General features: G+C 39.1%; 2 protein-coding genes and 1 non-coding gene across 4 annotated transcripts; 1 reads left to right on the forward strand and 2 right to left on the reverse strand.

Moving 5' to 3' along the window:
• Positions 1 to 6,297: 6,297 nt before the first annotated feature.
• LOC149834791 (zinc finger MYND domain protein) lies at positions 6,298 to 9,100 on the reverse strand. Its single transcript, XM_090011556.1, has one exon. It carries the CDS (start codon positions 8,419 to 8,421, stop codon positions 6,532 to 6,534), a length of 1,890 nt encoding a protein of 629 aa, XP_089867682.1. The 5' UTR covers positions 8,422 to 9,100; the 3' UTR covers positions 6,298 to 6,531.
• A 1,116-nt stretch (positions 9,101 to 10,216) lies between these two features.
• TRNAE-UUC (transfer RNA glutamic acid (anticodon UUC)) lies at positions 10,217 to 10,290 on the forward strand. Its single transcript has one exon. It is a non-coding gene; the product is annotated as a tRNA-Glu (tRNA).
• Positions 10,291 to 13,608: 3,318 nt separating this feature from the next.
• Positions 13,609 to 48,418, reverse strand: LOC149834793 (polyadenylate-binding protein RBP45-like). 2 transcript variants are annotated; one of them, XM_090011558.1, is made up of 7 exons: positions 47,680 to 48,418; positions 43,494 to 43,974; positions 16,252 to 16,310; positions 16,046 to 16,176; positions 15,755 to 15,851; positions 15,512 to 15,652; positions 13,609 to 13,875 (listed from the first exon to the last, which is right to left on the reverse strand). In XM_090011558.1, the coding sequence occupies exons 1-7, from the start codon at positions 48,118 to 48,120 to the stop codon at positions 13,873 to 13,875; spliced, it is 1,353 nt and encodes a 450-aa protein (XP_089867684.1). In that variant the 5' UTR covers positions 48,121 to 48,418; the 3' UTR covers positions 13,609 to 13,872. The 2 variants fall into 2 exon arrangements, with proteins under 2 accessions (XP_089867684.1, XP_089867683.1); XM_090011557.1 differs by having other exon boundaries at positions 15,512 to 15,682.
• Positions 48,419 to 72,089: the final 23,671 nt, after the last annotated feature.

Genomic DNA, 72,089 nt, shown 5'->3' on the forward strand with positions numbered 1-72,089 from the left:
GAAGATCAACTATGGAAGCTATACATCTTCTTAGACAACTTATTGAGATAAATAGAGAGAGAAACAAAGATTTGCATATGGTTTTTATTGATTTGAAAAAGGCATACGATAGAGTACCTAGGGACGTTCTCTGATGGACAATAATAAAGAAAGGTGTTTCTCTCAAGTACATTAGTATAATTAAGGATATGTATGAAGGAGTAGTAACCAATGTCCGCACTTGTGGAGGGGTGACAACCAATTTTTCTATAACGGTTGGGTTACATCAAGGATCTGCTTTAAGGCCTTTCCTATTTGCTATAGTGATGGATGAGCTTACGAGATCAATTCAAGAAAATGTGTCGTGGTGTTTGTTTGCTGATGATATTGTTTTGATTGATGAGTCTAGAGCTGGGGTTAATGCTAAGTTAGAATTATGGAGACAAACATTGGAAGCAAGAGGTTTTAAGTTGAGTAAAAGTAAGACAGAATACATGGAATGCCGGTTTAGTAAGCGACGAAGTAGTGATGGGAGTGTAGTGAAGCTTGGTGAGCAAGAAATACCGGTGGATTGTTTCAAATATTTGGGATCTATCATTCAAAAGTATGGAGAAATTGATGGAGACGTAAATCATAGGATAAAGGTTGGGTGGATGAAATGGAAAAGTGCAACTGGAGTGTTGTGCGATCGTAGAATGCCATTGTGGTTGAAGGGAAAGTTTTATAGGATGACTATTAGGCCCGCTTTACTGTATGGTACGGAATGTTGGGCTGCCAAGAGACATCATATCCAAAAAATGAGTGTAGTTGAGATGCGTATGCCGAAATGGATGTGTGAAAATACAATAAAAGATAAGATTCGGAACGAGGAGATACGTAAGAAGGTAGGTGTTGCACCCATTGAAAATAAGATAAGAGAGAATCGTTTACGGTGGTTTGGACATATTCGGCAAAGGCCTAATGATGCTCCAGTTAGAAGGATGGAGAAATGGGAAAATATATTAGTTAAAAGAGGTCGGGGTAGGCCTAGGAAGACATAGATGGAGGTGATAGGAAAGGATATGAATGTTTTGAACCTCACCGAGAACATGGCATTGGATAAAAATGATTGGAGGAGAAGGATTCATGTGGAAGACCCAGAATGATTTTCTTTTTTGGTTCATATCGTCAACCCCAATTGTTTTGGGATGAAGGTGTAGTTGTTGTTGTTGTTGTTGTTGAATTTTGAATTTTATTCAAGTTGAAAAATCCAAAATAGAAAACAATTAATTTTAAAAATTGTATTTTTTTGAACCAACCCATAACTCAAACCACCAAATCTAATCTACGAGAACTATGGCTCATAACGACCTAACTAGAGTCCTAATTCAAATTAAACTTTTGAATTTTGCATAAATTTAACTTGATTTTAACTTGAATTTTGCTGAATTTTAAAAATTAAAACAAAATAAAATTTGTAGGTAAAGGAGGAGGGTTGCGGTAGGCCTGTGACAGCCAGCATAAAAACTTTGTCATATCCTATGAAAATGAACCAATATGAGAATTTTGTTGGGGCGTTCCCTACTGAGCGACGCACTGTACTCTCTAGGCCCGGAGGCAGTGATAAATGGGCAAGGGTTGCTAGGTCGTCGCCCAGAAGCGACGCGTCACACCGGCGCCCGGGTGTGGTGTCAAATAGGCAAGGGTTCCCTCACTTTGTTGGACGGGTGGGGGTAAAGAAGTTAGTCCAAGACCATAAAATTAGGTTAGCCACTTGGAACATAGGGTCTTTAACTGGTAAGTTGGTAGAGTTAGTAGATGTTATGTGTAGGAGAAAGATTGATATTTTATGTCTTCAAGAGACCAAATGGGTAGGTGAGAAAGCTAAAGTGATAGAACCTTGGGGATATAAGATTTGGTATACAGAAAAAAATAGGAATAAGAATGGCATAGGGATTGTTATGAGTCGTCAGTTTATAGATAATGTAGTTGAGGTCCGTAGGAAGGGTGATAGAATTTTACTTATTAAATTAGTATTAGGTACGGATATTATTAATATTATTAGTGTTTATGCACCTCAAGTAGGTTTAGATGATTCCATTAAGCATCAATTTTGGGAAGATTTAGATGGAGTAGTACAAGGGATATCTTATGGAGAAAAGCTTTTCATCGGCGGTGACCTTAATGGACATGTAGGCATTAGTAGGGATGGATTTGAGAGTATCCATGGAGGCTATGGTATAGGAGAAAGAAATGAAAGTGGAGAAAGGATTTTAGATTTTTGTTTGTCCTATGATATGATCTTAGCAAACACTTGGTTTAGGAAGAGGGAGTCTCACCTAGTAACATTTAAAAGTGGGGTTAATAAGAGTCAGATAGATTTTTTCCTACTTAGAAAGAGAGATAGGGGTTGTTGCATCGATTGTAAGGTTATACCGGGAGAAAGTGTAGCTACACAACATAAAGTCTTAATTTTAGATCTTAGAATTAGACAATGCCGCAAAAGGGATAGACATAGAATAGATCCTAGAATTAAGTGGTGGGCACTGAAAGGAGCTAAACAAGGAATGTTTGTAGAGCAGGTAGTTAAGGAAGCTGATTGGTGTCTCGAGGAGGATTCAGAATCAATGTGGAATAAGATAGCGGGTGACATGAGAAAAGTGGCTAAGGAGGTATTGGGTGAGTCTAAAGGCGGTGCACCACTAGGTAAGGATACATCATGGTGGAATGAGGATGTCAAATTAGCTACTAAGGTTAAAAGTGAGTGTTATAGAAATCTAAGTAAGAGTTGTGATAATGAGAATTTGGAGAAGTATATGATAGCAAAGAAGGAAGCTAAAAAAGTTGTTCAAAACGCGAGGGCTAAGGTATATAAGGAGGTTTATGACAAGTTGGATACCAAAGAAGGCGAGAAGGATATTTATAGGCTTGCAAAGATGAGAGATAGGAAATCGGTATGATTAGATGTATCAAAGATGAAACGCAAAGGGTTTTAGTCAAAGATGAGGAGATTAAGGAGAGATGGAAAGATTATTTTGATAAGCTATTTAATGATAGTCATGCTCAAGATCTTGGAGACTTCTCCATTCCTTTTCATGAGATTAATCGTGACTTCATGCGCAAGATTCAAAAGAAAGAAATTGCAGAGGCTTTGAAGAAAATGAAATCAAGAAGGGCAGTTGGCCCATATGGTATACCTATCGAGGCTTGGAAATGCTTGAGAGAGAAAGGTTTAGAATGGTTGACAAATCTTTTTAACTTGATTTGGTGAACAAATAAGATGCCTAATGAGTGGAGGAAGAGTACTTTGGTGCCTTTATATAAGAATAAAGGTGATATACAAGATTGCACAAACTATCGTGGTATAAAACTCATGAGTCATACTATGAAACTTTGGGAGAGGGTGATTGAGTCTAGGTTGAGGAAGGTTGTCATGATATCGGAGAATCAATTTGGTTTTATGCCTGGAAGATCAACTATGGAAGCTATACATCTTCTTAGACAACTTATTGAAAGATATAGAGAGAGGAACAAAGATTTGCATATGGTTTTTATTGATTTAGAGAAGGCATACGATAGAGTACCTAGGGACGTTATCTGGTGGACAATGATGAAGAAAGGTGTTTCTCTCAAGTACATTAGTATAATTAAAGATATGTATGAAGGAGTAGTAACCAATGTCCGCACTTGTGGAGGGGTGACAACCAATTTTCCGATAACGGTTGGGTTACATCAAGGATCTGCTTTAAGCCCTTTCCTATTTGCGATAGTGATGGATGAGCTTACGAGATCAATTCAAGAAAATGTACCGTGGTGTATGTTGTTTGCTGATGATATTGTTTTGATTGATGAGTCTAGAGTTGGGGTTAATGCTAAGTTAGAATTATGGAGACAGACATTGGAAGCTAGAGGTTTTAAGTTGAGTAAGAGTAAGACTGAATATATGGAATGACTATTAGACCCGCTTTACTATATGGTACGGAATGTTGGGCTGCCAAGAGACATCATATTCAAAAAATGAGTGTAGTTGAGATGCGGATGCTTAGATGGATGTGTGAAAATACAATAAAAGATAAGATTCGGAACGAGGAGATACGTAAGAAGGTAGGTGTTGCACCCATTGAAAATAAGATGCGAGAGAATCGTTTACGGTGGTTTGGACATATTCGGCGAAGACCTAATGATGCTCCAGTTAGAAGGTTGGAGAAATGGGAAAATATATTAGTTAAAAGAGGTCGGGGTAGGCCTAGAAAGACTTGGATGGAGATGATAGGAAAGGATATGAATGCTTTGAACCTCACCGAGGACATGGCATTGGATAGAAATGATTGGAGGAAAAGGATTCATGTGGAAGACCCAAAATGAATTTCTTTTTTGGTTCATATCGCTGACCCCAATTGTTTTGGGATGAAGGCGTAGTTGTTGTTGTTGTATTCCACAACTGGTTAAACTGGGCTGACCAAAAGCGAATCAGGTAAACTTGATCCGCAATCGCAGGAGAGAGGCCTACCCTCTCTCCACTCCAAATTGGTGGTTAAAGCCAGATGCCCGTTGGAGCAGTGTCTGCCCTCAACTCAACAAGGGTATCCATGGAAAGGGCTCGTCAGATGCTCGAATTGTGATCTCTCTACATCTGGTTTGGTGCATATCCAACCACCAAATGCTGGATCCCAGCACATATTTCTTGACCCATTTGACAGTATGTGAACTGTCATCACCGAATGCATCCAATAAGTTCTGATGTACTGCTAAATGTAAAGTAAGGCCAGAGTTATGCTAAAAACAGCCTGCTTTATTAATTACCAGTGTATTTTATTGCTGAAACTACACGACGGGGGAAAGCCACTGGTCAATGGTTATGACATATCCCAATGCAAAAATCAAGTGCTCAAGGGGCCCAAACAACACCCCACTGGCCACGTAAGGCAAAGTGGTCGTGGGGACCCACCCGGATTTTCCTCACTTCAGCAAGGGTTCCTCAACATAAAAAAAATGTGTGGGGGTGGGGGGGGGGGGGGGGGGGGGCGGCATCATCACCGGTTTTGTGTTTTTTGCATGTCGTCATGCAAGCACATAGGGCGGTGAAGGCCAACTTTGGAAGGGCTACATAAAAGGGGCTCTAGTACAACCCCGGAACTTGAGAGAGAGAGAGAGAGAGAGATGGTAACACACAAATCACAAAAAAGCTTCTATCTGACACTCCTAACCCAAAGAGAATTAATGGAACTTCTACCTAATGTAGGATATATCCCAGAGTTTTTTAGAGAAAATGAATTCTCTCTTTCATTATCATGGTCTTCTGCAGCAAAGGTTGAGATTCGGGGAGAGGAAATGCCTTTAGGTCACCACTAGACATTGTCTGCATTTGCTGCTAATCGCAATGCCATATCAAATTTTGATGACATCTCAATCTTGCAAACTCATTGTTCAAACAGATAAAGTAGGCTTCAGCCGGTGCAACAAGTGCAAATTCTCAATTGCCTATGACTACTGCAAATCGGTCCTTAGAAACTGCAGGAAGGAAGACCAAGTTCTCTACTGCAAGCTGAATATTCAAGATAAGCTATCAGTACATCGAGGACCACAGAATGTGCCAGTAGCTGCAAGTTCCAATTATTGAGACAACTTTGGCCATTTAGGGGAACTGAAGCCACTAAGAGCTCGTATCACCAGGAACAGGGACAGATAATGCATGGCCTGTAGCAGGTCATCACATGTACCTAGTGGTGTGTTTCAATAAGAATTTTGCCTTTGTTAAGAAGGTATCTTATGGTGTGCAGTTCTGTTAAGAAAATTTAAATCAATTCACACGTACAGTTTTATAACGAATGCAGATCTCACCTTAGAGTTTTCTTCCTCCAGTCCTAAGATCAACAGGTTTTAATAAAATAAAAATCTAACTGTTACATAACGTATCCATGATGCAGCTTCAAGAAAGAAACACTCACACAGGGAACATGAACCCATGATGCAGTATTAATTTGCCCATACTGATAAAAATGCCAGAGTAAACACATCTTAACAAAAGTAGACTGCTGAAACGTTCAAGTCATCTAACAGAACATGCTAAATTAATAGAGAATTGAAAACTTCAGACTTTCTGAACAATTAAATATAGAAGTTCAAGTACAGAATCAAGGAGTACCTTGAACCATATCCAAATCACATCGAGAACCCTTTAACCAATTGAATAATAGAAGCAGTGAAGCACAGATACACAGTCGACAAGTGCCTAGAACCATATCCAAATTGTATTCCATTGTCAATATTTGAATCCTAGTAGGTGAATTCATCTTGAAAGAGAAATAATATGAACATTTTAACGTTGAATAAGCCATGAGGAAAACAGATAAAAATCATAAAAATAACCAACAGATAAGCATCCCACGTTGCTACAAATGAGAGCATCTGGCTAAAGATGCACATCGACACTAATAAATAACTGAAATCAAATCCAAAAGAATGACTTTTTTCCCTACTTCCTAACAGTACTCAAGCACAAGGTTCACTCAAATAATTGAACAGAAAGACTCAGTACCACTAAATAGAAGAGAGGAAACAGATTCTGAATTCTCAGGTACCCACACCAAAGATAAACCCATTGCTGTAGGATGGCAGATTACTTGAAGGTGCCTGGTTCCTCACTGGAGAACGGAAAGGATTTGGTGTCACAGGGTAAGTTATATGCAGCCCTGAGCCCCGAAGGACCTGCTTAGCATTTGTGCAAGCAAGCTCTGAGTACTCGGTGAAGTAGGCAGGGGCGTTTAGAGATTTTATCAGGTCAAGGGCTCCACCCCAGCTTGGGCAACTGTCTAATCCAGAATTCAATGCAACAATAACATGCGGGGTGGGAAGATACGCCGCTTCCTCCTGATACAACCCTCTCACGAGGTTAATCCTCACTCTACTACTTACACCGGAGACTGTTCCTGATATGTTTGTAGGTATTTCTGGCCCAACCATGATTATCTGCAAATTGCCAGATCCACTGAGCAGATGGCTGATTTCAGAAAAGGCAGGCATCCAGTCTAGCTCCACTTCAGGACCCAAGTAGTGCACAATCACCTCTCTTCCCTTGAGCAGGAGGTTTTTCGAACTGATGCTCAGTGCTGTTAGGATGTGATACACTGTTAAAGGGTATGTAAGAAGTGCAGCCACAGGGCTGGAGAGTGGAAGAGATCTAAGATTGTAATATTCCGCCCAACAGGACACGGGAATTGGGGTTGAGACTGGGTCCTGGAGATGCTCTGGAAATGGACAACTGGGTGGGTACTCACCACTGCTTAGGCCACCCCATGAGTCTGCCAGGCCTTTCACAGGAGGGAGGAGGCCGAAAGGACAATGGGAATAGCAATTGCATTTCCTTCTCCACATACCTTTTTGGTGAAGGCCCATTGACTCAAGCCATTTGCATGGTTGCTCAATAAAACAGGGAAAGATAAATATCTTCATTTCTAGCTCTTCTTCCCTCTCCATCATCACCTTGTAGAGTCCACACAAGCTCTTGTGAGTCTCTTTCCAGTGCTGCTTCTGACAGTTGGGCCCACAGTAGACCACCCCTCGGCATCGCCCACAACACAGGGACTGCTCATTGTGGACATCCTTCTCACACACAGCACACTTTCTCGGAGGATCCCGATCACGAATAACTCTTGTGTCTGTGAATTTGTCATCTTTGAACTGCTGTTCCGCAATCTTGGTTGTTGTGCTTGCCCTCTCCTCATAGGCCTGCCCTGGTGGGTGCGACACAGTGGCAGCGACGATCCCCCACGTCTTAGCCAATTCAGGAGGCCATTGAACGTCGACAGTCTCGATAAATGGCTCGAAACTCGTCAATCTTGTACGCTTTGGGGAGACTTCCTTTGCAGGTTGCAACAACGGATGAAGCAATGAGATGGCCTTCATGAACGCATAGAGAAAGCGAAGCTCCTCGAGGTTCGGGTTCCTGAACTGAAGGTTACTCGTTGCGGTGCACCGGGCAACATCGATAGCAGGAAACCTGTCTGGTCCAGAAGCTTCCAAGGACAGTGATGCTATCATCCTGCGGTTTGCTGGGAACATCAAGGACTCGGGTTCAAAAGTCACTCTAAGAAGGTCAACATTTGGGACGCGGATGGTTTCTCTAGAGCCCGTCATCTTGAGAGCATCCTGCTCTGACCTGAACATGTTGAAGCCGAGATTGCCCCCTTCACCTCCGATGAACTGAACACAGGGGAACAGCTGCTTTCTGCCGGACCAGTCGGTGTCCTTGCCCACCCTGACACCGAACATATGGCCGGGCCTAAACCTCTTCCATGGGTCGGTTCTATAGAGAGCTGCAGCAGCTCTGAACAAGGACTTGATGAAACTTGGGTTTATTCCTTCCACCTTGAGAAGGCAAGTTCCAGAGCTTGGACCGAGGCCTGGCCCTGATCCGAACTGTTCTTGGAATCTTGCAAACAGATCCTTCAAGTGCACATCCATCACGCTAGCAACACCCACACTTCAAACTGTGACAACAGCAGCGTAAACTTGAACCAATCGATCGATCGATTTCCTTATTAGTTTCACAACTTCGTCTTATAACGAACAAAGATGCAAAAATGAGACTGTCTGAAGGTATTACCCGCTATCAATGGTTGTCCATTCTTAAAGAGAAAATAAACTCAAGCAGAGAATTCTCCGTCACCAATGTAGCATCTGTGCCTTGATGGTGCCGCGAATTTTCGTCATCTGAAATTTGTACAAGTTTCTCAATGAAAAACACATGAAGAAGTATAAACTGGGGGAAAGGAGAAGAAGGGAGGCAGGGCACACATTTCTCTGGGTTCAAATACACATCATGTTGCCGACCATATTTGGTTTCTCTTAGTCTTAGGGAAATCCAAGACGGTTCCTTATTTCAGAAATACTCGAAACATTCGCAACAAGAATCTGCAGATCTGATACACTTGCAATGTTGTGAATCAAGACCCAGAAAATCTTCGTCCGAGATTAGCAACGGAAAACAATTAACTGAAAAAAGTTTGGGAACATAGCAACATTCCAGCAATTCAACATGAGAAATGGGTGAAAGTCGTCAAAAGCATCGGATTAGTAAGTTCGATGCAGATCATGAGATATCGAATAGGGGAACTTAAACAGTAGGCTAGAAAGAAAAGAAGGAACGAAAAAAGAAGAAACTTACTGCAATTGATGACGACGACGAGATTCCCCTCTCGATTACCATATATCTCTATCCAAATCCAGAGAGAGAGAGACAGAGACAGATTTTGGTTCGCTCGAGGAAGCTAATAGAGATCCAGCTAGGGCTGTCAACAGGTCGGGTCAGGGTTGACCCGGACCCGCCCATATAAGTATTAACCGGGCTCGGGTTCGAGTTCTATCGGGTCATGAAAATAGAATCCTATACCCGGACCTGTATATTTTAAAATTTTATTTTTATTAAAAATACATATAAAATACTCAGATTAGGTACCCAGCAAAAATCATGACCCAAACCCTGCCCACATTTTTCTCGGATTGGGTTCAGGTCGACCTAAATATTATTGGGATCGGCACTTTCCTTGCCTGTATACGAGAAATCAAGTTCTGGTCAGGTCGAGTACCCGGTACAAAGTGGACATGTTGACAACCATAAATCCAGCAAAATGGAGAAATAACTGATAAATGAGCTTAATCCGCGAACTGTGAACAGTGTTACGAACAAGGAATCGGTTGTTCTGCAAGCCTATTTTTCACACACACACACACACACACATATATATGTATATATATAAGACAGTCGTGGTGAGAGCGGATTTGGATTTGGGTCGTGTACTGTCATGGACCTATAGAACCAAAGATGGGGGAGTGCCAGTACTCTTATTTAGGGCTGGTAAACGAGCCGAGCATGAGCTGTTCGGGATCGGCCCATTAAGGGTATACCCCAACTTGAGCCGAGCCAAGCCTGAGCTCATTACGTGACAAACATGAGCTGGCTCATTTTTCTTTATCTTTTAAATGTTTTTTAAAACTTGATAATATATAAAATAGATATAATACATATATAAAAATTATATAATATAACGTTTCGTTTACCTAAACCAGCTGGATTGTAGCAAGGCTCGCTAAGCTCAATTTTCAAGCCGAGCTGAGCCCAACGACGAGCTGCTCGTATCGTTTCCCAGCCCTACTTTTATCTGGCCTTGTCGCGTACACTCTTTCGATCAGTAGCATGGGCCACACACCCATCTTCGTACATCTTGATAATATTTGTAACCTTAAAGTCATCACTAAATCCGTTGTCGTCTAGTCCGGTTAGGATATCTGGCTTTCACCCAGGCGACCCGGGTTCAAATCCCGGCAACGGAAAGTTTTTTCGTTTTTCTCGAGATGTATTTTGTTTATATATATAATATTATATCTTTTAATGTTGTTAATCGCACACACAAAAACAGCCCTACCAACTACAAACCCAATCCAACGACAGGGATACGATCTAACCACGTCCTTGGGAAAACCTTAGCTCAGTTCAGACAGCCAGCTTCAATATAATCAGAATCTAACCAACCCGGCAGCAACACAATGTGGGGCGTGGCTCTAAACGCACGCCACATTGACACAATGAGGGGTGATATCGAACCTCACCTCTTCACTGTTAAGTCATAAGTAATTGAAGAATACCTCGAACCCGAAGCCGTTTGCCCTCTTCGAGGCACTTTTTTAACGAATTAACTCAAGGTGCGATTTTATCCCAGCTTCACTGCCCGAAAAAGTGAAAGAGAGTTGGGAAAGCCACTAACACTTTTTTTTTTTTTTGGAAAGGCAAGCTGGGTTTTGTCAGACCTACCAGTTTTTATTCAACATACCACTGGGGTTTGAATCTGCAACGTCCCACCACAAGGAGACGTGCACTAACAGCTCCTACCAACCACGCGGAGTCCCCATTGGTAGCCACAACGCTTTTTAAGTGGGTGTTTCGTGCTTCGAAAAGTAGGATAAGCTGGGAACTGGGATATGTTACAGTGTGTTCAATAATGGAATGTCCCCGCTTATCCTACAGACACGATGCACCATCCCAACTTATTCCACTTTTCCTGGTAACTAATCGAATTCAAACCTCTCGCTGTCATTGAAGAATTTCTATATCGCTGCACGAGCAGGTGGCTGGTTCCTTTGGTTAGAGACGAATAGAAGATTTGACATAGCGAAGCTCTGCCTCTACATGGTCACAGAAACCGAATCCGCTTGGGATATGTCTGAGCTTTCATTGGATGTTGCCAAAATATTGTTTTGTCGATATTGAGAGATGAAATTACCAAAAACATCTTCTTGTGGATGTAGGGATGGCAATGGACCAGGAAAAAATGGGCCCTGGTCCTGCCTAGTCCCGTTTAGATCGAGGACATGAAACGAAGAATGGACAGGAGATGGAAGTTAAAATCGAAACTTGTGCGGGGATAGTTGCGGAGATGGACTTACTCTTGCCCACGCCCTGTCCCATCCCCAATTTTTGTTAAGAAAATTACTATTATACCCTTATACATATAAAATCTTTTATATATATATATATATAACCCTTTCTCAAATCTCTCTTCTCTTCTTCCTCTCCTTTCTCTAAAGAGCCGTGTGAGCTTATATTTCTCTCTTTTCCTTCCTCTAATGGCAGAAGGCGGCAACGGTAGAAGAACCCCGAAGATGGAGGACATGAAACGAAGAATGAACCGGGGAACGAGGTTAAAATCAAAACCTGTGGGGGGATGGAAGGCCTCCACCCCGGCCCATTGCCATCCCTATGTGGATGGTGTTGGGGCTGCCAACACCAATCCCAATGCATTGTTTTAGCAATGCCACTGCTCCCAAACAGCAAGAGAGTTCGAGAGCATGGGAAAACCACAACACAGCCCCCAATTCAAGGCTCTCAAACATAGACTTAAAGGATTTCGTTCATCCATGTGGCACATCCCAAATAACACAGATGGACTCTATGTCTTCCAGGTGAGTCCAAGGTTTTTTTTTCCAGAACCTCTGATGCCCTAGATAAATGACATCTAAGGTTTGCAAAAATGAACGGCTGAAAAAATAGTTGAACATAATCGCATGGATGAACCCCGTCAGAACGAGATCTAGCTCTAGCTGTGACCTGAAACGCACTTGATCAACACAACACAACACAACTCATGACACGTAAATAGTGTATCCTTGTCCGTTGTATTAAGTGTCTAGGACTCCGCCATCCCGACATATCCACCAGCCTTCATGAGGGAAAATTATGTTTTACAGAAAACTGTCTAAATAGCTAAAAAAGTAAACAAATAAGAAAGGTAATTCATATGCAATTCCGTGGTCAAGCCAACATAAAGCATATTCTACACCACACATACCCGGCTTCGGCATCCAGCCATCCAACATGGCGTCAACTTACGATTACAATGTGGCCGGGTTCATAGATTTGGCTGAACTCGAAATCTAGTTCCTCTCTCTCTCTCTCTCTCTCTCTCTCTCTCTCTCTCTCTCTCTCTCTCTCTCTCTCTCTCTCTGAATTTTATAAGAAATTAGATTACAAATCGATTGTAATTCATGAATTCAACTACGGCAAGCATTGCAGCAAAACCAGGCAGGCTGAATCTTAACTTTGCTCAGGTATTAGGGTTCACTAGGACCCATAGGAATTAGGATTTCCCCAAAGCATCTTTGTTTGGCCTAAATAAACAAAGTTCAAACCCACTCAAGGCCTTTATCAGAGGAGCTTTACCTACGAAAAACAAATCAGGCAATGCTGCAATTTTGATGCATTTCATCTTCAGCATCATCTAGGATTATGCCTCTCTTTTTTTATAGACAAGCTGGGGTTAGGCAGACCCCACCTGTTGTAAATGGTATCATTGGGTTTTAACTTGCAACGTCCCAACACAAGGTGACATGCACTAACTGCTCCTACCAAACAACCGGAGCCCCTGTTGATGTCTATGCCTTAAATTGATCCAACATATTCAAGATTCAAGAGAAGCAATAAAGCATATCCAACTTTTTATGTTTGTCATCATTCCAAAGAGCTCTTCGAATTTGGAAGAGACCTGAAACATATCAAGGGTCACACCAATCTCAAGAATGTTTTAGCAAACATTGACGGTTGGGTACAGCTAGATTTACCAAGATAACATCATTTGGCACCGCAAGTTCATTGCGTGGACCAATTTTACCCTTAAAAACTTGCCCTCAAAACTCAACTGATGGCCACTTCCATCTCAGCTATGTGATTCAAGCCGCATAAGTGCAAGTGACTCGAAATTATTCCCCAAGAACTGAAAACTTCTTTTTTAATAGGCATCTATGGGCATAACCCCCATTTTATTCAAACCCGATACTATCATAACCATCCAGGTAAGCACGTTAGATCTCAAGAAATAAAACTTGACACAAATATCAGCGGTAATATTTTCAAAACTCTTACTTTCCTAAAGAATATTTCAAAATATTACTTTGAAAACATCACAATTTTATCCTCCTATTAACGCAATATAGTTCGCATTTTTATTTCTTTAAAATTTATAGATACCAGTATTTTACATATACCAATATCTTCAAGAGATTTCCCAAAAAGAAAAACATCACATTTTTTTATTCATCAAAAGATTCTCCTAACGTAATATTTACCAGAAAGCGAGATTTGTGAAACAAGAGTCATCTGAAGTGAAGGAATCAAAACCAATTATGGATATCATATAAGAAGCCATAAAAATATCCAGAGGTCTGGCATACCAATACCATGTCATCAACCATATCCAAATAAAACAAGCACTCAAAATCTAATCAATCCAACCACCACGAAAAAAAGAAACCGACACAAACTTGCTTCAGGCTACAAGCAGGAAAGAAATGGCTATCATTTAGGCAAAATGCGCATAAACTTGGAGCACCACAAGATCCTGGAGAGTAATAATCGCCTCTTCATCACTGCAAACATAAAGGAGCGAAAATAAGATTTGAAACCCGTAGAACCAACAGTAAAACCTTGAACTATAAGTAGCCATCTCAAACTAAAAAAAAATGGTAATGTGTCTGCTTACATTAGGTGGTAATGGTTATTAACTAGAAAAGAAACTGAATGGCTACTTTCTCACTTTCAATGACAAAGTTCATGAAAAGTTCAAAAACACAACAAAGCCACAGCTAAGGTCTCAAAACCGAGTATCACGATCAACATTGTTTCCCACTTGAAATAGCTTAAAGAGAACCATCTTTAACACTGCCATTATGAACCATCATAAGATGACATCCATTGGAGAGTTGACATCAACTGACTTGCAGAATTTCATGAAGTCCAATCACAAGGAGTTGGACACCTTTTACTATGGTGTTGCACAAGAAATAGGAGCTACTCTTAAGAACACCTACTTAAGAACTAAAGCACATCCTTGATGTCTCAAGTCCATGGCATAAGCATTACGTGCAACAGAAAGATCAGCGCCATGGAGGCCGTGCAACTGTTTCAAAAGTACTAATGGATCCTAAAAATCTAAAGCTTTAGAATATTGTTGCAAAAAAAAGTTACTAATAGTGGAAGCCTAGCAACGGAAAACTCACTGGTCGGTCTGTTTCAACCATGCAAGCGAACTTGGACAAACAATTCATCAACTCATCAACCAAATATTCACTGGTGCTTAAGTGCCAACTCATGCAAAAATACATACATAATAGCAACCATAAAAACTACACAGAAGTTACACAGATCTCATGAGGCCATCTCTATGCACCTGCTAACCAAACAAATCAGGATGGGTTGCCAAGATAAGCTGAATCTCACGTGATTCTCAAAAATCCAACAAAATCAGACAAACCATGATTCTTGATGAAATAAACCAACAAATAAATAGGCAAGGCATTGTGGTTGATTGGTGAAAAGTGTCACAAATAGCACCAATATCACCAAAACATAACAGCTTCCACAAGATATTGGAAAATGATAACAAAAATATCATGATGATATCAAGAAAATGAAAATGTGTTTTAGGATTATTGGGCATAACATTTGTATAAAGCATCTGGATTAACAGATAAAGGAAAAAAACGAGATGCTAGAAAGCAGACCGTAAAAGTTCATCTGCTTTATCATCTTGATTTTAAGAAGACCTATGGCCTTTCATCAGTGAATGGTGATATAATGCCCACGGATATAGCCCAAAGTTCAAGTTCCCATCATACTATGTTATCATTAGTACAAAATCAGGGACACGTTTGGAGTTAACAGAAAAGATGGAGATCCAGAAGAGACTTTTCATAACTTTAAAGGTGTTAACAGATAGTTGCCACGATTTATTTTTCCAAACTCAAAGCTGGGTCAGGAAGTCGCTCCTAATTTGCTATGTTGAATCTTCACTTTCTTTCAATAGTTTGGTTTTTCTTCAAATTGCAAGCATTTTCCCAAGAATATGATTGTTTCCAATTTTTTCAAAAAAATTGGCTTGCCAAAAACTCTAAGATCAATATTGTGACTATGACGATGCCCCATGAGGAAGATCTCACAACAAGCATTTTTTCCCAGAATGTAACTGATGATAGCAGAAAAATTAAATCATCCAACTGACGTTACCTGCTGCTGAGGATAGTTTGCATAACCAGGATAGCCACCATAGGCATACGTGTTTGGGTCCTGCGGAGGTGGAGCATATCCATAGGATTCATAGCCCTGCGTATATCCATAATATCCACCATTCCATTGATTTGGATCAGGCTGCGACAGAACCCATCCAGCAGATGGGTCCTATGGCAGTGTCAGTTTTGTTTCACAAGTAGGTCAATTGTCTACAACTTTCAGGATAAATTAATCAATTACCTGCTTGTTTGAAGGACTACGTCCCCAAGAAAGTCGAATTGCTTGCTGACCTAGTTGAGTACCATTCAACATTAACAGAGCCTCCTCGGCACAAGCCCTGCAGTTTGAAGTAAATATATTCACATGAAAACAGTAACTGAGGACTATCTAACAAGATCTTAAACAGATAGCTGAGCTCGCCAAATGATGCTCACCATAAGTCATGTAACGCAAATAAGATAAGCACTAAAATAATCAAATTTGAAATCAAAGGAAAACTAATATCCAATGGGGCAATAAGCAAATGCACACCTATTAGCAAACTGCACAAATCCACAGTGTTTCCCAACCGGTATCTTCACATGGACTAACTCGCCAAACTGACCAAACACTTGTCTCAAAAGATCATCAGTGACATTTGGATCCAAACCACCAACAAATATCTGCATTCAGAAGCCAAAAGCAGTAAGGACAGTGTAGAAACTAACCTTTTTTGTAAAGGCAAAAGGAATACTCACGGTAGTATTATTTGGATCATTCTCAGACTGGGTTGATTGAGGATTAGACTGATATGGAGCTGAAAAAAATATGGGCAAGACAAATTAAATAAAAGATTCTGAACATGACATGAGGGCATATTGAAGAAAAACCAATGCAAAAAGAAAATATACAGCAGATAAGTCGAGAACATGCACATCAAAAGAAGACATCAAAATCACCAAAACTATCCCCCTAACAGAAGTAGAAAAAAGTGAACCAATTAGTGGAATCCAATGACTGCTGCTGCAAAACATAGCTTCAGATAATTAGATCAACCACTTTAAAGATGAAAGATCTCAAGAATAATATGACTGATGAGTAATTCAACAGACAGAAGAACATTGAGAACAATCAGTTCAAGTACAAAGGCAAATCGTTCTCTCCATCCAATTTTAGCCATTCACTTGTAGGAAGCTATCTACCCCGCCCTGCGATACATAACAGACAGCCTGATACATATAACTCAAACCACCCACAGTATTAAAATACCACAGAGATTGAATATAAAGAGATAACAAAGAAAGCACATTACCTAGAGCTGTTAAGAGCTATTTCCTAAATTTTCAAAAGGCAACTAGTCAATTGACATGAAAGTGAAACAGTTTAGTTTGTCATTTTCTACAATGAAGAAGAATGGTAAGCTGCAATCTTCATCATGTACAACTCCTCTCCTTGATAACTATTTTCAGTGGTTCCAGCATAAAAGACAAAAATAACTACACACAGAGATAAACAAAAAGGTGCAAATCATACTGTTCATAGTTCATTAACGGACAATGTCAGATCGCCCAATTGACCTTATGTAAAGGCATATGATTATCTAAAACCAATGACAATAAATATAAGAAATACAGGCATGCATGAACTGCATCTAGACATGCTAGTTTGCTTGGCCTGTCGAGTCAAATCTCGCAGTCCACTCATAATTGACTTGGTGATGAGGATCAGAAATCCATCTTGTCATACATAGGCTCACAAGTTTCCATCTTATCAAATTAGAAGATGTCATACCTGATATATGTCACTTAGATAAAATTCCGAAATCAGGGAACAAGAATTTCTAAAAAAATGGGTAGGGGGTATAGGGATAATGTTTGCTATCCTTGTAACCCCCTAGTGATAACTTTTTAAACTTCTTTAGCACACCCAACCCTCCAGGTGTGATCTAAATGTTTGATGTAGTAGAAACTGGCCATTGGATCATGTTTTCCCAATATGTATGTCAGATTTTCTGGGGGATGAAAAATCAATGGTATACAATGTAACAAATTTTAAATCCACAAAAATTTTACAGCGAAAAAAATATGATCCAAGGGTCAACGCTTACTATTTTGACAATGGCAAACACATTCATCGAGTCAGATTTGGTTAAAACAACCTCACCATATGAGTTTCAGCTAGAAGGTCCATTTACCCAGGAGGATAGCAAACCATGGTTGTCAGTCGAGGAAGCGGGAGCGAGAAGCGATACGGGAAGAGGGAGCGGGAAGCGAGGCACTTTCAAAATTTAAAAAAGCGGGAAGCGTGGGACAACTTAGAAGCGAATCACAAACCGTCTCGGAAGCGAACCGAAAGCGAACCGGAAGCGAAAAAAAATATAAAAAATGCAAAAAAAAAGTGAAAAAAGGGAGAAACGCTCTTCCGAAAAAAAGGGGACGCTTCCCTGCACATTTCGGAAGCACGATGTTTCGCGCTTCCGAAATGCGCTTCGGGGAAACACGCTTCCCCATACGCCTAGGCACTTCCGGTAACTCTGTAGCAAACACTAATGTTTCAAGTCATGTTTGGCAAATCTGACCCCACAGTTGTGTTCAACATATTTCATTTACTAGAAATCGACTGTTGGATCGTGTTTTTCAATAAAAAAATGTGACTTTATCTTTAAATTTATGAAAATTCTAAGCCATTGAGTTTTGAAGTCTTATAAAAACCTGCTCATATGTCATAATTTATGAAAATTGCCAAAGCGGCACTTTCAAAATGCGTGGGGAAGTGACCCTTTTAAATGGGAAGTGAGCTTCCTTTTTTTAAGGGGCTTGGATAGCCTTTAGTAAAAAAAATCCCATAAAATAAAAGAAACTCTGCTTTTTTTTCAGAGTTGCCAATTGAGGAAGCGGGAGCGGAAAGTGATACGGGAAGCGAGGCACTTTCAAAATTTTAAGAAGCGAGAAACGTGGGACGACTTAGAAGTGAACCAAGAGTCGTCTCGGAACCAACCTAGGAAGTGAACCGGAAGCGAGGGGGAAGTGAAAAAAGAGAAAAAAAATTAAAACAAATGAAAAAAGGGGGAAGCGAGGGGAAAGTGTGCTTCCCATTTTTGTGGTGCGCTTCCCAACACATTCCGGAAGGGTGACGTTTCGCGCTTCCGAAACGCACTTCCGTTAACCTTGGTTTTTTTAAAGTAACCTTGTCATTTTTAAAATTTCATGAAATATGATAAACCAAAACAAGTAAGGTTTGGGTTTTCGATTTCCAAACCCTACCCTCTCCCTCCCTCTCTCATTCTAGAGTCCTAGAGCTCCGGCGACCTCCATGGGTGTCCTCAGGTACTCTCTCTCTCTCTTCCTCTCTCTTGAAATGAAATAGGGATCTTCGAAACACGAGCTTAGATTCACAAGGGAAAGTGTTAAGAATGACACTAAAGCATAACCCTTAAAAAGGGTATAACGGAAAACAAAATAAAAATAAAAAGGTATTCTTTATTGATATGAAAAACTAATTGCTTAAGAAGCATTGGAATACTATACAAGAGGGGTTGCACCCCTTTATATACATAGTTGAAAGATGACTCAATAGAGTTGTTGGACACAGTCCAACGACTCTAAAATAGGCTCTATTGCTAGTCAAGTCTGGACAGGACTTGACTAGCAATTGTCATTCTAGTTCAAACTAAACTAGATGACATAAAAACAAAAAATAAAGAAAAAAGGTTACAAAAAAGAAAGAAATGAAAAATATATTTATATATATATAATATTATTATTATATATATGTACAGTTTTACATTTTAACACTCCCCCTCAAACTTACGGTACAATGAGCAAAAGTTTGTCTAAGAGAAAGTGAAATCGAGGAGCAGCAAGAGGCTTTGTAAAGAAGTCTGCTAACTGATATTCTGAAGTGACATATGGCAGATCAATTATCCCGTGTAGATATTAGTCTCTGGCGTAGTGACAATCCATTTCGATGTGTTTAGTGCGTTCGTGGAATGTTCTGTTACTGGCAATGTAGATCGCACTTTTGTTGTCACAACACATTTGTGAAGTTTTTGTTGCTTCTGCTCCCATGTCAGCAAACAGTCGTCGGAGTCAAACTACTTCCACGGTCGTGGTTGCCATGACTCTGTATTCAGCTTCGGTGGATGAGAGAGATATCTTCTGTTGCTTTTTACACCTCCACGAGATCAATGATTCTTCTAAAAAAACACAAAAACCAGTGGTTGAGTGTCTGTTTTTGGGATTACCTCCACAATCAGCATCAGTATATGCAATTAAATCAAGAGAAGAGGAGGAAGATAAGAAAAGTCCTCGTGAAAGAGAGGACTGGATGTATCTGATAATACGCATGATTGCTCCCATATGAACAAAAGAGCATATTGAAATTGACTTGCTGTGTGAACAACATGTGCTATATCTGATCTGGTAATGGATAGATAGGAAAGTGCCCTGACAAGCTATCTGTAAGGAGTAGGGTCTGCAAGAAGTTCTCCATTAATCTTCATTTTAACATTAACAACTTCTGGAGTGTCGACTTTCTTATTATCAGTAATACCAGTCCTGGAAACAATATCAAAAGCAAATTTAGTCTAAGATAATAAATATACTTTAGGAGAATAAACAACTTCAATGCTTAAAAAATATCTCAACAAGCCTAAATCAGTCATTTCAAAATGAGATTTAAGAAGTATTTTGATTGTTTCAACTCGTTGTTTATCGCTTCCGGTGATGATCATATCGTTCACATAGAGAAGAAGCACAATGATCTCTGCATCAGAATTCTTAATAAACAAAGCAGTGTCAGTTAAACAGAATTGAAAACTAATATCAATCATAACACGACTAAACCTATCATACCAAGCTTTTGATACTTGTTTAAGTCCATAAAGAGTTTTTTCTAAGTGAAGGACTTTACCCTTAGGAATACTTAGACCAGGAGGGGGTTTCATGTATACTTCTTCAACTAGCTTTCCATTTAAAAAAGCATTTTTTACATCCATTTGAAAAATAGACCATGTTTTGATAGAAGCTAAGGTAATTAAGGTTCGGACAGTTGTCATACGAGCCACCGGAGCAAAGGTTTCTTCATAATCAATCTCATATTCTTGAGCATAACCTTTGGCTACTAATCGGGTTTTATATCTTTCAAGAGTACCATCACTCTTGGTTTTAATTTTATAAACCCATCGACATCCTATAGTTTTCTTCCCTGGATGAAGATCTTGAATAGTCCATGTAGAAGCTTTTTCAAGTGCATCTAATTCAACTTTCATGACTTCTATCCATTTGATATCATTTTTTGCTTGAAAATATGTCGATGGTTCTTCATATGAGTGAATTAATGCAATAACTGCCCTATATGTGGGTGAGAATGACTCGTATGATACAAACTTTCTTGGAGACCTCGAGACTCGGGATGATTGTCTAGTTGGAATGTTAGAATATTTTTCAAGTGCAGATGGAAGATTAGACTCTTGTCGTCTGGAACATTGAATACTAGTATCCCTATGAACTTCATTTTAAACATTACGATTAAGATCAATAATTCTTTGATCATCATCAAAGTTACACTTAAGGTCATATTCATCAGATGTAGATGTTAGATCTAGCAAAAAGGAGTACTCAGTGACGTCTTTTAATTTTCTAAAATCAAAGAAGCTCTCATTTTCAAGAAAGGAAACATTTATACACATAGTCTATTATTTTTGAAGTCAAAACATCTATAACCTTTCTGATTTTCAGCATATCCTAAAAAGGCACAGAGAATCGCACTAGGAGAAAGTTTATCATTTTTGCCAGTAAATATGAAACATTTGCACCCAAATATTTTTAGTCTAGAGTAGTCTGGAGAAATGTTCATAAGTTTTTCAATGGGAGTGATATTTTGTAACGAAGAAGATGGCATCCTATTAATGAGATAGGTGGCAGTTAAGGCAGCTTTTGCCCAAAAGTCTTTCGGGACTTGATTTGCTATTAATAAAGTCCTAGTGGTTTCTATAATATGACGATGTTTTCGTTCCGCCAGTCCATTTTGTTGAGGTGTATAAGGACAAGATCTTTGATGTGTGATACCATGCAATTTAAGATAATTTTGAAAATCTATAGATAAAAAATCTCTCCCTGAATCTGTGCGAAAAATAGCAATATCATTTTGAAACTTGTTTTTAACCATATTATGAAAAGTTTGAAAGTATGAAAATACTTCAAACTTATGTTTGAGAAAGTAAATCCACGTATGTCGGGAGAAATCATCGACAAAAATAATATGATAAACAAATCCTCCTTTAAAAATTACTGGTGCAGGACCCCAAACATCCGAGTGTATTAATTCAAGTGGTCTTGAAGAGAAAAAGGTTATCTTCTGAAATGATAATCTTTTCATTTTGCCGAGAATATAATCTTTACAATCAAATGATTCAAAGTTACAAAATTTTCCTAGATTTGGAAAATGTTGGATTTTGGCTATACGTGGATGACCAAGTCTCTTATGCCACAGTTTCAGCTCTATTTTCTGAATATTATAAAAAAAAGCTTTTTTCGGCATTTCCAAAAAATCCATGTAATAGAGTCATCCTTCTCTATGGCCTTCCCCAATCAGTTTGCCTGACTGACGATCCTGTACCCAACAACCATGAGAAGAAAAATAAATATTACACCCATAATCAGAAATTTGAGATACAGATAAAAGATTTAAATTTAATTTGGCAACATGTCTAATTTCTGGAATAGAAAATTTCTTTATTTTATAAATTTTTTCAAAATTTCTTATTCCTTCTATTTTAAGAGAAGTCCCATCAGCAGTAAATATCTTTGACACACTTGTTTTATTTTTGACACATTTGGATAGACTTTGATTATTTGGGGTCATATGAAAAGATGCATCAGAGTCAAGGAGCCAAGAAATTTTACTTGGATCAAAAAAAAAATGAGGTTGTTGCGCCAGTTGAAGCTTCAGATGAGGAAGAGGCACCTTTGATAAGAGGCTGAAGAATCTCCATTAGTTGGACCAGGGAAACTGGTGCATCCTGATCTTTAAGCTCCGATCCAGCAATTGCAACTCTTTTTTCTCTCAGATCCTTAAGTTTGGGACATTGTGGCCTCTAAGTCTCCCGATTCATGACAGTGATGACAAATAACTTTCTTCTTATCATAGTCACCATTTTGTCGGTTAAAGTGAGGAGGCCTATATAATTGAACATGATTTTCTGGTCTAAACAACTAAAACGAAATCATCTTCAATTTTTGAAGAACCTTTCCGGAGACGATTTTCTTCCATTGTTAACTCTTCAATAGTTTCAACAATAGAAGGAATGTTTCCCCGGTGAAAGAGAGTCGATTTAGTGGTTTCAAATTTCGGTCTTAATCCAGTGATAAAATGGTAAAAATGTTCAACATCGAGTTGTTTCTGACAAAGCTCGATGTCTTCGGCACAATGCCACTTTGGTTCTAATAGGGAAAGTTTTTCCCAAAGTTTGGACAACCCATTATAATATTCACGAATAGTTTTGTCTCCTTGTGTCATCATTCAAACTTTTTCTTGGAGGTTGCACACGTGTGCAATATCTTTGAGGGAATACATATTCTTAAGGTATTCTCATGATCAAATTTGGCAAGACTTGAGCATTTTTTAATGTCAACGCTATTGATAAACCATGACATTATCTTCGCATGAGATATTCTTCATTCTTTCCATTTCTTCTCGTATGAGGCAAGAGCCTTGATTTTCATTTCTTCCGATAGAGGGACCTCTTTATCTCCCTCTTTTTAGTAAGAGATAGCTTAAGTTCCGAATAGGAACCATCCACAAACCCCCATAGGCCTTTTCCCCATATATGGTGCTTCATGATTGAAGCCCATGTTATATAGTTTGTATCGCTTAGTTTCATAGGCAAGATGGTGACTTTATCATTGTCATCCATTGATTACAATGAGAGAAGGAATAAGGATAGAAGAGAAATGAAAAAGAAAGAAGAAAATACAATACAACAAGATGTGAAATCTTCCCCAATGAAGTGATAAAACACTTTTTTTCAAGTGGCGAACACTTTTGCAAATGGGCACAGAAACTAAGGCAACTTTTCCTTAAGATCTAGTACTTTCGTGGCTCTGATACCATGAAATGAAATAAGGATCTTCGAAACACAAGCTTAGATTCACAAGGGAAAGTGTCAAGAATGGCACTAAGGCATAACCCTTAAAAAGGCTATAACCGGAAACCAAATAAAAATAAAAAGGTATTCTTTATTTGTAACGCCCCAAAATTTTAACTCATATTTTTTTAAGGATTTTTTTTTTTTTTTTATATATATAACAGCAAGAAATACTATAGAGTTAAGCATTTCGAAACATTACAGTGGAGAGAAAACCCAAAACAATTATTTTATTTCATTATCAATGAAAATTAACATTTGAATTTTAAATGATATGAACAATTAAATTACAATAAACCCAAGCGATCCCTGGAACAGTAAATCCAAAATCTCGATCTGATTCCTCATCCTGCAGTCGCTCGTAAATGTTATTCTTGACCTGAAAAATAGTAAATTTATAGGAATTAGACTACAGCTGTCTAAGTAGGAATTACTGTAGCTTTTAATGCAGGTATATCATGAATCTAGTATATGATGTGGGTGTCAAGTGTGAATCTTTAGCATATACCAAAGCACGTAAAGCAGACTATGCAATAGCAATAACAGACATATGTCTAAACAAGTAAACAGGTTATGCAGCAGCTATAATTAAGCAAGTAAAGCTTTTTATGCAACAACAATAACAGTAACATGCACAACTTTCATGTAATAGTCACAATATGAATTCAAAAAAACGCCAGTATGAAGAGCATAAATATCTTCCATATAGTAAGAAAAACAAAAACGCCAATATGAAGATACACTTTACAGAAAACAGGGCTTGTAATCCATTTTCTTGAAAACTAACAATGTTCACATCCACAGAACTATGTGCAACAGATGCAACAAAACACCCAGTACAAACTCTAAACCATATTCCAAACTTGGTGCAGTTTGGAAAAATGCAGTATTATGGATATCAATGACAAAAGACTTAAAAAAAAAGAATAACGACCATGGGTATAAACAGATCCACTTCTTAGAACACGAATATCAAGAAATACAGTATTTATAGTCAAGAATGCCGAAACTCCTTTAATCGAAAACCCCATTTTTATTGAAAATCGAACCCCCCTTCCTTATTTGGTTTATCGAGTCCCAAACCTGGGGTTATCCATTTCAAGAAATTGAAAACCCCACGGCTGGGGCTATCCAATACCTCAGCCGAAACCCCATATTGATTTGATTTGGGGATTCTACAGGTTAGGGTTAGGCACGAAAACCCCCAAATCTAAAACCACGACTACCGGAAACCCCAACTCACAGACCTGAGTTTTCCGGTAGCCAAAAACCCCATCGAACACTCGAAAAATGAGAAAGATCGGGTTTCCCCATGACTGACCCAACCACAATCAGACATCAATCTATACCTAGCAAGAAGAGGTACAGAATCCTACCTCTTTCTGGATGAAAAATTGTTGGAGGTGTCGGCAACAACAGTTGCAGGTGGTCGGCTTCCTCCGGCGCCGGTGCTTCTGTAGGCAAGCGCAAGATCGTCGACGGCGAGGAGAAGGGCTCCAGCGAGGTGGGAGGGAAGAGCCGAGAGGAGGAAGAGAGATGAGATACAGAGGGAACCCAAGAGGAAGGTGAGAAAGAGAGACCCGTTCCCCTCTATTTATCGATCGTACCCCCTCCTCGCATCTCCGAGAACGACGGGTGTAACCCCCTCCCCCTCTTGACTCTGTTTGCCAGAATCGTGCCCTAGGCATGATTCATGTTTTATAAGCTTTTACATTCCTTGCTCGGTCCGGGTCCTGCGACCCACGACGTTGGATCTACTATCAAAGTGGATCCAGGTCCCAAGCAAGAGGCAGATCCGGGTCAGCCTAAACTGAGAGATCCAAGTGGATCTGGGTCGCGTAAATAACAGTGGATCCATGGGTTGGATCCATTTGGGTCCAACTGTGGATTCGACAAATTTATTTATTATTGTCTCCTTATAACAATTAATCTTAGTTATTTATTTATTTAGTATTATTATTATATATATACTTTAATACTCATTTATATATTTCTTTTGGATCCGAGTAACGGATCCTAGGCCCAAATCACATTAATTATAAAATATATATGTACAAAATTTCTAGGTAACTGCATAAAATTTACAGTTATTACATTATTGATATGAAAAACCAATTGCTTAAGAAGCATTGGAATACTATACAAGATGGGCTGCACCCCTTTATATACACAACTGAAAGAGGAGGACTCAACAGAGCTGTTGGACACAGTCCAACAGCTCTATTGCTAGTCAAGTCTGGACAGGACTTGACTAGCAACTGTCATTCTAGTTCAAACTGAACTAGATGACATAAGGCAAAAAATAAAAATAAAGCAAAAAAGGTTACAAAAAAGAAAGAAATGAAAAATATATTTATATATATAATAATATAATAATATTCTTATTATATATATGTACAGTTTTACATTTTAACATCTCTCGCCCTCTCTGACTCTCTCTCCATCTGTCGCTCTCTCTCGCTTTGACTCTTACTCCCCCGTTGTCTCTATCTCTCGCTCTGACTCTCTCTCTCCCGCTCTCTCTGTCTCACTCTCTCTCGTTCTATCTGTTTGGCTCGCTCACTTTGTCTCTCTTTGTCTCTCTCACTCTAACTCTCTTTGTCTCTCGCTCAACCTGTCTCTTTATCATGCATAGTTTATTCATATTGTTAGATACTTTTATGCATGATATGGTGTGAAATTAGTATTAAAAGCTTGTGTTTAGCTGATGTTTAAGTGTTGTCTTGCAGGGTTGCATTTGATCATAATTAAAGAAAAAAAAGAAATAAATTGGGACCCACTTGTGTTTTTAGAAAATTTTAGTTTTCTTTAACCGGTTTTCAAAATTTATTTTTTTTAAAAAAAGAGGTTTTGTGAAATTCCTAAAAACTAGAATACTCTTCTAGAAAAATTTCTAAACAGCCCTCTCAGCCCTAATTAGCATTATAAATATTTGTTTTAGAGCTAAAGAGGGCGGTCTTCCCTCATTGAGAAACTCTCTCTCTCTCTCTCTCTCTCTCTCTCTCTCTCTCTCTCTCTCTCTCTCTCTCTCTTCCTTTCTCTTCTTCTTCCTCGCTGGTTTGGAGTCTTCTTGCATTAGAGGTGCATGACGCATGCGATAGAGGGAAGTTCGCTCTGTTCTCCTCAATCCGTCGGAGGCGAACCCGAGGTAAGCCTCTTCTCCTCCTCCTCTTTAAATTCTTATTTAGAGTAGTTTGCTGCATATAGATAGTCGTTATTAAATTTTGCATACATTAGTGTTTATTTTTTTTATTACTGCATAGATTATCCTCTTGATTAGATTAAATTTTTTTCAGATTGATAGTTTAGTTTACTTTTTTTTACTTGTTGAAAAAGGAAAACACAAAGAAATATAGATCAGATCAGATCAACCTATTGTCTGCCAAACACTCAGCACATCCGGCCAGCAGACACGTTGATCAGGTCTGCCAGCCATTAGACCCCGACCAAATCTGTCACTCAAATCTGGTCGTCCGATCTACTGGTTAGCCCAGATTTGATCTGCTGATCAGATCTGCAGCGCAGATCGATCAGGAGACTTGTTCAGACCAGCCTATTCGGCTAGCAGGTCGAACAAGCCAAACCAGATCAGCCGAGCTGTCAGCATGACAGACCGACTGATCTGCTGTTAGCAGGCCTGATTTTCCGAGCCATCCTGATTTTTTTTGTACATCAGATCTGCAGCAGGCTCTTTTTACATAGTTTTTTTTGGGCGATATGGGCTTTCATTGGATCGATCGGATTGGGCCAGACAAAGTCCAGCCAGATCTGGTCAGTAGCTGGGACAGCCGAGCAGGTCATTCTGATCTGCCAGGCCAGCCCAATTAGTCTGATCAGCGGGCTTATTAGAACAGCCTGATATCAGGCAGAGTGACAACCAGCCTGCGGTCAGATCTGCTGGCAGACCAGTCCAGCTTGAATTTTTTTTACCTAATTTGCTGGCTAGCTGCAAAACTAAGCTGTCTCACCAACCGAGCCAAACCCGACCAGACCAGGCTGATCTGCTCGCGCCACCAGTCGATCTGCCAGCCAATTACACACCGTGACTTGCAGATCAGATTTTAAAAGGGGCACGACTTACTGGGCTGTGTGCTTTAGTTTTTGGTTTTTACTCATTCTCATTAGTTTAGTGCTAGGTATTAGTGTAGTAAATTTAATTTTTTAGATTTTTTTCTTTTCTTTAGATTTAAATACATATAGGTTTTTGGTTATGTTAGATTTAGATTTAATTGTTATTTTCTTTTCAACTAACCTTAACTAGATTAGATAGTCTAGTTGTTTCGTCTTGTTTTGGTTTTGAGTTTTGGAGTTGGGTGCTTTTTTATTGCCATTGAAACGCGACAGCAAGGGCTTCACACGTGGGGACAATGGAAGCTAGATCGCGAGCAAACAGAGCCCTGTAATTTTTACTTTTCTTTATTTATATTTCTTTTTGGGCCTCAGGCCATTTAATTCATTAGGTTGTAATAATTTTATTTTTGCTCGAGCCTTTGTAATAGGCACGCTTTGTTTACATTTTAGTTAAGGCAATAAAGATTGTTTTGTTTGGATTACAAGGTTCTAAACCCGTTTCCTGAGTTCGACCCGAACTTCATCACTAGTGTGAACCGGTTATTTAAAATTTGATGCACGGTTTACACTTGTAGTTTTTATTGAAAAATATCTTTTAAAAATACTTTTGAGAAAAGTTGCATCAAATTTTTGGCACCGTTGTCGAAGAACGGCAATTTAAGACTAAGTACCCACTTTATTGTCTTTATTTCACGTATATTTAAGACAGCTAGTTTGCCTTCGCATTTTTTTAGGATTGCCTAGTTTAGGATTGTTTAGTTTGCTTTTGTTAATTAATTAGAACCACGTTGAGTGCAAACCATAGAGCCAGCTTACTCTTTCTGCACGGCCTATCTGCTAGGGTACCATTTTAGGTGACCGAGTATATAGTTTGCTAACAAGCTCTATACTTGCATTTGAGTGGTGATTGTTTATTTTTATAAAATGTGTTTTAACGTCATCGGATCTGGATCGGATCCAGATCCGTGCATCTTATTATTCTTAGAGTTTATGTAATGGCATTTCTGTTATTTGGTTGTATTTTAAACCCTTGTAATATATGTTACATAATAAAGCATTAGGGCTAGCCATCTCTTTAGTGGCTGCCATTTTTTAGCATCTCTCTCTCTTCTTCTCCTTCCTCCTCCTGCAGCTGAATACTAACTGTGGTGATTTCTTTCATGGTATCAGAGCAAGACTTCAGTTTTGTTCCAAAAGGTATACCCCTTTAGATCAAATATTGTTTTCTTCCGGTCAAAATCCTCTTTTCTCTTCCTTTCTCTTCTAATATGTCTTCTTTCTCCTCTTTTTCTTTACTGTCAGTCTTTCTTTACTGACAGCATATTATTCCTTGTTTTATTCCATCCAATATTGTGGTTTTATATTTGACGTTCAAATAGAGGTTGTTGCTTTCGAATATCCTAATCCAAACTCTAGTTCCATTATTCCTAATCTAAAAAAAAGGGGGGAGGGAAAAGTTTATGTTCTTGTTACTTTTCTAGATTTCATTTTTCTGGAATCTTCTTTTATTATTGATATTTCTTTGCGGTTTCAATATTTCTCTCCGCTGCTTCATATATTTTTGCTCGGCATATGCGTATTTAGCAGCATCATATTGATTTTTGTTGGTCTGTCGCAGGAATCGGACTGAGTCTGGAATAGTGCCCTTTAAAAAAAGAAAAAAGCACGCTTTTATATTATATCCTGCATCATACCTAGTCCTTTTGTTGTGCTGCTGCATATTATCTACTCTCTTCTTTCTTTAGCTTTCCTCTTTTATCCTTTCATATATTTTAAATAGATTCCCCTCTTCCTATGCTGGCTTCTCTTCGAATTTTTTGATTCAGCTTGTCTTTGAAAAACTTAAACACTCAAATTTTCTAACCTAAAAGAGACAAATTGTTCCTTTCATAAGGAGCCAAGATCTATTTGGGCATCTGGATTGATCAATTCCAGTTCCACCGCAGTTTATTCCACAGGAATCAAAGGATGATAAAGGAGATGCTCCGATTACTCATGTTTCAAATCCCGAATTCACAACATGGATGAAGCGTGATCAGGCATTGGTTGCATATATTACTTTCACCCTGTCTTCAGAAGTATTGATTTCAATTCCAGATGATTGTACTGCTAGCCAATTATGGAATAGGCTTGCGCAAACCTATTCTCAGATTTCAGAGGCAAGAGTTTATTTTTAAAAAGGAAGTTTCAGACTCTTAAAAAGGGTTCTATGACAATCATGGAATTTTTAAACAAGGTGAAATCAGTTACAGATCAGCCTGCTATTGTAGATCAGCCTGCTATTGTTGGAAGTATTGTCTCTGAAAAAGAAAAAGTGCAGCAAACTCTAAATAGACTGGGTCCAGAATATCATGTTCTCTCTACTTCTTTATTAGTTCTACATGTGATTCCCAGCTTCGAGGATCTTCAAGCTAAACCTCTTCAATATGAAATGAGCATAAAACACTTGACGGAAGGCGGTGAACATGCAGATTCTCATAATGTCTTGGCATCAAATATATCTCACAGTTTTGGGTGTGGAGGTAACAGTCTTTAAGGTGGCAGAGGTCGAGGTCGTTTTGGTCAAGGAGGTCATAGTATTCTTCCTACTCCGAGTACACCAAGATTTTTCAATACAGGGAATCAAAAAATGGTGCCTACATGTTTTCAGTGTAATCAGAAAGGACATATGAAAGACGATTCTTTGTTTAACCCTCAAAACAAATAAAAAGAATAATAAATTAAGAAACAAAAGAGAAGGTGATGGACAAAGATCTTCCGGAGATATGCAACAACTTTTGTTGGCGGCTTTATCTCATATGAGTATTAAGCAAAATGAACAAGGTGAATGGTATGTAGATTCTGGAGCAGTCACTCATGTCACAGGAAATGATGGTAAGCTCTCGAATTTATCCCCTTATTTCGGAAGTGGTAGAATAGTCACGGGAGATGGAACACATCATCACATTTCTCATGTTGGAAGTGTACAAATTCCTTTGCCTAGTACCTCTCTTAATTTGTCCAATGTTTTTTTAGCTCCTAATCTTAAAAAGAATATTGTTTTTTATCTAAACTTGTTGATGATACAAATTCTTTTGTCGAATTTACTCTTCCTTCTGTGTATGTTAAGGATCTTCAAACGAATGAGACTCGTCGAAGAAAACATGTATATTTTCAAGGAGGATCCAACTTCTCATTCTTCTTCTACCTTGAAGTCCACTTTTTTGAAGCCGACATCTCATAGTCTCCAGTCTTATCATAAAAATGTTTTTAGTCTTTCTCAATGTAATAAGCCAAATTTGTGGCACAATCGGTTGGGTCATTGTAGTCATGGTTTCATTAAGAAACTTGTGTTAGAAAATTTGATTCCAGAGTCCTGTTTACCTTCTGTCCTAGATGTTAAAAATGTTCAAGCTGTAAGTTATGTAAAAGTCATGTTCTTCCTTTTAATTTGGTTAATTAAAGAGTCTCAAAAGCTTTTGAAATTGTGTATTCTGATGTATGGAGGGCAACTCCTGTACGTTTTTCATCTGGAAGTCAATATTATGTTTTATTCATTGACTGTTATTTTTGTTTCACCTGGATATATTTCCAAAGTTTTTAGATTGTTTCAAGACTTTTGTGCCCTTGTTAGGGATCGTTTCTCTTCCAATGTTGTGCATTTTCAATGTGATGGTGGAGGTGAATATTGTTCAAATGACTTTGTTGCTTTTCTTTGAAATAATGGGATAAGTAGGCGTGTAAGCGTATGTCCTTTCCACACACTCAATAGAATGGAGTGGCTGAAAGAAAACATCAACATATCGTTGAATGTACCATGAGTATGCTTTATGATAGTAACATTCCTATTAATCTTTGGACAAAAGCCTTTCATATTGTTGTACATGTGATTAACCGTCTGCCCATGGGAATTTTAGAAGACAAGTTCCCATATTTTACCTTTCTTGGAAAGCATCATGATTATAACAACTTGCGCACCTTTGGTTGTGTTTGTTATGTTCATATTGACAAATCTCCGAGGAATAAATTTCAGGATAAAGTTGTGAAGTGCAAGTTTGTTGGATATGCGGATGATTATAAGGGATACAGATGTTGATCCGGTGACCAAGCGTATCAAGATTTTCAAAAATGTTGTCTTTGATGAACAGAATTTTGAGAGCATGTCATTAGTCCAAGAACATAACTCATCTTGAAATGTTGAACTTTATGATCTCTGGTTAAGTGTTGATCTGTTTGAGAGTGAAAAGAGATCTTGTCTGTCATTTTGTGAAGAATTGAATTCAAACGAACAATGTCTCGAACCTTCACATTCTTCTAAAAATGAAGTGCCTTCCAGAGATTTTCTGGTCAAGTTTATGTCAAAAGGGCAAGAGATGATGTCATGGACAATGTTGTGCAGGGTATGAGTCAACCTTCCTTGAGAAGATCAGAAAGGGTACGTCATCCTATTCAAAGATGGGTCAGCTATGATAATTTTTTCATGGATTTTCAGTTAGTCATGTCTCAAGTAGAGAAGCATGATGAACCTGTTAACTTTCATCAAGTCATTAAATTGTGTAAATGGATAGAGGCTATGAATGAGGAAATGAAAGCTCTTCATGAATGTCAAAATTGTTCCTAGACCTGGAAAAAAAATGTTGTTGGATGCAAATGGGTTTATAAGATTAAGTATAAACTCGATCCATGTATTAAAGATATAAAGCAAGCCTTGGGGCATGCGGTTTCACACAAGAATATGGGTAAGACTATGATGAAACTTTCAGTCATGTTGTTAAGATGGAAACAACACGGGTTGTTATATCTCTGACTGTTGATTATGGTTGGCAGTTAAGTCAACTTGATGTTAAAAATGCCTTTTTACATGGAGATTTGGAAAGAGGAAGTTTTCATGGAGCAAACTCCTGGATATGCTAAAAGAGAACCCAAAGATTATGTCTGTAAATTGAAAATAGCTCTTTATGGATTAAAGCAATCTTCTCGTTCTTGGTTTGAGAGTTTTTCTCTCAAAATTCAAAACTATGGTTTTCGCAGATGCTCTCTTCATCACTCTCTCTCTCTCTCTCTTCATTTTCAAGGATAAGGATGTCACTACTCTTTTATTTATCTATGTTGATGACATAAATCTTACATGCAGTTCTAACAGTCATATACAAATTGTGAAAGAACTATTGATGCAAAATTTCAAGATGAAAGATCTTGGTGACTTAAGGTATTTTCTCGAGGTTGAGGTGGATAGAAGAGATGATGTTTTAACTCTTATTCAACATAAATATACTCTTTATCTTTTGAGCAAGGCTGGTATGTCTAATTGTAAACCCCTGAGCACACCTTGTATTCCGCATCAAAAACTAAGTTCAAATGATGTAGACTTATATGATGATCCGATCAAATATCGGAGTATCGTTGGAATGCTTCATTATCTCACCATTATCAGGCCAAACATCGTTAATCAAGTTTCTCAATTCATGCATGAACCAAGAACGGGTCATGTTGAAGTTGTGAAAAGAATTTTAAGATTTTTGAAAGGAACTATTGGTGATGGCCTTCTTTATCAAAGAAATTGGATTGACAATAAGGAACATGAGATCATCACTTATACTGATGCGGATTAGGTTGGGAATCCAGATGAAAAGCGATCAGTTTCTGGATATTGTATATTTATTGAAAAAGAATTGGTGTCATAGAGTAGCAGAGTCATTGTCAGGTCGTACAAAGCATATGGGGATAGATCAACATTTCATCAGACAGAAGATTGAGCCTCGTCACATTCGTATAGAAAGCCAAGTTGCATATTTGTTCACAAAAAGCCTAACAAAGCATCAATTTTGGTTCTTAAAGAACAAGTTGTCTGTGACCATGCATAACTTGAGGGAGGGTGATAAAATGTGTTTTGACATCATCGGATCCGGATCGGATTATGTAATGGCATTTCTGTTATTTGGTTGTATTTTAAATCCTTTGTAATATATGTTACATAATAAAGCATTAGGGCTAGGCATCTCTTTAGTGGTTGTTGTTTTTTAGCATCTCTCTCTCTCTCTCTCTCTCTCTCTCTCTCTCTCTCTCTCTTGAACACTAACTGTGGTGATTTCTTTCATTGTCTTGCTTTCTTCGTGGTGTGGTTTGATCGCGATTACACGCTAGTGTAGGTAGAAAACCAATTTTTAGGATGTTTGTTATACCAGGTCTAACTGCGGTATATGCAAGGGTGACGCTCCCAGGATCCCCAGCTTCAAACCGCGCCTCTCAATCCAGAACAATTGTTTAGGAGCCGCTCGCCACAAGATAGAGCAATGAGTGAGAAGGTCCCAACACGCCCACTTAGGGAATACTTCATTCCTAATGAGTACACCCCAGCCTCTTGCATCGCAAGCCTGAATGTAAGGGCAAACACCTTTGAGATCAAGGCCAACATTATTCAAATGTTTTCATCCTTCTACGGCCTTAGTAATGCGGATCTTTATCCCCACCTTGATGAATTCCTAGAAATATGCTCAACTGTGTCAATTCACAACTTCGGCGATGATGCCTTAAGGCTTACGCTCTTTCCTTTCTCTTTAAAAGATAAGGTGAAGCATTGGTTGAAGTCCATCGACTCGATTAGAATTACCACGTGAGAACAACTTCAAAAAGAATTTTTAAAGAAATATTTTTTCATTAGTAAAACAAATCAGTACAGGAAAGCAATCAGTAGCTTCCTGCAGTTGGAAGGAGAGCAAGTCCCTGAAACATGAGAAAGGCTGAAGGACCTCCTGAGAAGATGCCTTCACCACCGAGAAACTAAATGGCAATTGGTGCAATATTTTTATGACGGACTTACTGAGAAGAACTGTCAAATGGTGGATGTTGCTTGTGGGGGCACATTCATGCTAAAAAATGAAAACAAAGCATGCTCGCTTTTTGAAACATTGAACGATAACTCCATGCACTATGCCTCATTTTCGAGGTTTGATAGGACCACATCCGATCCAAGTGGTCCTAAAAAGGGAGGAATTTTAGAAGTTGGGTTCAACCAAGAGCTACAAATCAAAGTGGACCAATTGGCTAGAAAAGTGGATCAATTGTTAGTCGGCCCAACTACAATAAACCAAGTCAAGTGTGTGAGTTATGTGCTATCCCAACACACTATATATAACAGACTGTCCGGCATACCTCATTATCCTGATTTTGTTCAGGAGCATGTCAATGTTGCCCAAGGTTTTGCCAAACCGGTGCATGATCCACATGCATCTACTTATAATCCAGGTTGGCGAAACCAACCCACTTTGCATGGAGAAATCCACAACAACACCCCCCTGCTCTTTTCCAGACTCGGGTTAGGCCAGGTAGCTATCAATCAAGCTACCAGAGACCCAATTTCCCTCAGGCTCAGTCTATGTTTAGCCAGATCCCGTCTCAAGAGCCTACCTCAAGTCAAACCTTTGAAGAAAAAATGCTTGAGGCTTTTGCTGACATAAAGGCAAATTTGAACTCCCACACACAGTCAATAGCAAAACTAGAGACTCAGATGGGACAACTTGCTTATGCATTAAGCAAGCGTAGCGAAGGGACGCTACCTAGCCAACCGATGGTCAATCCTAGGGGAAAGAAACCTATCCATGGCATGCATATGACTGACTCACACCAAGAGCAGGCTAAGACTATCACTACCCTTAGGAGTAGGAAGGAATTTCATAGTACTAATGAAACGACTGAAGAGTTTTAGAGACAGAAGTCGGTCCCCTTAGATTTATCCCAGGAAAGTGGGAGGGCTTCACAACCTGAGCCTTCCACATCGTATATACCTATAGCCTTATTTCCTGAAGTACTCAAGAAGCCCAAATCTTTTGGCAAACAAAGGGTGAAAATGCAAGAGATGCTTGAGATATTCAAGCATGTACAAATAAACCTCCATTTGTTAGATGTCATACAGCAAGTGTCAGCTTATGCAAAGCTTATTAAAGAACTTTGTATATAGAAAATAAAATCAAGATCTCTGCCCAAGAAGATCTTTTTGACTGAACAAGTGAGCTCAAAACTTCGACACCAAGCTCCACGTAAACTCAAGGATCCTGGGGCACCGATCATCTCTTGTGTTATAGGGAACATAACTATCGAGCATACTTTGCTCGATCTTGGGGCCAGTGTAAATATATTGTTGAGTTCCCTGTATGATACTTTCGAGATTAAGGACATAAAAACCACCTCGATCACCCTACAATTGGCCGACATGTGTCTACCAAGATTCTTTGTGAAATATTGGAGGATGTATTAGTCAAGATCAAGGATTTTTATTTTTCAGTTAATTTTATTGTTCTGGATATGAAAGGCACTGATGTCGTTCGCCAAACCCTCATTATTTTGGGCAGACCATTCTTGGTTACTGACAATGCTTGCATTGTCACACTGGGGCGATGCATGTCTCATTTGGCAACAAGAAAATGCGATTAAACATCTTTGATACTGCCATGAGACTGGCAGAAAATGACGAATGTTTCCATGTGGATGACACTAATCCTCAATGAAAGCAATCTGATCCACCACAGTTGAAAATTTGCATGAATGACTTTTCGGTTTATGGCTCAAGGATTGTCTATATAAGTTTAAAAAAGTTCTTCAAAAATGCATAGAGACTAATTTCGTTTATAGCTGGGAAAAGAGTCATTTCATGGTCCAGCAGGGTATAGTTTTAGGACGCATAGTGGATAGGGCAAAGGATGAAACCATATATCTCAGACCTCTTGATTGAGCATGACCTTGAGTTCATTGATCTCATGGACGATGAAAGGTAAATAGAAATCAATCTGACTGAAAATGTAAAACTTAGCGCTTTTTGGGAGGCAACCCATATGATTTCTGAGAAACTCAAAAACATGTGATGTTGAAAAATAGGGTGCATTTTGTTGGTAGCCAAGTAGTTTTTGCTGCTTATTTCTTTCTTTTTGTCTTATGAGCATGAATGCTAGAAAAGGTATACATTTGACTTCTTGTATAGTATTTATGAGTTACAGGTGACAGGACATCTTAGAGCCCCTCAAGGAGCAACTACAGAGCCAATTCGACAAAAAATCATGCAATTGCTGTGTGGTGGTGGTGTACAAAGGAGGCATAAATCAGTGCATGTGGGGTTCCATCGCATATATCACGTGGTATATATTCTTTCTCTCGTGTTTATTTTATTCCCTAGTTTGCATTCATTCGGTTGCATTTAAGCATGGGGGAGTGCCACTGAGGACAATGTCATTTAAGCATGGGGAGGGTATAGTATGCACAACCAAATTTTTTCTGTCCATGTATCTGTTCCGATAAAAACTCATAAAATTAGGCTTTTAAGAAATAAATTTTTTAAGCATATATGAATGTTTTTACATAATCAAACATTTTAGAATTTTTAAGCCCTATGTGAAAAAAAAAAAACTAAAACTAATCTAGAAAGAGTGGTTATTTATGTGGATTTCAAAAAAAAGATTGTATATGAATGTTAGATTTTGTTTCAAATCACAAATATAAATATGCACCGCTATATTTTTGAAAAACTAAGCAAATGAAAAATACAAAGAAATAAGAGCTTCAAAAGAAAAAGAGTATATGTTTATTTTGTTTGATATCTTGATTGTTTTTTAATAATCGGGCTTAGACACAAGTTAAAGTGTTTGCTTCTCATATTGAAAACGACAACAAAGGAGATCGCTTCTTTGTCTAGTCAATGTGGCCTATTTGGTTTAATAACCGGGCTTAGACACAAGTTAAAGTGTTTGTTTCCCATATTGAAAATGACAACGAAGGAGATCACTTCTTTGTCTAGTCAATGTGGCCTATTTGGTTTAATCAAATAGAGTCTGAGGGGTGTTTACACCTGGTGCCCTAAAGTCATTTGGTTTGGGAGCTACCGGCCCGAAAGCCCGTTACATGAACTTAATAAAGAGCCTAAGAGACGTAGACATTGCACAGGACAAGAAGAAGACTATACGTAACTATAAAGTCTAAGGTCTAGTGACTCGAGCAATTAAGTTTGAGGGACACTCTGTATCTGGTGCCCTAAGGTCATCGGGCCTGGGAGTCACTGACCCAAAGCTCGTTACACGAGTCACAAAAACCTGAAAATTGATATAGTGCTCAACTGAAAAAAAAAGTATGTAAAATCGAAAAAGAAAGGAAAAAACAAGAGCCTAAGGAAAATTCATTGTGTAGAAATAGTTATGAAAAACTGTGCAAAAAACATACTACAAGTGATGATAAATGAGCAATAGCATGATTGTACTTGATTTTCTAAGAAAAAAGCACAAATAATTGCAATTTTTAAAAAAGTGAAAGAAAAAGTTTTCCTTCTATGGCGGCATGTTAAAACCATGGTTGTCAGTCGAGGAAGCGGGAGCGGGAAGCGATACGGGAAGCGAGGCACTTTCAAAATTTTAGGAAGCGTGAAGCGTGGGACGACTTAGAAGCGAATCACGAACTGTCTTAGAAGCGACCTAGGAAGCGAACTGGAAGTGAGGGGGAAGCGAAGAAAGAAGAAAAATAAATAAAAAAAAAATAAAAAATAAAAAATTAAAAAAAAAATGAAAGCGCGCTTCCCATAAATGGGAAATGTGTTCACCGTAAAAGGGAAGCGCGCTTCCCCAAAAAAAGGATGCTTCCCCATGCATTTTGGAAGCACGACATTTCGCGCTTCCGAAACGCGAATCGAGGAAGCGTGTTTCCCCTACTACATAGGCGCTTTCGGTAACTCTGGTTAAAACTCTAAATATGTGGTGAAAATGTAATTGCATGAAATATTTGTTTAAACTAATTTCTTAATTGCTTAATACTTTTTGAAAAGAATTCTTATATATACATGACAAAGATGTTTGTAGGTAACATCATTGTAAACCCTCACGAGACCTTACTCGTCCACTGGGGTAACCCAGGAGTTTAAATGGTTTGTTGTATATGTTAAATGCAACCGTGATTCCTACGAAAGTGAGTTAGGTGTTGCATAATAAGTTCGTATTTAGCCTATTAATTTGCATGTTTTGCTTTGCTTTTATTAAGGGTAAGTTAGCTCGAAGACTAGCAAACGATAAGCATGGGAGAATTCGATGATGCATAGTTTATTCGTAGTGTTAGATATTTTTATACATGATATGGTGCAAAATTAGTATTAAAAATCTGTGTTTAGCTGATGTTTATGCATTATCCTTTAGGGTCGCATTTGATCACAATTAAAGAAAAAAAAAACAAATTGGGACCACTTGTGTTTTTAGAAAATTTTAGTTTTCTTTAACAGTTTTTCAGAAATTAATTTTTAAAAGAGGAGGTTTTGTGAAATTCCTGAAAACTAGAATACTCTTTTAGAAAAAATTCTAAACAGCCCTCTCAGCCCTAATTAGCATTATAAATATTTGTTTTAGAGCTAGAGGGGAGCTCTCTCTCTCTCTCATTGGTTTGGAGTCTTCCTTCTTGCATTGGAGGTGTCTGAAACGTGTGATAGAGGAGGGAAGTCCGCAATCCATCAAAGGTGAACCCGAGGTAAGCCTCTTCTCCCCCTTCTCTTCAAATTCTTATTTAGCGTAGTTTGCTGCATATAGGTAGTCATTATTAAATTATGCATACATTAGTGTTTATTTTTTTATTGTTGTATAGATTAGTTTCTTCCTGATTAGATTAATTTTTTTTCTGCTTGATAGTTTAGTTTACTTTTTTTTCTTGTTGAAAAAGGAAAACATAAAAAAATATATTTCTGATTCTGCGATCAGATATGCCGATCTGATCTGCTAATCGGATCATATCAGATCAGCCTGTTGTCTGCCGAACACTCAGCAGATCAGGCCAGCCCTGATTAGGTCTGCCAGTGCAGACCAGATCTGTCACTCAGATCTGGTCGTTCGATCTACTGGTTAGCCCAGATTTGATCTGCTGATCAGATCAGACAGCGCAGATCGATCAGCAGACTTGTTCAGACCAGCCTATTCGGCTAGCAGGTCGGCCAAGCCAAACCAGATCAGTCGATCTGTCAGCATGACAGACAGACTAATATGCTCTTAGCAGTAGGCCTGATTTGCCGAGCCATCCTCTTTTTTTTGTACATCAGATCTGCAGCAGGCTCCTTTTCCATAGTTTTTTTTTGGAGCGATATTGGCTTTCATTGGATCGACCGGATCGGGCCAGCCAAAGTCCAGTCAGATCTGGTCAGTAGCTGGGAAAGTCGAGCAGGTCATTTTGATCTGCCAGGCCAGCCCAATTAGTCTATTCAGCGGGCTGATTAGAAGAACCTGCTATCAGGCAGTGTGATAACCAGCCTGCGGTCAGATCTGCTGGCAAACCAGTCCAGCTTGAATTTTTTTTACCTGATTTGCTGGCTAGCAGCAAACCTGAGATGTCTCACCAGCCGAGCCAAACCCGACCAGACCAGGCTAATCGGCTAGCGCCACCAGTCGATCAGATTTTAAAAGGGGCACGACTGAGTGGACTGTGTGCTTTAGTTTTTCGTTTTTACTCATTCTCATTAGTTTAGTGCTAGGTATTAGTGCAGTAAATTTATTTTTTTAGATTCTTTTCTTTTCTTTTCTTTTCTTTTCTTTAGATTTAATTACATATAGGTTTTTTGTTATGTTAGATTTAATTGTTATTTTATTTTCAACTAACCTTAACTAGATTAGATAGTCTAGTTGTTTCGTCTTGTTTTTTGTTTTGAGTTTTGCAGGTGCGTGCCTTTTTTATTGCCATTGAAATGCGACAGCAAGGGCCGTACACGTGGGGACAACGAAAGCTAGATCGCGAGCAAACAGTGCCCTGCAATTTTTACTTTTCTTTATTTTTATTTTTGGGCCTCAAGCCATTTAATTCATTGGGTTGTAATAATTTTATTTCTACTCGAACTTTTGTAATAGGGTTAATACGCTTTGTTTACATTTTAGTTAAGGCAATAAAGATTGTTCTATTTGGAGTACAAGGTTCTAAACCCATGCCTTGAGTTCGACCCGGACTTCACCACTAGTGTGAACCGGTTATTTGAAATTTGATGCACGATTTACACTAGCAGTTTTTATTGAAAAATATCTTTTAAAAATACTTTTGAAAAAAGTTGCATCAACTCTCTCTCTCTCTCTCTCTCTCTCTCTCTCTCTCTCTCTCTCTCTCTCTCTCTCTCTCTCTATATATATATATATATATATATGAGTTGGCTACTCTTTGTTGTTTATACAACAAATTATGACTTTTTTACACATGGTAACCTAGGACATAATGTGATAGTGACACCATGCTAGGAAACATTGGATTAGGGAACTGCACCATTTGATTGTCATTCTGATTTAGCTTGTGTTTTGTTGAACTTGTTGGAGCCCCAAGATTATTAGCATTTTCATTTTCAGTGAGGCCTGAAACAGTGAGATTTGAATTTTAGGTTAAATTACCTGGATCGAAGAAGTGAGATTTGAATTTTAGTAGTTATAAAAGTGTAGTGTGATAACATTTTTATTATTCTAATACTTCTTAAATTCTTGTTGTATGGATTATGGAATATGAAATATAAATTATGAATTTTCTTGATATATTAATTATTAAAGGTCTACAACATGATGCATTTTTTAAATTGTTGCACTTGCATATATAATTAAATTTTGAGATTAATAGATCAACTTTAATGTTATCTACTCATGTTTTATTTTGTCAATGATAACATAAATTCTATATTTTGGTAAATTAGGAAAAATATAATTACATTTACACTTCGTGTTCAATTCCTGTTCGCTTCTCTTCTCGAATCTAAGACGATTTCCGGTTCGCTTCCAAGTCGTTTTGAGCTTTCCGCTTCCTAAAATTTTAGAAGTGTCTTGCTTCCCACTTTCGCTTCCCAAATCGCTTCCTGCTCCAGCTTCCTCGCTTCCTCGACTAGCAACTCCGGGTCAGACCCAAAACCGGTACCCGTACTCATGAAGTACAGGTAATTGTATTGTGACTTGTTGTGTCAGCATGGGTACAAAACCTCACAAAAGCACCCATGTTACATGATACCCAATATAATCACTTTGACTTTGGAAGAAACCATCTAGTAATTGTATTATAGTTGAAGTTGTGCACCAAAGTGCCACTTCTCCTAATTTGAACTGAAGACAAGAATGTTGTTCACAACATAAAATATTGCATGCTCACACCACAAATAAGTCTTCGTCCTCAATAAGAAATATAGTAAAGGAAGAAAACATCATGCATGTTGTCATCATTTAACAAATCAGCATAATCAAGATTACTTAGAATCATTACCATCATAATGCATCATCATCATCACAGCTTACCATCACCATTTACAATGTGCCCTACTACACCTACCATCCTTTCCTCCCTCAATACGAAAATTGTGGATATATCAATGGTTTCCATCTGGTGGTAATGGTTATTAAAATGCAGTTGATGACAAAAGCATGATGATTCACTCAAAAATATTTCGTCCATGATGATGCATTTCTTTCTTAACAGAAGCCATTCAACAGCGTGCCTAGGCAAACTAGGCACAAGGCTGCAAGCATGGTACATTGTCCCAGGCACCTAGCTGACCGATTAGTGCTTGGGCGACTAGTCGTTGCAGCTTAATCTGTCCTCGCCCAGGCACAATGACAAAAGTGTCAAATCTTTTTTAACATTATAAAGGGAGGAAGGATTCTCTCTCTCTCTCTCTCTCTCTCTCTCTCTCTCTCTCTCTCTCTCTCTCTCTCTCTCTTGTGACAATGTGTGTGTATGTGACTCTGAATGTGTGTATGTGAATGTGTGCATGGGGATGTGACTGTGTTTGTACATGGGGATGTGTTGACTGCATGTGTCACTGTGGAAACACTGAAGTCTCCCCCTCTGATTATAGTTAGTCATAATCCCATCACTCCAACAAGTGGAACTAAATCTATTCAGAAAAATACTATATGAACCAACACCAAAAGGCATATGTGCCTCATACCAAGATTTTACTAAGGTAATGTCTTGAAGCAAAAACATGAAAGGATGAAAACATAAAAACTGAAGGAAAAAAGGTTTTCCCAAGTGGAATGAAAGTTGGAAGCAATAGTAGGAAATGTAAATTGGACGAGAAAAAATAAGCCTTTACAATTAAGAATGAGATTCCCAAAGAACATACACCTTGACCGACAGTTATTTAAACATTAAAGAAATGAAGGGAAAAAATAACTGCCAACTTGTAGCACAGAATGCCACGTAAATGCGGAATTTAAGGACAGAATTGACATAAACAGGAAAACTGACCTAAATCAGGGCACGCACTATAGGGATATGTGTTTCTGCCGAAATCAGTTCCAGGTCCCTAAGTGAACAGAGAGCCTCTGGGCATCCTGCTTTGAGACAACATGAGTTCTATAAGTGTTCATAACCTTCAAACCCAATTAAGCATGCCCAACTTCACAAAGGAAAGTAATAGGAAGGAAACGACTTTGTATATATACTGAAGCAAGAAATTGCGGCTTCTCTTCAAATGCGCAACCGCGAAAAACAACAAAAACAGATTCAGTCACTAGCATAACAAAAATTTATTCTGCACAGGCTGCACCAAACACATGTTAATAGCAGAAACTTGAAAGAACAATCATAGAAGTCCTAAGCTCTTGCTCAAGAAAAGAAAAGGTCCTAGGCAGTTAATTCACACACAGAGAAAGCACAGGTAATAGCATTAAAAATTGGTCGGATGCACAAACAAGTCACAATCAGGTCCAATGAAAGATAATAGATTACAAAGAACCAGTACGCCCAGAAAGAGTTTCCCGTTTGTCTTGTGAAATGGGTACGCGTATTGAACAATGACCATAAAAGGAAATGATGGAGTTGTGCATTTCTGATGAATACCTTTTGCAGGATACTGCTCCTGACTACCCACAGATTTCTTTGTAGCAGCAGGACCAATCCTCATGGGCCTTGTGGAACAGAATACGCCATTCATCTCAGTCACAGCACGCAACTGCTCACTTTCATTACCAAACCTAACAAATCCATAACCTTTAGAACGACTGGTAACCCTATCTGTAACAACTTTCGCACCCTTGACCGAGCTGTAATGGCATGTGAAGGTCTCTTGAAGGACATAATCACTCACGTCAGATGCCAGGTCCCCAACAAAAATAGTAAACTCCGGACCACTCTCTGGACGCTTTTCTCCAACTCCAAATGAGGCCCAGTTCAGACGAAATGTTTGTTCAACATCAGGCATCATTGTCCCATTGTATGTTTGCAGGATCCTCTCAGCAGCTGCACGTGTTACAAACTCGATAAACCCGAAGCCTTCTGATTGCCCAGTTTGTTTATTCCGAATGGCTTTCACTGAGACAATCTGTGTACAGAAACCCCACTTTAGTAGTCAGCATATTTTGACACAATAGAATGCGCAAATCATTGACGAGTAAACCAAGTCAAAGAATTAGCTTCTGCTTGTGCAATTTGAATAAACCGATCAAATAGTTGGTGATAAGAAATAGACGAAACCTCTACAACCGTCCTGCTTCCCTCAAGGTGAATATAACAAACAAGATAATAGAAAACCCCGCAACTGCTATAGCTTAAAACAAAACATAATATGACAATAAAAGGAAAACAAAAAGATGAAGAAGCGCCCATATGAAAAGAAAAAAGGGCCACGTCAAATGCAAAGCCTAACCGTGAAGAAGCAACTAGCAGCGATATCAATGCATCCAAAAAAATAAAGGAAGAGGAAATAAAGAAACAAAATGACACACCAAACATTGTACTGATGAGAAACCTCATCCGAACATGAAGGGCCAAATTCGATACAACAACAACAACAACAACTACGCCTTCATCCCAAAACAATTGGGGTCAGCGATATGAACCAAAAAAGAAATTCATTTTGGGTCTTCCACATGAATCCTTTTCCTCCAATCATTTCTATCCAACGCCATGTCCTCGGTGAGGTTCAAAGCATTCATATCCTTTCCTATCATCTCCATCCAAGTCTTCCTAGGCCTACCCCGACCTCTTTTAACTAATATATTTTCCCATTTCTCCAACCTTCTAACTGGGGAATCATTAGGCCTTCGCCGAATATGTCCAAAACACCGTAAACGATTCTCTCGCATCTTATTTTCAATGGGTGCAACACCTACCTTCTTACGTATCTCTTTGTTCTGAATCTTATCTTTTATTGTATTTCCACACATCCATCTAAGCATCCGCATCTCAGCTACACTCATTTTTTGAATATGATGTCTCTTGGCAGCCCAACATTCCGTACCATATAGTAAAGCGGGTCTAATAGTCGTCCTATAAAACTTTCCCTTCAACCGCAATGGCATTCTACGATCGCACAGCACTCCAGTAGCACTTTTCCATTTCATCCACCCAACCTTTATCCTATGATTTACATCTCCATCAATTTCTCCATACTTTTGAATGATGGATCCCAAATATTTGAAATAATCATTCACCGGTATATCTTGCTCACCAAGCTTCACTACACTCCCATCACTACTTCGTTGTTTACTAAACCGACATTCCATATATTCAGTCTTACTCTTACTCAACTTAAAACCTCTAGCTTCCAATGTCTATCTCCATAATTCTAACTTAGCATTAACCCCAGCTCTAGACTCATCAATCAAAACAATATCATCAGCAAACAACATACACCACGGTACATTTTCTTGAATTGATCTCGTAAGCTCATCCATCACTATCGCAAATAGGAAAGGGCTTAAAGCAGATCCTTGATGTAACCCAACCGTTATCGGAAAATTGGTTGTCACCCCTCCACAAGTGCGGACATTGGTTACTACTCCTTCATACATATCTTTAATTATACTAATGTACTTGAGAGAAACACCTTTCTTCATCATTGTCCACCAGAGAACGTCCCTAAGTACTCTATCGTATGCCTTCTCTAAATCAATAAAAACCATATGCAAATCTTTGTTCCTCTGTCTATATCTTTCAATAAGTTGTCTAAGAAGATGTATAGCTTCCATAGTTGATCTTCCAGGCATAAAACCAAATTGATTCTCCGATATCATGACAGCCTTCCTCAACCTAGACTCAATCACCCTCTCCCAAAGTTTCATAGTATGACTCATGAGTTTTATACCACGATAGTTTGTGCAATCTTGTATATCACCCTTATTCTTATATAAAGGCACCAAAGTACTCTTCCTCCACTCATTAGGCATCTTATTTGTTCGCCAAATCAAGTTAAAAAGATTTGTCAACCATTCTAAACCTTTCTCTCCCAAGCATTTCCAAGCCTCGATAGGTATACCATCTGGGCCAACTGCCCTTCTTGATTTCATTTTCTTCAAAGCCTCTGCAATTTCTTTCTTTTGAATCTTGCGCATGAAGTCACGATTTATCTCATGAAAAGGAATGGAGAAGTCTCCAAGATCTTGAGCATGACTATCATTAAATAGCTTATCAAAATAATCTTTCCATCTCTCCTTAATCTCCTCATCTTTGACTAAAACCCTTTGCGTTTCATCTTTGATACATCTAACCATACCCAAATCCTTCGATTTCCTATCTCTCATCTTTGCAAGCCTATAAATATCCTTCTCGCCTTCTTTGGTATCCAACTTGTCATAAACCTCCTTATATACCTTAGCCCTCGCGTTTCGAACAACTTATTTAGCTTCCTTCTTTGCTATCATATACTTCTCCAAATTCTCATTATCACGACTCTTACTTAGATTTCTATAACACTCTCTTTTAACCTTAATAGCTAATATGACATCCTCGTTCCACCATGATGTATCCTTACCTAGTGGTGCACCGCCTTTAGACTCACCCAATACCTCCTTAGCTACTTTTCTCATACCACCCGCTATCTTATTCCACATTGATTCTGAATCCTCCTCGAGACACCAATCAACTTCCTTAACTACCTGCTCTACAAACATTCCTTGTTTAGCTCCTTTCAGTGCCCACCACTTAATTCTAGGATCTATCCTATGTCTATCCCTTTTGCGGCATTGTCTAATTCTAAGATCTAAAATTAAGACTCTATGTTGTGTAGCTACACTTTCTCCTGGTATAACCTTACAATCGATGCAACAACCCCTATCTCTCTTTCTAAGTAGGAAAAAATCTATCTGACTCATATTAACCCCACTTTTAAATGTTACTAGGTGAGACTCCCTCTTCCTAAACCAAGTGTTTGCTAAGATCATATCATAGGACAAACAAAAATCTAAAATCCTTTCTCCACTTTCATTTCTTTCTCCTATACCATAGCCTCCATGGATATTCTCAAATCCATCCCTACTAATGCCTACATGTCCATTAAGGTCACCGCCGATGAAAAGCTTTTCTCCATAAGATGTCTCTTGTACTACTCCATCTAAATCTTCCCAAAATTGATGCTTAATGGAATCATCTAAACCTACTTGAGGTGCATAAACACTAATAATATTAATAATATCCCCTATGTTCCAAGTGGCTAACCTAATTTTATGGTCTTGGACTAACTTCTTTACCCCCACCCGTCCAACAAAGTGAGGGAACCCTTGCCTATTTGACACCACACCCGGGCGCCGGTGTGACGCGTCGCTTCTGGGCGACGACCTAGCAACCCTTGCACATTTATCACTGCCTCCGGGCCTAGAGAGTACAGCGCGTCGCTCAGTAGGGAACGCCCCAACGAAATTCTCATATTGGTTCATTTTCATAGGATATGACAGTTTTTTATGCTGGCTGTCACAGGCCTACCGCAACCCTCCTCCTTTATCCGGGCTTGGGACCGGCAGTGTATAACTACCGCCAAATTCGATGTATAGATTAAATCCACACAAAAGGCACGAAGAACAGGAGCAAACCAATGATTAAATAAATGATACGGAGATGGATGGCAAGAAAAGGATATACAATAAAGAATCCAGTAGCACTTGAGAAGCATAATCACGGGAAAAAGAAAGGGAAGAAAAGAAAAGACAGATAAGAACGCCGTGCAAGTAGCCTATAAACAACTAGAGCGCAGCAGAATTGGATGGTGAGAGGTGGATCAATAAGCACAGCAGCAGAATCAATTATTTCTTACCTCGCCTGTGTGCACGAAACAGCTGTGGAGGTAGCCCTCGTCCATCCAATATTGCAGGCCACCGATCCAAAGGGTGCGAATTTTGTGGGCGCTAGCAGGTTGCTGCTGTTGTTGTTGCTGCTGGAGGTGATACTGGGGCTGGGGTTGAGGCTGAGGCTGAGGCTGAGGCAGCAGCTGCTGCTGCTGCTGCTGTTGCTGTGGCGGTGGCAGCCGTTGTTGGTTCCACATGGGCGGAGGCACCTGAGGGGGTTGGAAAGGAGGCGGTTGGGGATGATAAGGGTGTGGAAGCGGCTGAGGCATGTGGGTCGAAGGAGCAGGAGCCGCAGGAGGAGGAGGAGGCATCATCATCATCCACTGCTGCAGCTGCTGAGGGGGAGGCTGATGACTGGGGTCCATCGAGGGCGGAGCCATCGGAGGAGGAACAGGAGCCGGTTGCATCATTATCGAGCCGGAAAGAGGGGAAAACCCCAACCCCCTTCCGAGTGAAAAACACAACGATCTTAAGGCACGATCGGTGAGGCCAAAGGACGCTGAGAAGGAACCGGCGAAACCCTAAAAGTAAGCAAAAAAACGTGGGATTGAACCCAGAGAGAGAGAGCGTCCATCGGATAAGGAGCAGAGGAGGGGAGGGGTACTGTACCACTCGAATGATGGGAAGAAAATATGAGAGGTAGGATAGGCAGGAAGCGAGGAAAGGAACGGAAGGGGAACCCACCAAAACCCTAGCCCAGCGTGGCCTTACTGTAACGCATCAAATTATGAATCGACGGGTATTTGCGAAGCAGGTTACAGGTGGGACCGTGGGAGGGGGGGGTGTTGCGTCTTCTTCCCCGAAGACGTACAGTTTGCTATACGAGCGCCAGGTATATAAGCACGTGGGGCTGGCATCATTTAGCATCGGTCCTGTGTTATTTCAAAGACTTAAGTATCTTTTTTTGCTATTATAATAATGAAACGAGGGCTCAAAAAAAAGACAAAAATATTTTTTATTTAAAAAAAAAAGAAATAATAATTTAAAAAAAATAACAAAAATATCTTTCATTCAAAAAGTCCAGGATGATATTAACGTAAACTTTTGCACAATCTGCTATAACAGGAGCTTTTTTTGACGATACACCATTTACCATCATCTGTTATCATCGGCGCAACTTTTGCCATCGTCTCGAGTCTAGGTTCCCGCATTGGTTTTTAGTTTGTGTTATAATACATTGTTGCCTTCTTGTTCTTGCCTTGTATTACAATACATTGTTGCCTTCTTGTTCATGTCTTGTGTTACAAAACATTCCTAGGTTCGTTCATACCTCGTGGAGATAACTATAAATTGATTGACTGGTTCGATCATTGGTGGGCATCATAGGGGCACTTGCCGGCCATCTCTTTTTACAGTTTTCTCTTCTTTTTCATTTTTGTTAGGCAGTATGAAAAAAAAAACAATAACGCACAAACATTCCAACAAGTGCCATTAAGGCGTCGTGAGTACCTTTGCATGTCATCATGCTATTTTTGAAGAATGTATATCATCGTGAGTGTCATTAAGGCATTGTTTTGTTATTGCAGGTGGATCTTGTCTTTTTGACGGTTGAAAATTTAAAGATATTTGTACGTTGAAACCTATTGACAAGAATGCTTGTTTACAGATGCGAGGAAGTGCCTCTACCCCATCCAGTATCGTCCATTCACTCAGTATATGCAATGTATTGCAAATCGCGGTTGTAGTAACATACTACCGATTTGTGAGATATTATTTTGTTTGTTAATATCGATTTGTAAGCTATTATGCTAAATTTTCGTATCGATTTGAAATATTTTTTGCGATATGTATATCAATTTGTAAGATATTATGTGTTTTATAGTATCAATTTATAAACTATTATGTTGAATTATTGTATCGATTTATAATATATTTTGTGATATGTATATCGATTTGTAAGATATTATGTGTTTTGTAGTACCGATTTGTAAGCTATTATGCTGAATTGTTGTATCGATTTGTAATATACTATACGATATGTATATCGATTTGTAAGATATTATGTGTTTTCTATTATCGATTTGTAAGATATTTGTAGAAAGAATTTTAAAACGTGTGTGTGCGGAAATACATTGTTGCACACTTGCAGTGACAATTTATGTATTCAAATCGCTGCTCATTTAGCAATTTCTATTAAAATTGTTTTACAGTATCGTGGATATAATTAAATCGTTGTCATGTGAATCGCTATCGTCAACACACATATACGATAAATTATTTCTTTTATTGGCATAATAAGTAACAACTCGATGCATAGTATAAGCAAATAACAAATTGATGTTGCTTTTGTACTGTGATTCATTCAATCGTTTCTTTGACTTGCTTAACTTTATCGGTATCCGTTTAAGGCAAAATGATATCTTGCTTATGACAGTGGTGAGCTTATCATCTGGTTGCAGTAAAGATAATCTATCTCAATCATTGAAAAGTTATGGAGAAGTGAACATGTGCACTAATGATGCACATGATAAGAAGGGTGCATGCATTGGATTCACTCTTGACTTGAATGTTCCAGCAAAAGAAATGCAATTCGATAATGAGGTAGACGATCATGACAATACACTTGATAAAAGTGCAGGCACTGGGAATGTACATGATAGTACACTTGACTTTGTTCTCGTAAAAGGAATGCAGTTTAATAATGAGGAAGCTACATATAAATTTTATAATGATTATACCTTAAAAATTGGCTTCAATGTTAGAATGTATTCTTGATAAAAAAAATGCATAGGGTGTCGTGGTGACAAAGACATATGTTTGTTCTAAGGAAGGTTGAAAGAAGTCAAGTGAAAATCCAAAAAGGAGCAAGTCAGATTAAATATGTGGATGTCGAACAAGAATGGTGTTAAGAAGACTTCTGAATGAGAAATATGTAGTTCGTACTTTAATCAGTGATCATAACCATGATTTAGCAACTTTATTTATGACTCCCATGTTAAGGTCACATCGTAAAGTAACTAAAGTGCATGTTGCAATTATTGAAATAGTTGATAGCGTTGGTATTGCACCAATGAAGACATACAATCTGTGTGCACACATGGATGGTGGTCGCGAAAATGTGTCATTCACATCTATGGATCTAAGAAACCACTTGAGAAGGAAGATGACAGATAACACTAAGAATGAAGCAATGTGTTCTTTGATTGATTACTTACAGAACAAATCAAACATTGACCTGGGTTTCTTTAGTGCAATGCAACTGGATGAAGATGGATATATTGTGAATATGTTTTGGGCAGATTCAAAGTCAAGAGTAGATTATGAATGTTTCAATGATGTGCTTATTTTTTATATGATAGTGAAAAACAATACTGAACAGTGGCTATTTGCATAGTTTGTCGGAGTGAACCATCACTCACAGAGTTGTATATTAGGCGGCACTTTTTTGTATGACCAGACCAAGAAAAGCTTTGAGTGGTTGTTTAGAGTATTTACAAAGGCAATGAGTGAGAAGCAACCTGAAGTTGTACTTATAGATGGTGATCATGCAATTGCGGCTGCAGTGTCTCATGTATGACCAGATGCACATTATCGCCTATGTTTGTGGCATATCTTTTAAAATGCAACAAAGATCATAAAATACATATTTAATCAGAAGATAGGGTTTGACAAAAAGTTTATAAGGTGTGTACTTGAGAGTGTAGACGAGGTCACCTTTATGTCTGATTGGGAGTCAATGATTCAGATATATGATCTTGAAGACTGTATTTGGTTACAAAATTTATATGCAGAAAAAGATAAGTGAGCATTGGCATATGAAAGATAATACTTTTGTGCAGGTATGATAAGCACACAAAGAGTTGAATCTATGCATGACATATTAAAGAAAACTTTGTATTCATGTTTAACAATGTTTTGCTTCATAGAACAATATGAATTATTTGTAAACGGTCTTAGACAGAATAAGCTTGAACAAGATGTGAAATGTTTCAATACACGCCCTGTAACTTTGGGCATAAAAATATTGATGTGACCTGCAAATCTGTATGCACTAACTGTATTTGAATGAATTAATAAGGAGTTTATACAGGTCATGAATTGCAACATAGAAGGACATGTGCAAATCAATAATATGCACAAATATCATATTGTATGATAGGGCGAAGAGCATCTGAAAAGGCAAGAAGCACATGTTATGTACAATGTTGACAACGGAACAATTGAATGTACGTGCAAAATATATGAATTCAACGTTATTTTATGTCGTCATGCATTAAAGGCACTTAATCAAGAGAAGATACAAGAAATATCTGAGTCATATTTAATGCGAAAATGGACGAGACAAACAAAGATTGAACTGCTAGATATAGATAATGTCAGTCAATCTGGTATTGATAAGAAGTGTCACATAGCCTCCCGTTACCAACAATTATGTAGGTCACTTATGCATGTTGCAGATTTGGCATCGAAAAGTGAAGAAGCCTATGTATGCATGAGAAAAGTGTCAAGAGAGTTACTTAAAAACGTGCAGTTAATTTACCATCAGTTTGTTGCAGCTCATGAAGACCAGTCCAAGAAAATGAGAGCGAACAGCGGAGGTGAAATTCATGCTTTCCTTGACACTCATGAGAAGTTGAGTTGAAGTGTAAACATCATCTTCAACAAGTCAGGAGTGGACGTTGTAGATTATGATGGAAAATTTCACCTAGCGAAGGGTATCAAAAGAAAACATGCATCTGATCGCAGTTGTAAAACCCATAATTTTTAAGGATTATTAATAAATAAAGAACTTATTTTTTTATCTCCAAATTAGAAATGTGTTTCTAACTTTTGAAATTTATTTATTTATTTATTACATATTCATTTGTTCATTGAAGCCAATCAGGGTATAATTTGCATTTATAGAACTATTTTGGGTTATAAATCACTATATATATATTATATTTAAATAGATTTTGATAGAGTTTGTAAATTATTAAAGTGTATTTGTGTGTTATTTGGCTCTTGGTAATGATTTATAGGGTAATTTGCTATTTTTGGCTAATATTGTTATAATTGACATTTTTTGAGTTTTTGGCATTTGTGATCGCACAAGAAGGGTTCGTTGTATTGCTTGGGTAGTGGTCTTTGTGGACTTCGAAACTCCTCAAACTTTTGAGTTTCGATTCATTGTTCTTCACATTATCAAAATAAGATACCTTAATTGAACTTATAAAGAGCATGTTTAGGCACTAATTGTGTAAGCATGATGTTGCACTGAATATTTAAATGAATTGCAAATACAAGTTATGCTCACACACTTCACTTAGTTGTGGATATCTAGGACTCTTGTGATTATAGTTCGGAGATCATGCTTGTCATGATTGTAGTTAACGGAATATGCATGTGCACTTATGAATGTATAATATGTACGCAATGTGTGTCACCATACTTTGGTTTGCGCATACTATGTTGCTTTGTGTGTGTATGGATTTGATACATTGTGCACATATAACTACTATGGACATGTATAAGTCATGTTTGATGCATATTATGAATGTTATATATATTGTCTTGTCATATGATGGACTCATTTATTATTGTATAGAAGAAAGCATGTGAATGTTAGAAATTATTTTGAACTTGTATGTCTTGTTTGCTTGAGAAATATATGCGTATGATGTACGGTAGGATGGTCAATGAGATTTTGACCAACCCTTACACAATTATATCTAAGGTGATATATCGATTCATGTGGTGAAAAATGCATATGACTTTTATCGTGTGTGCAAATCTCAAACTGCGTAGGAGTTATGTATGTTGATGTTTAGTTGCTTCGTATTATGAAATGTGCATGTTCACGTATGCATGCATATAACTCATGTTTTGTTTATGCATGCTACGAGGTTCAATTTACGAAGTGCAATATTCTTTGTGGCGATGATATGATGTGTAGGATAATATACCTATGTATGATATGATTTAATTGCCACGTGAAATGAAATTATGAATGCATGCGATAAATTTTAAGTTCAATAGTGAACTTTGGTTCATAAAGCCTTATTGGTTAAATGTGTGATTTTATAATTTTAATGCCATATGAAGCGATGTATGGTGCGATGCTTTGATTGTATACATGCTTATGCCCGTGTTGATGGCTATCGACCCTGAGAGTGGTCAATTGTATTGATGCATGTATCACAATAGTTTTCACTGGATATGGTACCTTTTGAGAAATTGTTCTCAAAGGATTCTCTGTGAGGGTGTTCATGACCAAATCAGGTAATCCGGCTAGAGCGGTAAGTCTCTGTGAGGAAGTGCATTGTCCAAGAGCGGGTAGCCCGCGAAGACGATATATGCTTGCGAGGAAATGCATTGTCCAAGACCAGGCAGACTATCCATCTAGGGCTATAACTTCTTGTGAGTTTGTACATTTTCAAGACCAGGTGATCCGGTGTGGATTTTGTAAATCTTTATTATGAATAAATGAAATGTTATGATGATTTGTGATGATCTTCTGAGTTGATTGAGATAGCCAGTTATGAATCTATAGATTTGACTTTTCTATTATAGCATGATTATATATTAAACTCAGATATGACAATCAGATCCTTATTGATTTTAGATCTTGATATGAGGTTATGATTGTGATGCTTATGTTAGCGTATAGGTGAATGACACATCACGCCTACAAATGACTAATTTTGAGTCTTTTAACTTATTAGGTGAATGATATATCACACCTACATCATTTTATTGCAAATGATTATCTGAGTAAATATATCACACCTACGTATCATGATTGATGGGTATCATGAATATCTAACTAAATTACTTATAAGGTATGTGTGTGTGCTTCACGTTGGAATGGTCAAATGTAATTTGACTTATTATTTATGAGAATTATGAATGCATATGAAAATGATGCAATGATCTATATATCTTAGATGCATACATTATATATATTTATTTATTTATGCGATGACTTATATTACTTGAATGCATATAGATTATGCTTTATTACATGAGTTAAGGTTGAATATGATATTAAGTGATGAAACACTTTTAAATGCTTTATGTTTGAATGCTTGAAATGAATGACTCATAGGACCTTGTTTCCTTGTCTATCACTTGACGATGGATGAATAATATATCTTTACCTTTAATTGCTTGATATGTTTTCTTTAAGTTTGAGTTTGGGTTGCTTTACCAGACTTTAATGAGTCTGACCCCGTTTTATGGGGGACAGGTAATCCAGGTAAAGTATGATGAGTAATTAGAGTGAAGGGCTGGTCGAGCTGCATCCTCGAGGGTCCACTCTTACCTTGCGATCTTGGTATTCATGATCTTTTCGTTTTAAGTACTTAATCATGTAGAGACTGAAGTATTGTTTTCATACTTTGATTTGAAATAAAATTAAAACTCTTCATATTTCAGTCTTATATTGTATATGGTGTGAAATGTGTATATCTCGTATATTTTGATTTGATTGTTATCTTTAGTGTAACCGCGTCTAAAGTCTTAACCATTTTTAAAAGTCATTTCCGCGTTATAAGATATGATTTACTTATAAAAAAAAATTAGTCTCAAAATTTCAATATTTGAACTATAATTAAGGTTATTTTTTTTGGGGCATTACAACAGTCGTTGGAGGACAAAAGGTACACTAAAATTGGTTGGCAAAAAAAAGTCTAAGAAATAACCAACCTTTAAGCAAAAGCAACCAAGTCCTTCGCATGAACATGTATGTAATACATTATATTGCTTTCCATGTAAATTGCATTACATGTAGTTTATCAATATCTAACTTGTGTAAATTTCAACATGTAGCAATACCCGACAGACATGCACGACAATGTTGTAACCTTCAATCCTCTCAACTAGTTTTTTCAGAATAATAACTTCAGTTTTACAAATCTTTTGGTATGTAATTAATGTTGGGAGGATGTTTGCATTTCTTGTTAAACTTAATGTAGTGTCTTATATTGTTCTGTTTCATGACAGACTTAGATCAATTCAAAAGTGAGCTATAGAACACAAGAATCGCGTGTGAATTCTGTTTAAGTCTTACCATAAAGTTAGTTTTTATGCCTTTTTTGCATGACCCAATTTCCACATTGTCAGATTTATTAAGAGTTTAACAAAACAGAAGGTGAATATGCTTATACACTGAATGGTCTTATTAAGAAAGAGTTTTTGGATGAAGCCATTTTCATGAATCGTGAGCCATAAAAATAGAATTGTTAATATTTTTGTGGATCATAGTTCATGAAAATGGCTTCATCCAAAAAGCTATAGAACACAGGAATGACGTTTGAATTCTGTTTAATAATGTATCATTCACATGTATAAATCGTTGCAATATGTATCATTCACATGTATAAATCATTGTCTCATCTAGCCTACAGAGCTATAATTTTGATATCATAGGTAAATCACCGTTGCTCAGTGTTTCTACAATTAATGAAAATCATTGTCACATCTAGCCTTCACATATACAAATCGTTATACATATTTTTTAGTTGAATCGTTGTGCAAAAATCATACTTAGTAGTTAGAAAAATATCTGCCTAATCTTCGATATACTTTATGACAAATATGCTACAGTCATGTGACCTGTTGACAAGAATGTTTGTTTACAGATCCGAGGAAGGGCCTCTACCCCATCCCGTATCGTCCATTCACTGAATATATGTAATGTATCACAAATCACGATTGTAGTAACATACTACCAATTTATGAGATATTGTTTTATTTGTTAATATCGATTTGTAAGCTATTATGCTAAATTTTCATATCGATTTATAATATATTTTGCCATATGTATATCAATTTGTAAGATATTATGTGTTTTGTAGTGTCGATTTGTAAGCTATTATCCTGAATTTTCATATCGATTTATAATATATTATGCAATATGTATATCGATTTGTAAGATATTATATGTTTTCTAGTATCAATTTATAAAATGTTATACCATGTAGTGTCCTATCACGATCTACACAATGACGTCTATGTTGGCCACAATTGAATGAAAATCGTAATGTGCATGAGTACAAATCGCGATAAAAGTGTATAGACAAATCGTTGTCTCATCTAGCCTTCAAATATACATATCGTTGTACAACCCAATCCAATCACTCTCACCTAAACCCATAAATACAAATCGATGTAAAATTCAATAAAAAAATTTGAGGTAAATTTGAAGTGATTTACAACATGATACTGATTTATGTTTTATACAGAAACAATATTTTAGTAACAGTTGCAAATCGATGAGTAAATCATGATATTATATATCAATATCGTTCACAAAGACAAACAAAGATATATTGTTGTCGCGGTAGCTTCTTAAATACAAATTGATGTTATTTACAACCACATTTATTTACCAAAAAGATGAGTATCTAATTACAATACATTATGACCAATGGTTTGACCATGAAACGATTTACACAATGACTGATTAATAAATGGTCGAAAAGAAAAACAATAAACAAAGCCACACGATGTATAGACTTAGTAAAGTACAAATCGAGAATAATTCAATGATACAAATCGAGGTAACTTTATAAATATAAATTGATTTCATTTACAAAGACTAACAAAGACATATCGTTATCGTGGTAACTTCATAAATACAAAACGATTTTGTTCACAAAGACTAACAAAGACATATCGTTGTCAAGGTAACTTTAAAACTACAAATCGATATGGTTTACAACCGCAATCATTTACAAAAAAAACTAGTCTTTTTTTACCTGACCACAATGGTTTGGCTTAGATAAAATACATGACCATCATCATAAAAAAAAATAGATATCATCACCAGTAGGTAATTATCAGGATGTCTAATTGTATTTATGAAGTAACTGCAACAACAATACGTCTTTGTTTGTCTATGTGAACAATATCGATATGTAATATCGTGATTTACTCATAATGATTTGCAACTGTTACTTAAATCGATTTGTACTTTACTAAGTCTAAACATCGTGTCGATTTATGTACACATGCGTAAAACCCTAATATAGATCTATATAAAACAATACCCGACCCGACCCGACCCATTGTCCAGGTCTAAAACCTTAATCAATTTAACCTCTCTTCCTCTTTTCTGCGGCATCGCAACTTCTTCTTCTTTTTCTTTTTTCTCCTCTGCATTCGTCTTCGTATTCTTCTTCTTGTATTTTTCTTTCTTCTTTGTTCTTCTATGTTCCTTCTACCTGTGCTTGATAGATGAGGTTTGATGATGATAACGTAGTTGTTTTACGCCGTGAGGAAATATTTGTATAATCTTCGATGATGATTATGGTGAATATCTTCTGTGTATACATCGATATATTCATGACACATACAACTGTGGCGTATTTATCATGAAGTATATCGAAGCTTACGCAGAATATAATGACCATAATCATCTTCAATCGTTATCGTCATACTGAAGCAAGCACAAATATTCTGCATGATAGACAAGGGGTGATGTTGATGTCCATCTATTTGATCTATTCCTATTGTTGGTTCCTCCATTGTTCGCAAACCATACTTTGCAGTTGGAAAAATATCTACCTAATCTTCGATATACTTCATGACAAATACGTAAAAGCGATTTATTATGTAGCCCATCGACTCCTTTAAGGGGACAGTGCCTGAGCTGAAGTTTGTGAAGCATATTTTTGAGTGCACCATTGTTAGAGTCTCTAAGAATCGGCCTCAGTCTGAGGAAAATGGTGCAGTGAAATGTTTGCATTTTGGGAGAATGTTTGCATTTCTTGTGAAACTTAATGTAGTGTCTTATATTGTTCTGTTTCATGACAGGCTCAGATCAATTCAAAATCGAGCTATGGAACATAGGAATCACATGTGAATTTTGTTTAAGTCTTACCAAAAAGTTAGTTCTTATGCCTCTTTGCATGACCCAATTGCATGTAAAACCTTTCACATGTATAAATCGTTGTAATATGTATCCTTCACATGTATAAATCATTGTCTCATCTAGCCTACAGAGCTATAATTTTGATATCATAGGTAAATCGTCGTTGCTCATTGCTTATACAATTAGTGAAATTCGTTGTCTCATATAGCCTTTACATAAATAAATCGTTATACATATATTGTAGTTGAATCGTTGTGCAAAAGTTGTCATGTAAATAAACGGTCCTAAAAGTAGAAAGTTGTTACATTTACTACTTGTGCATGGTCGTTGTTAAATCGCTATAGCTTAATTTTTAAACCATTAGTAAATCGCCTCTATAGTGATTTATTTGGTATATAAATCATTATACCATGTAGTGTCCTATCATGATTTACTCAATGACGTCTATTTCGGCCACAACTGGATGAAAATCACACCGTGTATGAGTACAAATCGCGGTAAAAGTGCACAATCAATATTTATGCAAATCATTTCAGTCATTTATTAATGTTTGTGCAAATTGTTTCAGTCGTTTATCAATCATTGTGTAAATTGCGATAGGAACACAGTTCGTAAAAGCAAATCAATGGCATTTTCACTATACACAACGCTAAACGCTTGCTTGGTTTTTATTTACGAAAGTCGATCATTACAACGATTTGTTTAGTGGCATTTGTGTGCTACACTTATTAAAATAGATTTATACACTTATAGAATGTCACGTTACAGAAAAGACTTATAGAATTACAATATAGAATTATAGAATCCCTCAAAAAATTATCAAGACATCGATTTGTACTTATGAAGTTTCCACTGTACACCATGCTAATCGCTCTTACGATTTTCATTTACGAAGGGCGAACATAACATGTAAGATCCACAATTCTAATTTTGATGATTATTGTGTAATTATATGGAAATCGATGAATTTTTATGTTTTGGCAATTTCTGAAGATTTGCTTATTTTGAGAAGTGGGTAAATCGCGTAATATTATGTAAATAAAACAATTTCGGAAAATCTAGAATGAATCAACATCTGAAACTTTTAGGATAAGATTGGAATAGGGTGGTAGTGATACACCCCGAAATTCAGACCCGAACGACAAGGAAACCTCGTCAGTGCATGTAAATTACGAGTATTGACTCAATTTTGGACCCGAATCTTAGAACGCTTAATTTTCACGAACGAGTGGTGATTTCCTTATGAGGCTTCGACCATTCTACGTTAATTAAGGTTATAAAGAAAATGAAATAAGTTGTTGGAATTAAATTATTATTTTGTTTCATTAAATAAGTGTTTTCTTATGACATACATTATTGACGGGTTTTGGTTTTTGATCCGAGCACCTAGTGGATCCAAGACCCATGGACGACCCCTACAACGGATATCCATAGCCATGGTTGACCAGCTGGTCATAGGTGGACCAGCTAGGTGGCATTTTTGCAAGAAAGTTGCATGGTTTTAAAAAGAGGGCCTCTATTGGCCATTTATCTTTTCAAAAACCTCATGATGGAGCCCAAAGCCCATCATGAGAGGCGTCTTTTCCAAAAGGAGAGCATGGGGCTGGCACCCCATGGCAATTTTGAAACAAATCTAAAAGTTTTTAAATACTCAAAACCAGTTGGGCCTAAGGGGCGGCTAGCCTTGGGCATCACGTGAAAATTTGTAAAAACATTGATGGCTTTTCAAAATGATATTTTTGAAAGTCTTTCTAAAAAGTTTAAAAGCTTGACATGCATTGGCTATGGGGGGGCGTGGAGCACCCCAGCCCTCCATCTTGGAGGGGTAGATCCTAGCCGTCCAACCTAAAGTACATCCTATAAAACCCTTAAAAAAAATGGGCCCCTCTCTCTCTTGTTGGGTGATTTTTTTTCAAGAACACACACTCTCTCTCTCCCAAAATTCCTCTCTTTCCCTCTCACTTGCTTCCTCCCTCCAACCGTGGGAACCTCTTAACGTGTAGCTGAATCATCACCTTCCTCTTCTTCAAGTAGCTAAGGTGAAGAAACCTCTCATAATGCTCTTATTGTCAAAACGTGAAGCCAAGGTTGCAAATGCACCTATGCGTGCGTGCTCCTTCGGCGGATTAGAGTGAGAGTTTCTTTCCAAAGATTTCCTTTGGGTTATTGTTCATATTGGCTCGTGTGTAAGGATTATCTCTATTTCACCATGTTCTTTTCCCTTGGATGCATGATTCCATGCTTTGATTTCAATACATGATATGTCATCTTCTTATTCCTCTTTTATTTGTATTATTCTTCATTTTTGCCAAAAGTCGACCTTGAAGTTGCAGTTTGTTTTTTTTTTTTCGTGTGTTGGACGAGTTGAGCGGCTGGGGTGCGCTGGACCAAGCTGGGCTCGTCCAGCATGCACCCAACCTTGTGGTGCATGCATATGAGTGCCTGCCAGCACTATGGGAGTGCTGCAGCCGGCAGCAACCACAGTGGGTTGGTTGGCGCATCGGGTTCAGCTCTGTCCCAGTACGTGGAACTGGTGCTGCAACTTGCTTATGGCCTGGGTCGTGTGACCAGGACCCAGTTGGGACGGGTGGGCCTTGGGCCTCCAGCATCAAGGCCACTCATGCCTTTTCTTTTATTCTTATTCTTTTTCTTGTTTAAACAACAAGTGCTCAGATCTTTATGTGTTAGCACTCTAGGTAGCCGATGGGCATAGATGTCTAGGCGAGCCTGGACGTCGTGGCCAGCCCCTTTTGGGTTGGCTGCTCGACCCCCACCCCCCTGAGCTCCTGCTCATGCTGCTGGGAAGGGCACACAGTGCCAACCCTGCCTACTTTTTGGTGGAGCCGGATGGAACCTGGTGGTGCCGAGCGCCCAAGTCTTTCTTTCATTCGGCCACCCTCGGTTTGCATGCAGGGTTGAACCATGGTTCAGACCAGTGTATGCGTTAGAAACCAGGCCGGCACATGGTGCCAGCCACGGTTTTACTTTAGGAGGAGTCGGGTGCTAGCCGCACGGTGCTGGGCACTCTGGCCGTGAGAGCTGACCCCTTGTGGGTCTGGGTATGAACCGAATGGTTCATACCTATAGATGGCTGACAGCAGACTGACCCTATGGACCAGACCGATTGTGTCTACCCCCCCCCTTGTGACCAACTTGCAAACTTAGCCACGGCTACTCTTGTCGGCGGCTTGAATTAGTCCCAACAGAAACCCTTTGTTGACCTGGCCCAAACTATGGGTCGGACCAGATCCGGTTGGCATGCATGACAGTATGGCCCGGAATCCAACTATCATGGTTGTCAAACACTTTTCTTTCAAAACCAGCATGACTCCATTACTAACCGAACCATAGTAGACCCAATTTCGGGTTTAGTTAGCCTACACCTTCTTCACACCTCAGCTAGGTTTTTGGCATAAGTGCACATGCCATGGGTTGCATCAAGTTCGATATATATATATATATATATATATATATATATATATATATATATATATATATATATATATATATATATATATATATATATATATATATATATATATATATATATATATATATATATAAAGTGCGATTGTGTATATACATACGTGTATATAAGTATGGGTATGTGGAACCTTGAGTATCTTTGTAACGTGAATATATATATATATATATATATATATATATATATATATATATATATATATATATATATGTATATATGTACACATAGAGGTTAATAACATTTAAATGATTGCTTCGGTATGACCAAATGGACGTGCGGCACTCTTGTGTCCCGTCCAAATATTTCTCTTGATGATGTTACACTTCAAATCAATTAATGTTGTCCTGCGTTCATTATGACAAACAGTTTGTTTCGGGTCCGCGGCATGGCACCCTGAACCGTGGTAAAGCCTATGTAATACCCATTAGATGGGTTATTTTTAGAATTCACCTTTGACACGTATGTGTGTCATATTGCGTAAGGAAAACACTTATGCTTTAGTTTACATTCGACAGACCAGAAAGGTATGCAGTTGAACACTATCGCAGTTGCATCTTCCGTGCAAGAGCAACGATTCACCTTGGGGGAAACCAATGTTATTCCCATTAGACAGGATGATGGGTTAAATTCAATTTCAAACCCTTGAGTATGAAAATGTTGATAAATGCAATCATAACACTGAAATACGTAATATAGTACAGTTTAATATCATGTAATGCCTCTGTGGTTATATTTGTGCAAAAGATAGAAATTGTGATACTCTTACACTTTGCATTTGGCACATCTTGACACAGTTGTAAGTAGTACGTACCCGGAGGAGGTACATCGCTGAGGCATCAGTAAGTGCATTAGGTGCACTTACCTTATGAAAAGAGAGAAAATTGAACACCATAGGGTATGAATATTGAAATGATTTGTTGTGGGCTCAGTTGGAGTCTTCGGGCAGTGGCCCTTGTGTTGTATGGACTCTTGTGTGATATACCCTAAACAGAAAATAAAATAATATGGTGTTTTGACTGCTTTCACGAGCAGTGTGCTCTGTTGGTCGTGTGAGGCTGAGCACGTGGATGAGCAGGCCAAGTCCTCGTTTTGCGTACCCTGCGGGGACCACGAGGCAGATTCCTCGTTGTGAGGTATGTTTGAACTTGAGCCTTAAGAAAGATAAACCTGCTTCACCCCATTCACAAAATGGTTCACCTTGGGAGAGGGTGGATGGTACAACCCTGAGTGACTTGTCGTTACTACGACACGTGTTTTGACAGGAGTTGTAGCGTTCCTTTGGCCTCCGGTCACTCAGAGTCAGGGAGGTCGAGGTTACCTTCTTAGGGCCTCACTACTGCAGTAGTATGGATTGCAATCCTTGCCTATGCGAGTGTTTTCTCCTAGTTGTGCACTGTTCGCATATGGATGACTCGGTCTGTAGCTTCCCCGGTTACCACACTATAATTTGAATAACAGACGCCGGGTGCATGTCTCACAGAATGCGAGGTTTCTTCGCGTACCCGAATGAGTAATCAGAAGAATTTAAAGACTAACCAAACAGCTGATTTACTATAGTTGCTACTTTACTTGTTCTGTAGATTCTACTTCAGTTACTTTACTTGTTTCAGCTGTTACTTGGTTACCTTACTTATACGACACTTGTTACAGTTAGTTACTGCTTTGAGTACTTGCTCTACTGTTCCTTCAGTTTGTTACTTGTTAGTTGACTAGTACTTGTCACTTTACACTTACCACTTGTTAGCTTACTTTCAGTTTCCCTGTGAATTGATTTATATATCTGCTTATGGTTGTTTCTTCACCACCTCGCAAGAGAACTGACCCCGTTTTATGGGGATGTAGGTGACGAACAGGTATAGTGCGAATGCGATGACACACGGTGGAGGCTCGGGGGACCCACACACTTGACCTGCAGTTCCTGTACCTGGTGGTCTCCTTTTGGGGTTTTGGTTGTTTATTGGGATATATTCTCTTTTTTGTACTTTTTATACTTACATTTTGTAAAGCCTTTAAACTGTTGGGGTGGTTACCCTCCTTATTTCACAGTTACGCCTTTGTACACATCGTTGGTTACACTGTTTCCACTTGTTGCACTTATCTGTGGCGGCCGCTCAGACTTGCGGCTTTGTTGTTTTCTCACGCTTGCTTTTTGTTTTTTTTTCTACTTAAACCTTTCAAAAAAAAATTCTCCTGAAAAATTCCAAGTTTTCCAAGGTCGGTGTTTGGGGCGCCACAGTGTTTGGTATCAGAGCAGAGTTTAAGTGTGTGGTCAGAGCTATATCGTGCATCATCCATCGCACTGTAAGTATAAGTTAAGCTTCTTTCATTTCTTTATTTTTTGCTTTTTAAATAGTTTGTGTTGTGGTTCTGCTTATGTGATAGATGTCAACAAACCTGACTTACGGCAAGATTTTGGAGGCTCTCCAAAACCTGACTCGAGGCGAAGAGGCCCTGAGTGGAGCTGTGCGATATTTGGCACGTAATGTGCATATGTTGGCACCTCCATATGCCAGATGTTTGGAAGATCACGCGGGGCAGATCTGTCCCCGTGAATTGGCTGAGTGCCCCTACTGTAGTCTACGTGGGCATGTCGTAGAGGAATGCCAGACGAAGCAAAGGGATGAACTTTGGATGAGCAATGCGGAAGACATCGAATATGTATCTTCGGTTTTTGGACCATTGGTTGTAGAAGTGGATAGCCAGGACGGAGAAAGGCGCGAAGCGATCGATTCTCCCCAATATTCTCCTGAGCCCTACCCCTATGCTGTTTCTTCAGAGTATGTGCCACCGATTCTGAAGGAAGTCCAGGAGATCTCTGACACGCCGCTGAGGAATGTTGTTTCTCCTCCACTTGTTAGGCCGAGGCGCTGTGGTAGTCGGAAGGACTACAGGGACTTCTACACTAGCAAGTCATGAATTTGTGATGTGTTGTTTCGATATTAGAAACACTGAGTCAGTGTTTCGTTTTTTTGGTTTTGTCGTGCTTAAGTTGTTGGTAGTGCCTGTTCAACCCTATCTCGATGAAGGGTACTTCCGTAATGTTGCAGCTTATTATTAATAAAATGGAAATTTTCCCATCTTTGTGTTTTTGTTGGTTGCTAATGCATAGATTTTTGCATATTTAGATGGCGTGGTGCACCAGATGTGATGACCTTATGGAGTCTCTGAACAACCTTACATAGGTTGTGGGTCGACAGGCTCAGACCATGAGGAACATGGGCAAGCACCTCCAGCAGGCTGCCCAGGGATAGGGAACACCTGCCCAGATTCCTGTTACAACAGTCCCGTATAAGCAATTTATGAGCCTGAACCCTCCCTCGTTTGATGGGAAATCATTGCCAGAAGCAGCCGAAGATTGGATCAGAGAAAAAGTGTGTATCTTTCGTGTGTTACAAGTTGGTGATGACCGGAAGGTGGATTTTGTGACGTATCATCTCAAGAAGGACGCAGAAAGGTGGTGGGCGACCACCTGGGAGATAAAATTCGACAACCAGCCTGTAGAGTGGGACCAGTTCGTGGAAGCGTTCTACACAGCTTACTTTCCAGCTCACTAGAGGAGCCCAAAAATGCAGGAGTTTCTTGACCTCCAACATGGTAGTTCTTCTCTCTCTGAATACGTCACACGTTTTCGCAGCTTGGAGAGGTTTTGTCCGAACTTATACATGACAGAAAAGGAGCGAGCTCTTAAATTCACTCGAGGTCTGAAGCCAGTCTTGCGGATGAAGGTGTACACACGTGCACATACGACAGTCGATGAGGCTTTAGAGACGGCCTCCTTGCTTGAACATGACTGAGCAGAATCGCAGAAGACTCCCGCACCACGTCAGCAACAACAGAATCATGGCCATGGGAGTTGGCCAAGGAAGAGGCATTTTCAGAAGAACCAGGGTGAAAGGAAGTTCCATCCTCAGTCAAAGAAGCAGCGCAACAACAACAACAACAACAACAACAACAACAACAACAACAACAACAATGACAGTCGCCAGATTCAGTATCAGAACCATAGAGCCCAGTATCAGCAACGCCAGCAGCCGCAACAGAAGCAGCTTACTGCAGCCAGTTGTCCAAAGTGTACCACAGATCATCCATGACGACCGTGCCCACGGGACACAGACGAATGTTTATATTGCGGAAAGATGGGTCATTATATCCGGAATTGCAGAAAGAAACAAGCAGATGACCACCGCAGGAATACGCTGAGTACTTCACAGCCGACACAACAACGACAAACCACGACATAGCAGCAGCAACAGCCGTACCGACTGAAGCCAGCAAACCAGAGAGTCATTGCCGGTCGAGCATACGCGACAACGGTTGACCAAGTGACCAAAGCGGAGTTGGTCCAAGGTACGATCTCGGTAGCCGGACATGAAGCATTTACTTTGTTTGATTGTGGAGCTACTCATTCGTTTATAGCAGCTAGATTTGCTCGTACCTTGCCTTTGTCAGTTGAGCCTTTGATTTTTTTGTTGGAGGTTCGCACTCCGACTGGAGAGCAGTCTTTTTGTGACTCGTATATTCCGAACATCGCAGTGTTAGTGGCAGGGCAAAACCTGTCAGCTGATATTATCCTGTTAGACATGACAGAGTACGACGTGATTTTGGGCATGGATTGGCTTTTCGAGTACCATGCTCAAGTCTTTTGTCAGGAAGGCAAGATCGTTCTTTCCCAGCTTGATCGTCCTATTTTAGAAATCAAGCTTCCTCAACCTCTGCGTGAGAGCCGCATAATTTCTTCTTTCAAGGCTCAAAAGTATCTGCAGAACGGGGGTACTGCTTTCTTAGTTAGTGTTTCCCCAGTTGAACCCGAGATGGTTCTGATCAATGACTTGGACGTGGTCCGAGAATTTGCTAATGTTTTTCCGGAGGAACTACCTGGGTTACCTCAAAGGCGAGAGATCGAATTTGGTATCGAGTTGATGCCTGAAACGACACCAATTTCCAAGGCACCATACCGTATGGCTCCAGCAGAACTTGAAGAGTTGAAGCGTCAGTTGGAAGAACTTCTCGATCAAGGTTTTATTCGACCTAGTGCTTCACCATGGGGAGCACCAGTGCTGTTCGTACGGAAGAAGGATGGATCCTTGAGGTTGTGCATCGATTATCGGATGCTCAACCAAGCGACAATTAAGAACAAGTATCCGTTGCCCAGGATCGAAGATCTCTTCGATCAGTTGCAGAAAGCGAAGGTTTTCTCGAAGATTGATCTCAGATTAAGCTACCATCAGCTTCATATTCGAGAGGATGACATTGCGAAGACAACTTTCAGGACGCGATATGGGTTGTATGAGTTCGTGGTGATGCCTTTTGGCCTCACGAATGCTCCCGCAACATTCATGGATCTGATGAACTGGATCTTTCATCCATTTGTGGACTCGTTCGTGATAGTATTTATCAACGACATCTTGGTCTATTCGGAAAGTCTAGATCAACATCGAGAGCATTTACGAATTGTTTTAAGTACACTTCGTGAGCATCAGTTGTTCGCCAAGTTCTCTAAGTGTGAGTTTTGGCTCGAGCGTGTCATGTTTCTTGGCCACGTGATATTGAAGGATGGAGTATCCGTCGATCCAGCGAAAGTCAAAGCAGTTCTGGGCTGGAAGCAGCCTCAGAATGTGTCTGAGATTCGTAGTTTTCTTGGATTGGCCGGTTATTATCGACGTTTTATCCAAGACTTTTCGAGGATCGCATTACCTTTGACTAAGCTGTTACGTAAGGGTGTTAAGTTCGTGTGGAACAGTGCCTGTGAGGACAGTTTCCAGATCCTAAAGACGAAGTTGATGACCTCGCTGGTGTTAGCCTTGCCCTCTGGTAGAGGTGGTTTTGTGGTGTACACAGACGCCTCTGGTACCGGTTTAGGTTGTGTGCTTATACAGCATGGATGAGTGATTGTCTATGCCTCCAGACAGCTGAAGACTCATGAGCGGAATTATTCGACGCACGATCTAGAATTGGCAGCAGTTGTGTTCACTTTGAAATCATGGCAACATTACCTGTACGGGGAATCGTTTGAGGTCTTTTCAGACCACAAGAGCCTCAAGTATTTGTTCTCTTAGAAGGAGCTGAATATGAGGCAGCGACGATGGCTTGAGTTTATCTAGGACTATGATTTCACGTTGTCTTACCACCCTGGGAAGGCAAACGTTGTGGCGGATGCGCTTAGTCGCAAATCAAGTGGTGTTTTGGCTAGTCTGGTGTGGAGCCAGAAGCTCATTGAAGATTTCATAGCCTGAAAACTTTTTTCTGTTGGTGATGGTTCGATCAGATTGTCTGGTCTGACCATTCAATCTGAGTTTCTGCCAAGGATAGTAGAAGCTCAAAAGCTTGACAGTCAGTACGCCAAGTTTATAGCCTTGTCAGAGCAAGCAGACTCTTCTTTTAGAGTGTCTGAAGATGGCAGTGTTCGTATGAAAAATCATCTTTGGGTACCTAGCGACCCTGAGCTGAAGAGAGATATTCTTGACGAAGCTCATATGTCGAAGTACACGATTCATCCGGGAGGAACAAAGATGTTCAAAGACTTACAACGGAAGTATTGGTGGCAGGGTATGAAACGAGAGATAGCGGCTTACGTTGCAAAGTGTTTGACTTGTCAGCAAGTCAAAGCGGGACATCAGCGTCCCGGTGGTACCTTGCAGAAGATTGAGATTCTTCAGTGGAAATGGGAGGATGTTACAATGGATTTTGTGGTAGGTTTACCACTGTCTAGGCGTAAACACGATGCGATTTGGGTAGTTGTGGACAGACTCACCAAGTCTGCCCACTTCTTGCCGATCAGGATCAACCAATCGCTTGAGAGCCTGACCGATTTGTACATTAGAGAGATCGTTCGATTGCATGGTGTGCCGAGATCTATCATTTCTGATCGTAATCTCCGATTTACTTCGCGACTGTAGGGTCAATTGCAATCTGCTTTGGGGACGAGATTGAAGTTTAGTACAACCTTTCATCCTCAGACGAATGGGCAGTCCGAGCGGACGATTCAAACGTTGGAAGATATGTTGCGTGCTTGTATGCTTGATTGGAAGGGTGAATGAGATTCACACCTATGTTTGGTAGAGTTCGCATATAACAACAGTTACCATGCTAGTATCAGGATGGCCCCGTACGAAGTGTTGTATGGTAGACCTTGTCGGCCGCCATCTTTTTGGGACGACATCAGCGATAGAGCAAGTGAAGTGCCGATTGTTCTTCAGCACTACACGCAGCAAGTGCAGAAGATTCGTGAACGTTTAAAGGCAGCGCAAGATAAGCAGAAGAGTTACGTCGATAAGAAACGTCGCGAATTGTCTTTTGATGTTGGAGACATGGTTTTTGTCAGAGTTTCGCCGTCAAAGAGCGTGTTTCGTTTTGGAAAGAAAGGGAAGTTGAGTCCGAGGTATGTTGGACCGTTTGAGATGGTAGCGAGGATTGGTGAAGTGGCATATCGTGTCAAGTTGCCTCCACAATATGCCCACATTCACAGTGTTTTTCACGTGTCGATGCTCAGGAAGTATATTCCTGACCCATCACATGTCATTCGTTACGAAAATGTGGACGTGTAGGAAGATTTGACCTTGTTAGAAAGGCCTATCGAGATTGTTGATCTACAAGATCAAGTTTTGCGTACCAAGACTATTCCGCTAGTTAAGGTACGATGACAACACCATGGCATCGAAGAATGCACGTGGGAACCAGAAGCGAGCATGAGGGAGACTTATCCGAAACTTTTTGTAACCTCCTAAGAGCGATTTCGCGGACGAAATCCTTTTTAAGGAGGGGAGGATGTAAGATCAACGATTCTAATTTTGATGATTATTGTGTAATTATATGGAAATCAATGAATTTTATGTTTTGGCAATTTCTGAAGATTTGCTTATTTTGAGAACTGGGTAAATCGCGTAATATTATGTAAATAAAGCAATTTTGGGAAATCTAGAACGAATCAACACCTGAAACTTTTAGGATAAGATTGGAATAGGGTGGTAGTGATACACCCCAAAATTCAGACCCGAACGACGAAGAAACCTTGTCAGTGCACGTGAATTACGAGTATTGACTCAATTTTGGATCCGAATCTTAGAACACTTAATTTTAACAAACGAGTGGTGATTTCCTTATGAGGCTTCGACCATTCTACGTTAATTAAGGTTATAAAGAGAATGAAATAATTTGTTGGGATTAAATTATTATTTTGTTTCATTAAATAAGCATTTTCTTATGACATACATTATTGACGGGTTTTGGTTTTTGATCCGGAGCACCTAGTGGATCCAAGACCCATGGACGACTCCTACAGCGGATATCCATAGCCATGGTTGACCAGCTGGTCAAGGGTGGACCAGCTAGGTGGCGTTTTTGCAAGAAAGTTGCATGGTTTTAAAAAGAGGGCCTCTATTGGCCATTTATCTTTTCAAACTCATGATGGAGCCCAAAGCCCATCATGAGGGGCGTCTTTTCCAAAAGGAGAGCATGGGGCTGGCACCCCATGGCAATTTTGAAACAAATCTAAAAGTTTTTAAATACTCAAAACCAGTTGGGCCTAAGGGGCGGCTAGCCTTGGGCATCCCGTGAAAATTTGTAAAAACATTGATGGCTTTTCAAAATGATATTTTTGAAAGTCTTTCTAAAAAGTTTAAAAGCTTGACATGCATTGGCTATGGGGAGGCGTGGAGCACCCCAGCCCTCCATCTTGGAGAAGTAGATCCTAGCCGTCCAACCTAAAGTACATCCTATAAAACCCTTAAGAAAAATGGGCCCCTCTCTCTCTTGTTGGGTGATTTTTTTTTCAAGAACACACACTCTCTCTCTCCCAAAATTCCTCTCTTTCCCTCTCACTTGCTTTCTCCCTCCAACCGTGGGAACCTCTTAACGTGTAGCTGAATCATCACCTTCCTCTTCTTCAAGTAGCTAAGGTGAAGAAACCTCTCATAATGCTCTTATTGTCAAAACGTGAAGCCAAGGTTGCAAATGCACCTATGCGCGCGTGCTCCTTCGGCGGATTAGAGTGAGAGTTTCTTTCCAAAGATTTCCTTTGGGTTATTGTTCATATTGGCTCGTGTGTAAGGATTATCTCTATTTCACCATGTTCTTTTCCCTTGGATGCATGATTCCATGCTTTGATTTCAATACATGATATGTCATCTTCTTATTCCTCTTTTATTTGTATTATTCTTCATTTTTGCCAAAAGTCGAACTTGAAGTTGCGTTTTTTTTTTTTTGTGTGTTGGACGAGTTGAGCGGCTGGGGTGCGCTGGACCGAGCTGGGCTCGTCCAGCATGCACCCAGCCTTGTGGTGCATGCGTATGAGTGCCTGCCAACACTATGGGAGTGCTGCAGCCGGCAACAACCACAGTGGGTTGGTTGACGCATCGGGTTCAGCCCTGTCCGAGTACGTGGAACTGGTGCTGCAACTTGCTTATGGCCTGGGTCGTGTGACCAGGACCCAGTTGGGACGGGAAGGCCTTGGGCCTCCGACATCAAAGCCACTCATGCCTTTTCTTTTATTCTTATTATTTTTCTTGTTTAAACAACAAGTGCTCGGATCTTTATGTATTGGCACTCTAGGTAGCCGGCGGGCATAGATGTCTAGGCGAGCCTAGACGCCATGGCCAGCCCCTTTTGGGTTGGCTGCTCGACCCCCCCCCCCTGAGCTCCTGCTCCTGCTGCTGGGAAGGGCATACAGTGCCAGCCCTGCCTACTTTTTGGTGGAGCTGGATGGAACCTGAGGGTGCCGTGAGCCCATGTCTTTCTTTCATTCGGCCACCCTCGGTTTGCATGCAGGGTTGAACCATGTTTCAGACCAGTGTATGCGTTAGAAACCAGGCTGGCACATGGTGCCAGCCATGGTTTTACTTTAGGAGGAGTCGGGTGCCAGCCGCACGGTGCTGGGCACTCGGGCTGTGAGAGTTGACCCCTTGTGGGTCGGGGTATGAACCGAATGGTTCATACATATAGATGGCTGACAACAGACTGGCCCTATGGACCAGACCGACTGTGTCTACCCCGACAGCGGATATCCATAGCCATGGTTGACCAACTGGTCAACGGTGGACCAGCTAGGTGGCATTTTTGCAAGAAAGTTGCATGGTTTTAAAAAGAGGGCCTCTATTGGCCATTTA

The sequence above is a fragment of the Nuphar pumila genome, chromosome 6 (assembly GCF_984573655.1).
Source record: "Nuphar pumila chromosome 6, dmNupPumi1.hap1.1, whole genome shotgun sequence".
NCBI classification, from domain to species: Eukaryota; Viridiplantae; Streptophyta; class Magnoliopsida; order Nymphaeales; family Nymphaeaceae; genus Nuphar; species Nuphar pumila.

Coding starts and splice junctions, on each gene's coding strand:
- LOC149834793 (XM_090011557.1), bottom strand. CDS start 48,120: ATGATGCAACCGGCTCCTGTTCCTCCTCCGATGGCTCCGCCCTCGATG. Junction 16,177..16,251: donor ATGATCCAAATAATACTACC/GTGAGTATTCCT, acceptor TTCTGAATGCAG/ATATTTGTTGGTGGTTTGGA. Junction 15,683..15,754: donor GTAGTCCTTCAAACAAGCAG/GTAATTGATTAA, acceptor ACACTGCCATAG/GACCCATCTGCTGGATGGGT.
- LOC149834791 (XM_090011556.1), bottom strand. CDS start 8,421: ATGGATGTGCACTTGAAGGATCTGTTTGCAAGATTCCAAGAACAGTTC.